This window comes from Bombyx mandarina, chromosome 09, assembly GCF_030267445.1.
Source record: "Bombyx mandarina strain Sakado chromosome 09, ASM3026744v2".
NCBI classification, from domain to species: domain Eukaryota; kingdom Metazoa; phylum Arthropoda; class Insecta; order Lepidoptera; family Bombycidae; genus Bombyx; species Bombyx mandarina.
Genome location: NC_143216.1, coordinates 15,064,833 through 15,118,852, shown reverse-complemented (window position 1 = coordinate 15,118,852; position 54,020 = coordinate 15,064,833). Strand labels below are relative to the sequence as shown.

At 42.9% G+C, this 54,020-nt stretch overlaps 2 protein-coding genes across 2 annotated transcripts; one reads left to right on the top strand and one right to left on the bottom strand.

The window, feature by feature from the left end:
- Positions 1–343: 343 nt before the first annotated feature.
- On the bottom strand, positions 344–9,657 carry LOC149502385 (zinc finger MYM-type protein 1-like). Its single transcript, XM_089729994.1, has 2 exons — positions 8,476–9,657; positions 344–433 (listed from the first exon to the last, which is right to left on the bottom strand). The coding sequence occupies exons 1-2, from the start codon at positions 9,610–9,612 to the stop codon at positions 344–346; spliced, it is 1,227 nt and encodes a 408-aa protein (XP_089586120.1). The 5' UTR covers positions 9,613–9,657.
- Positions 9,658–18,443: 8,786 nt separating this feature from the next.
- Positions 18,444–36,505, top strand: LOC114239779 (aldehyde dehydrogenase 1A1). The gene is made up of 11 exons (XM_089729950.1): positions 18,444–18,592; positions 19,765–19,869; positions 21,399–21,666; positions 24,273–24,389; positions 24,777–24,964; positions 25,685–25,787; positions 25,895–26,079; positions 26,485–26,649; positions 27,411–27,568; positions 28,616–28,690; positions 36,160–36,505. The coding sequence occupies exons 1-11, from the start codon at positions 18,566–18,568 to the stop codon at positions 36,227–36,229; spliced, it is 1,461 nt and encodes a 486-aa protein (XP_089586076.1). The 5' UTR covers positions 18,444–18,565; the 3' UTR covers positions 36,230–36,505.
- The last annotated feature ends 17,515 nt before the right edge of the window (positions 36,506–54,020 follow it).

Sequence of the window (54,020 nt, the reverse complement as noted above, 5' to 3'; positions counted from 1 at the left end):
TTTGTCGAAGTAACTTTCTGACGCTACTTTAATGGGTCATATGCCTGTCTACTTTTTTAAGGCAATAAAAGATAATACATAAAATTTACTGAAGGCATAATTGCAAATTAAAGAATAAGCTGTCTTCCAACTCACACTAAAGAGAGATCGCACGTGTCTCACCCTATTTTAAAGGAGAAAAGTAATGTTAGGAATTGCAACATTACGCAGAAATATAAAGGCAATTTCACATTCTGTCCAAACGTGTACGTACGGTAATCGAATTTAATTTGACAGATTTAAAAATATGTTATATTGTTGGTTCAAGGATGTTTGTTTTTCACATAGACCTAGGTTTCATACTTCAGATGTTTTTCATCATGGAAGTCATTAAGCTTATGAACACGTCTTCGCTACCTGATTTCTCTTCAGCAGTACTGCAGCTGTTATAATCCTGCTCAATCTCCATATGATGCTCAATATGATGTTAATGTATCTACGACGCTTTGAATATTTCACAATTATTGCAGTCTGTGACGGCTACTTCTTCTATTTCGTCTTTTATTTAATTTTATGAACTCTGTTTTTCGGAACCATTCGCTTGTTATTAACCAAATTTTTTTAAACTAAAAACTAATCATTTATAAAGTTTTTATTGACAATTTGTTCTTTGTTCTACTTTTCGCGATTGGGCGTATTGTAAGGCCGCACGGGTATTTGTCAATATCATACATATTTCAGTCCTGGAGCAGTTATGCGTTTCTATTTCGAGGCAGGGCTAACCGTTATACAATACAATCGATACTCTACCTCATGTCTCAAAAAGAGTGTTGCGGCTTTCCAAAATAAAAAATACCAACAGAAGCACAACTAAATCATTCTTAGCATAATATTCAGATAGAGATTTACCATCTGCTACGGATCAATTCGCATTTCAGTGCTTCGTTAAGACATTTAGCTTCGAATATATTTGATTCGACTTGTTTGAGGTACTGACCGATGTTACTAGACGTAATGTAGGTACTATTCGCCGCGAGCGTGTTACGTTACGCCGTATGCTAAAATGCGTCTAGTCCCACTCTTTTCAACAACAAATCATCACAATAATCAAAACTTAAGTCCCGAAGTACCTTGTGCCATGCACGTTTTGCGACGTACGTACTGAGACGCGTAACAGTCACAGGATTCGCTAAGGAAAGGACAGCGGAGTTAGAGCATTCGCAGCGTCCAACGAGCAGCGGTGTAACGTCATATTCAGGCTGTCGTCTAGCCCTCTGATTTTCTCGCCGGATCTTCTCAGTGGGTTGCGTTTCCGATCCGGTGGTAGATTCTGCGAAGCACGGCTCTTGCTAGGGTAAGCGACGTCGTCAGGTTCGAGCCCCGTGAACTCACCTACTAGTTAAGGTTACGCTGAAATAGCTTCTCGAGGCTATCAGTTTAGGTAGGAAAAAAAAGCTGTCGTCTATGGGCGCAGACTCAGCCATGAATAGGAAAAGAATGAAAGAAAAAAAAACCCATATACATGTGGGTTTATGATGATACGGCTTTTCATAAGTTTTATCATGCCATGTTAGCTGATAAAATATTATACAATCTACTCTTCTTTTACCGCGATAGTGTGAAATATGAATATACTAAATACTGCAATATCATCATTCACGTTATCTTAATATATAAATTTTGTTTTATACAGTGCGTACAAGATAGGAGGATATTATTTTGTTTTGTAGTCAATTGAAATTCAAAACGTTATAGTCGATTGATTGTAATTGTATTAAGCAGTAGATTGATTTGAAATAGTTTCTATTTCTTCGGTACGTGCCTATGTATTTATATCGAGGGGTGAAAGGCAATTTGGTTTAACCGACATTTCACTTAATACGCGAAATTTATCTTTGTAATTAAAGGTCTATTTTATTCGGCATTAGTATCAACAATTCGATGTTTTTAATTGAACTTCAATTATGCTTACCCAATTCAAATAGCTGAAGAAGAATAGCCTTTCACCCTTTCATATATTGTGCTACTTTTTTAATTTGTAGGTTATTCATTTGAACCCTCGACACAGAGTTGACGTTCCGTCCCTTCATTAGTATAGGCCGCGACCGACCTGCATTCTTATTTAGTAGCCACATGGTCTGCAAGCGAAGTATAGTTCCTTCGTAAAAAGGGGACACTACAAAACTTCGATACGTTACAACCAGTGGCGTACCTAGAACTTTTGCCGCCCGGGGCGATTTCCAGTCTGCCGCCCTTTCTTTTATAAGTCAATCAAATAGTGGTTTCTATAAATTAATACACATAAATAAATTATTAAGTTATTTAATCAATATTAATTAATACAGAGTAAATTTTTTTAGACTCATTTGTATGCACTCGTAAACATATTTATATAATATCTACTCTTCTAGCTTTCATACTAGAAAAATCGTGTATAATGCTCTCAAAATTTATATTATTTGTAATTTCTTGTTCTATTGACAATATTGCAAGATTTTGTAGTCTTGATTGACTCATTGTAGAACGAAGATAATTTTTTATCAACTTCAATTTTGAGAAGCTTCTTTCGCAACTAGCGACACTGATTGAAATTGTTAAAAAAAATCTTAACAAAATTACAATGTTGGGAACAGAATTTTCCAACCTATACTGCTGAATAAATTTTAGCAGGTCAAGAGGGCTCTTCTCCCCGTTTTTCTAATGTTTTACCTCTTCTTTTAGTGTAGATACAGCCATAAAAACCTGGATCCTTTTTCTTTCAATATGGAACTGTTCTTTATCAATGTCGATCAAATCATTTATTTGACATTCAAATTCTTCATTTAGTAGGTTACACGGTATTATACACGAATATTTTCCCCTTTATTTGCAGGTATTTTTGAGCGTCATTAATTTCCAAAAGAACGGATTCCCATAAATGAAGGAAACATAGAAAAGAAAAAGATTGCATAGAATTGAGTAATACTCCAGCATCTGATCGCGTTTTACTATTTTCTTCTTCAGATGTCAATTTGTCCAAAGCGCTTAAAATGTAAAAAAAATGTTTTTTTACTATAGTTACCGCGGCAGCTCTAGCGCTCCAGCTCTAGCGCTCCAGCGAGTTTCTACACTACGTTTAACACCTTGACCAGTGACCGAAAGTAAAACATTCCATTTATGAGTGGAAGAAGAAAACAACGAAAACAACTGTTCGATAGTTCCAAAAAATGTGATGGAATTGATAGCTGTAGAAGCTGCGTTTTTTTTTTTTTTTTTTTTTTTTTATGATTGTAGGATTACTGGTGGCCCGGAGGCCTTTCCAGTTTCACCAGGACAGGTGGGCGAGCAAAGGCTCAGCCAGGAGGGGTGGGATTTGCTAACAGCTGCCCGAGCGCCTCCGAAGGAGACCTAACAACTCAAGAGTAGCTGCTTCGCGAATGAATCTACTACCGGATCGGAATCGCGACCCGCTGAGAAGATCCGGCGAGAAACTCAGCGAGCTGATTCATGGGTTAGGTTGCACGGCGAACTCTTTGTCGAGTTCGACGAGTACGGTTACCGAGGTCCCTAAGCCTGCTCCTAGAGCTGAAGGCGTCTAGTGCAAAGGTTATTGGATCTGATGGATCCGTAAGGACGTGTCTAGGGCGTCGACGGTGACTGGCTCCTGCATGATCAGGATTCGGGGAGTAGTCAGCGGCGGCAACGATAAGGCGATTATCATGACGCATAGCCTTATCGAAGTATCGTTCCGACGCTGACTTCATGTATTTCCGAATTGATTCGAGGCCCAGGTCGTCGTGTAGGTCAACGTTCCTCACGAACCACGGAGCCCCGACAGCTAACCTGCAAAAGCGGGATTGTAGGGATTGGAGGGTGTCTATGTGTGTGCGGGCCGCGTGAGCGAACACCACACTCGCGTAAGTCATGACGGGCCTTATGCAAGTTTTGTAAAGTGTCACCTTGTTCCGAAGGGACATTTTACTCCGCTTACAGATCATGGGGTAGAGTCTACCGAGAATAAACGCGGCACGGTCACGGACTGATTTTATATGCGGGCGGAATGTCATCGATGCATCCAGGGTAACGCCCAGGTACTTGACCTTCCTGGCCCAGGGTATGGATTGACTAAAGAGAGTAATCGGGGGTGTGAGATTCCTCCTCCTAATACGGGAGGAAATCCGTGGGGAGCTTCCCCTCTGAAATAGCACCGCAGTACTTTTCGCTGGGTTGATGTCTATGCGCCATTTTCGGAACCACTGTCCTAGGGCTAGGGCTGCGCTCTGAAGCTTCTTCGCGATTAGGGACTTGTTTCTACTGGAATAGTAAACAGTCGTGTCGTCGGCGAATAAAGCTAAATGGGTCGGCGGCGACCGGGGAATATCGTTAACGAATAAGCTAAATAGGAGGGGTGAAAGGACAGAGCCTTGCGGGACTCCAGCTGTGAGAGGTCGTGGGGAGGAGCGGGTTCCCTCGACTCGATATCGAAAAGAGCGGTTCGACAAGAAGTCCCGTATGATGAGCACGAGACTATCCGGCACACCCATGTTGAATAGTTTGAAAATCAAACCGTTGTGCCAGATTTTGTCGAACGCTTTTGCGACGTCGAAGAAGAGAGCTCCCGTGTATAACGGTTTTGGTCGATTAAGCCCCACAAGAATGTGCTCCGTGAGGCGGTGCACCTGTTGAACGCATGAGTGATTTGTACGGAATCCGAATTGTTCATCGATGAGAATGCCCTTGGATGAGACGAAGTCTCTGAGGCGTTTGTAGAGCAGACGCTCATACAGTTTGCCTAGAGACATGAGGAGGCTAATCGGGCGGTAGCTCGTCGGATGATTTTTTGGTTTACCGGGTTTATGTATGCCGATAACGTCCGCTTCTTTCCACACCGCGGGAAAGATACAGTTCGCCATAGCGGCATTGAAAATAGATGCCAACATCACGATGAGTTGGACGGGTAGAAGTTTAATAACGCGGTTGGATATACCGTCGGAACCGGGAGCCTTGCGAGGACGTAGGTCTTTGATCAAGTCTTTAACTTCCATCGGGGTGACGGGTGGTAACGCATCCGAGGGTGGCAAGGAGACTCTGCGTTCTACCTCACTGTCTACTAATTCTACATGAACAGGGTCCACGGATTGAGTGCTGGGCGTGCACTGGGTTTGCAATGTATCGGCCAGCAACTCTGCTTTTTCATCATCATCAAACGCCGCGAGTCGGCCTGAGGGGCCTACGAGGGGGGGCATAGTTACTACCGTATCCGATTTGAGAGTACGAGCTAAGCGGTAGTAAGACCTTTGGGAGGGCGCGAGTCCTTCTAAGAAATCAGACCATCTGGCATCTCGGACTTCGGCGATGCGAGACTTTACGTCGCGTTGTAGGGCACGCATTCGAATACGATTTTCCGCGGTAGGATACCTGTCGTAGGCGCGTATCGAGGCGTTCTTAGCTCTAAGGAGTTCCCTAATATCATCGGACAATTTGAAGCGGTGAAGGAAATCCTCCGCTACAACTTGTTTCGATGATCTATCTAATGTTGAGGTGATGTGTGACGTTAAGATGTCTATGGCTTCAGCGGTATCCTGAGGAGACGGGGTAGAGTCCGGGTTAAACGGGAGCGATGGTGGATCAGATTCAGCCAGGCTGATGCCCAGCGTGTGCCAATCCACCACAGTCCTCGTGACGGGAACGGAGTCGGGAGCGCGACCGAGCTTCATAACGACGGGACGGTGGTCTGAATCTAACTCTGAAACTACTTCGATCGAGTGTAAGCGCAGAGTTACGTTTTTTAATAACGCTATGTCGAGTATATCCGGGCGATGCGCGATATTTAGCGGGTAGTGAGTCGGTGTTAGCGGAGCGACGATATCGAAGGCGAGATCATCGACTAACGCGTCAAGCCGCCTGCCATTCGGGGTTGTGGTGTGTGAGTTCCACCTGATGTGTTTACAATTTAGGTCGCCCGCCAGAATGACAGAGCTCCCCATGCCGAGCAGCGCCTCGATATCACTGCTTAGAACGATCTTATCCGGTGGAAGATAAACGGACGTGATAACGATCGGCGCGTGTCCCGTCAGTGAGATTCGGCACACTGATGCTTCGATATTAGCGAGCGTGGGAGGATCGAGCGGGACGCAATGCAGGGCTCTTCTATAGTAAATGACGGTACCACCACCACGAGCAGAGAGCCTGTCGTTCCTGACCATGTTATAGTTCGCGATTTTAGGGTCACGGCGTGCGGGCTTAAGTAGGGTCTCCTGCACTAAAAAGATATCAATTTGATGGTCACGCAAAAAGTCAGAAACCTGATCACGTTGATTTGCGAGACCGTAAGCGTTAAAAAATCCTATCGTTACGGATAGGGGCTTTATTCTACTTATATACGCCATTGATTACCGGCGGAGTGAGGGGAGGACGTACGTATTTAATGACGCGTATACGTCGGCGTATTCCTGCACAACGGCGATAAAGTGTTGTGCAGTGGAGGCAGCGCGAATGGCGTCGCCCAAAGCGTTAACGCGCTCAAAGTTGATCGACTGAAAGAAGTCGATCGCTAAAGCGAGGTTGTCGGACGCGGTTGGAGGGCAAGTCGCGGGAGAGGGACGAGTTGCGGGGGCGGGACGAACCACGGAGGAGTGAGTTGTAACCGTGTTCGTGTACGGCAGCGGTTTCGCCCAAGCCGAGACACTGGGCACCGGCGCCGGAACGAACGCTGGCTTAGCCTGCGACACAGAGGGTGCCGAGGCTTTGATGTCTGGGCCGGAAGCTCGGAGGCGGTTTTGGCGGGCGACGCGGCGATTTATTTTCGGGGCTCGGGGGCATCCGCGGTAATTTGCGGGGTGACCCTGTGTACGACACAGGACGCAGCTAGGCGGTTCCGTCGCGGTTTTTTGATCGCGAGTGCAGAGGGCCGTGGCGTGATCTCCTAAACACTTGACGCATCGGGGGCGCGCGTGACAGTTACGGGAAGAATGCCCGTATAATTGGCAGTTATGGCACTGGCTAGGTGTGCCTTTCTTGTGTGGGGTTTCGACGGCGATTCCGGAAAGGCTACAGACCATTCGGATGTTGAATATTTGCTTACCCTCGGGGGTAGGCTGGAGGGCGACGAGAACCATGTTATATGGCTCCCTTCCGCGACCTGTGTGCATGCGGTGTACGGAGTTAACCGGTAGGCCTTGTTCGAGAAGGTCGGCCTTGACTAGCTCGGCATCCAACTCTTTAGGGATGCCACGTATGACGACACGGAGTTCGCGCTCCTCCTGGAGCGTATACGTGTGGAAACTTATACGCTCCTTACGGAGGTAAGAAGAGAGGGCCCTATGGTCGTCGGGTGTTCGAACCTTAATTTGAATGCCGTTCGCGAGGTTACGGGCATTCGTGAAGTTGATATTTTTGGCCTTAAGGGCCAGGGAGACTCGATCCCAAGCTGCCTTCTCTTGGAGGATTACCGGGGGAGGGGTCTGGGTTTTATTTTGTGCCACCGGACGCGGCGACGGAGTGGCACGGGCTGGAGGCGCAACGGGAGTCTGAGGGCGGGGGCGCGACGCGTTCGCGGCTTTGCTAATTTTAGCGGCCGCGGGAGCTCGAGGCTCCGCGGCACGCTTCTTACCCTTTTGTACCAGGGTGAATCCATCCGTCGATGAGGCGGGAGCGAGGTCGACCTCCATCTCCGAGTCAGAGTCGGAGGACGAGGAGGCGGGCGCAGGTGACCTACGAGCAGGTGTTTTGGAGGGCACGACGCAGGCTGCCGATGATCGCGCTGCTGGAACGGTGGCCACGGCGGACGACGCAGCAGTTTTACTCGCCAGTATAGGCGACGCGGGAACGGCAGGCACGACGGAGGCTGCGGTGCTCGATGCAGAAGCTTTGCACGCAGGTACAGGCGACGCAGGAGCAGCGAGCTCGGCGGAGTCCACGAGAGGGCTCGCGATGTGATCGGCCTTGAAGGCCAGAAACTCTGAGGCGAGCTGTGGGTGGCGAAGTCGGAGGAATTCCGCGAATACAGCGTCCATGATCGCTGAGTGCCCAGGTGGGGCGGCCCCGGGTCTTGAAAACACTCGCCTTGCGGCGAGGCCCCAACTTCTCGGACCTGAGCGGTTCTATTGAACACAGGTGGCGATGCGGCACGATTACTACAGGACAAAGAAAAAATACAACAAAACGGAAATAACAAAAAGAAACTGAACAATTAACCACTTCCAGGAAAACAGTTTGTCGGCAGATGTACCACGAACACAGAAACAACAAAAGGAAACAAAAGAAATAAAAACTTCCAGGAAGAGCACTTGGTCGGCAGATGTACCACGAACACAGGCCGCGCGAACAATGGCCGGGCTAACAAAAGCCGGGCGAACAAAGACCGGGCGATCGAGTGGTCGATGAGCACGTCCGCACGTGACGGGTGCCTCTATCGGAATGAGAAGCTGCGTGCAAACATGCCAGGTTTAAGGAATGATTTGTACATGCTACAAATTCTGCATTTGGATTTATTTCGTTAATGCGAGTTTGAACTACATGTCTAATAGTTTGACTGGGTTGATCTTTGTGTGAAATGTCAGGAGTGCTATCAAATATAATACAAAAGTATTTAGCCTGCTTTATTTGATCCATAATTGTTTTTCTGACTGCGCCTCCCAATAGCTTTATGAATTCGTTCTGAATCTTCGACGACAAATAAGAGAGACTATATTTATTACCCATCTTAATTTTTATTACATGTTCTCGTAATACTGGGTCGTACTTAGCCAATAAGTCAACAACCTCGAGAAAATTTCCTCTATTTTCCAGTAAGTCGATGTTTTCCTGATGAACACTTTCACGATGTCCTCGAGATGCCAAATTTTGTTTTGCTAAGAATCTAATTATATCAAGTATTCTTGTTAGAATTTCCTTCCATTTTTTTATTTCTTTATCAATATTCTGTTGTTGTAGTTTGTCAATAGTTGCTCTACTTCCAAGTCTTATTTCTAATTCCTTCCATTTGTAATATGATCGCATGTGCAGCGGACTAACCTCATGTTGACTAATTTTAGGATTAAGTTTCCACCATTTGTTAAAACCATTTTCCGTATTAAAACCTGCTTGACAAAGATTATCAAACAGTTTGCAGCAGAAACAATAAATACTTTTCTTCGATGGTGAATATACCATCCACGATCTTAAGAGCTTTTCGCCATTAGGCAAAATTTGAAAAAACCAGTCCCGACTCAGTATTCTTGTTTCACCTTTGGCTTTGCTTGTATTATTAGAACGTTTTATTCCTTCGCTGAAGTCGGCGTCTAAATTTTGAATTAAAAAGGGACCTTGACGTACCAGAAATACTCTTGTATTGTCGTCAATTTTGTTAGGCCATAATCCAATATCTTTCATAGAAACAGACAGAATAATTTGTGCAGCAGATTCTTCATCAAGACTTGATAAACTTTCTACTTCTTCGCCAGTGTGTGAAGCAGGTCTTTCCTCTTGAAGAACATTGGTAAATGTTTTTTCGCCTTCGAGCGCTGCATCTTCACCCGTATTTGAGGCAACAATACTAAAAGAACTAGAATTTGGCTTATGAGAGATGTATTTGAGTAGTGCTCCAGTGTTTTTAATCGGTATTTCCTCCCTTTTCTTTCTAAATGACGCACCGCTTTCTTTTACTCGTTTCATCCTAGGGATATATAATAAAAATATAACTTGTCGAAATAAATAGTATAATATGTATAGAAAACGGCAGAGTCATTTTACTTCGCTGAATAATATCTATATCTACAATACGTAATACAATATGCTTAACATTATAAATTCTCAAAATGCACTTGCACCCTAATAATTTGTTTCACTCTCCACTGTTAAAAGATTGAATCGCTAATGAACAAAATGGTTTATAAGCAATTTATCAATCCAAATACAATTCTTCAAAACGGACTGAGAATATTTATGTATTTGCGAGTTCTGAAATTGTAACTTCATCAGTATTTTTGTTTTGTCTCGTTTAGATTTTGTTGTTTGAAAAAGATAGTTCTTATGCCGGCGCCCTAATGCTTTGCAGACCTAGCAGACCGCCTTCTGCCGGCCCTGTTTTTCAAAAGAAAAATCGATGAATAAAAAAATATTGATATATTACTTTAAAGTAATCATATAAACTTTTCAAAAGAAATGACATTTATAAACTGATATTAAAAAAAAATCCGAACAAAATCGAAAAGATACTTTTACGAATTCAAAGAATTTTAATGAATACAATAAAATCAAATTATTACCTTGTTCTTGAATTAGAATTCAAAATTTACACTAATATGCATTTATATACACCGATGAATAATATTCGAAATCATATAGTTAATCATAATTTATAGAAATCAAATATTAAACTTATAATAATCATAATAATCATTTATTATTCAAGAAAGAAAATAAATATGAAATGAATAAATTGCTTTAAACAACTAAAATTAAATGCTACAATGCCGCCCCAGGGTAAGTGCCGCCCGGTGCGGACCGCACCCACCGCCCCCCCTTAGGTACGCCACTGGTTATAACCTATGTAATGTTTTCTCACGCGGTCCGTACACACATAAAGTCTCTCCAGATTATCCAATCTGTAGGATAGCCGTCGGAGCACCGTTCTATATGAGTATGTGATGTATATGAATGTAGATCTTTATGACGACTGATTCTTCTTCTTCTTCTTCTTCATCGCTTTCTTCATTGCTGAAGGTCGTGTCCCTGAAACTTGACCGTGGCCTGTCTCGTGAGCTGTTTCCATCTCGTCTGGTCCTCAACTTCTCGAATGGCGGTTCCGACTGGCAACCCAGTCAGAGCGGTTACTTGATCACAACAATGGCTAGGTAATCGGCCGCGGGGCCAGAACGCTTCTTTGAAAAAGTGGCGCGTCATGTTAAATCTCTTATTGTGACCGCTTCTAACTACATATCCTACGAAAGCGGTGGAACCACCCTAAGCCGCCGTCTCCCAAAACATGCCTTGTCGGACCCTACAAATCCACATACCACGTACAACCTAGCTCATAAACACAACCCACTGAGTTACTCGCCGGATCTTCTATGGGTCGCGATTCCGCTTCGAGGTAGGTTCAGCGAAGTACTATTCTCGCTAGCGCAAGTGTTAGTGAATTGATCCAGGTTTTACCCGTGAGCTCACCTACTACTCTGAGAGCAGCTGGAATAGCCCATTAGGCTACCAACGATTAGGTAGGTAAAAAACTATGTTGTATTTATTTGATGTTCTTATTAATGCTCCCTGTAGACTTAGTATAGTTTGTTACTCTTTACCTGGAAAGCTACATTAAAATATAGTTGCCTATGGAAAAAAATATTTGAGATTCAATGTTAACTAAAAAGTGTTTGTGTGAGAGTACTGATAGTAATAGTTTGGCTGTCAACTTTCTTATAAATTTATCGTACGGTTTTTAATATCATTTAAAACACTTTTTGTCTGAATGAAGTAATAATTATCTATTTCTAAAGGTACTTCTCCATAAGTAACCTGTTTACCGAGGTTGATTTAAAGCCGAAATTACTTGGCTGTGACCTAATTTCCAAATTGAATGAGAAATGGAAAATTCTTTATTTTTCAATATTATCGATGGATCGCGTGGCATTTCTTGAAGAATTAAAAGTAGCTTGATTAACTTTTGTCGAAGTTTTGCTTAGAGCACAGCTTGGTAAGTTCACGGAGGAAAAGTTATGAAATCTTTTGCTTTCTGTTAGCTTAAAGATACTTTCGAAGCGTTTGCTTAACTCTGAAGTTTAATAATATTGGGTTTTTGCCCTGTAAGTATTGCTGTTTAGTAGACGTTTAGTACAGGAAGTTAAAATTTTTTTTTTTTATATTTTTTGGTATCGATGTATATCTACCAACTCAGTGGTATTTTTCATTGAACTTTTTGAAGAAGTCAAGCTTACGTACGGAAGCCAAAAATTCTTCAAAGGCATTTTGTATTGCCCCCAGGTATTTTCCTTGCCAAGAATTTTTCCAAAATTTTGGAAATGTAGAAGTCTGTCAGCGCTGGATCTAGTGAGTACAGTGGATGACGCAAAACTTCTAACCCTAGAGCCCTTGTAGCTTGGAAACGGTCTGATGTGCCGTATGAGGTCAAGTGTTTTCATGCAGGAGCAGAGGATTTACCAAGATTATTTAGTGATTTACCAAGGTAGGCCGGAAATTCGCAAGCTTTTCCATCTTTGTGTATAGTTCTTCACAGTAATGCTGGTGCCATAATGTTAGAAGCTGTGATGAATTATGACGACACTAGACCACCAAACAGTGACCATGACTTTTGTAGGGGTACATTTTTATTTGGGGTATTGCGACACGTACTTATAATTTTTGTTTACCTTGCCAATTTGACGCAAATAGACGCAACGATATTTCATGAAATATCATCTCGTCTGATAGTAGTGGATCTCAGATCTTAGATCTCATGTCACAAGGTGTGTAGCGGCATTCACGTAGGTTCACGTCTATGAGCTCCGGTAACCATTTAACACAAGACGGGCCGTGCGCTCATTCATCTACTTAAGCAAAAAAAAGTGGCTGGAAATTAAAGTTTCTGCCTTCATCAGAGCTGAAGACGGGTTGTCGTATAGCTTTAATATTAATCTGATATATTCTGAACGTCATTATAATTTGCGGCCCGTAAAACATTCCTTAGCATTGGCAGTAACGAATTTTTCCAATACAACAGTGGGCGTTTCAACTTTGTTTGGCCACTCATTTTTTTTTATTGCCCTTGTAGGCAGACGAGGAGCATACGGCCCACCTGATGGTGAGTGGTTACCGTCGCCCATGGACTTCAGCAATGCCAGGGGCAGAGCCAAGCCGCTGCCTACCGAAAGCCTACCTACATTTAAAGGTGTACCTTAAAGCCAACGGCTATTATTTTGAATCACAGTTTTTTTTTTTTTTTTTTTTATGATTGAATGATCACTAGTGGCCCGGAGGCCTTTCCAGTTTCACCAGGACAGGTGGGCGAGCAAAGGCTCAGCCAGGAGGGGTGGGATTTGCTAACAGCTACCCGAGCGCTTCCGAAGGAGACCTAACAGCTCAAGAGCCGCTGCTTCGCGAATGAATCTACTACCGGATCGGAATCGCGACCCGCTGAGAAGATCCGGCGAGAAACTCAGCGAGCTGATTCATGGGTTAGGACCACAGTTTTGTAAATGTAAGAACAGACGAACGCAATAAATGTTACATAATATTATTATAACGACCAAGAAAACGATGTTTTTCTTGTAACGATATTTATTTATGGTAATACTTAATAAAGTGTCTTTTTAATCAAAGAAATTAAATATTAGTCGATTTGTTATCACCTTGTACTTTGTTCCGTATACATTTTAAATTCAAATGGAACGAATGCTTTATTTTAACAGTTGTACTTCACGATAAAATCTAATAATTTAACTAATATATTTATTATTAAAAACTCATTAAGGATGTACGTAAAGGAGGATGTATTGAGAATAGTACAAAAAAAAAAACTTAAGCTAGTGCGAGTTGGATTATGCGCACAGGGCTGTTGTGGATGAAGAGCGGCACGCATAGTCGGATAAACTGCCAACACTAAATGCATTGCGCCATTTTGAGAAGGCGGCACGACATGAGAACCCTCTTGTCGTGGCCGCTGGGAATTATATACCCGATCCTGTAAACCGAATGATAAATAGTCGACTTCGCCCAAAACACGTAATTACGGATCCTCCCGATCCATTAGCGGTGCTTTTAGGTACTCGTCGAACCCGTCGCTTGCGACGAAGGGCTCGATGAGCGAATTCACCCATATACACAGCCCACTGACTTTCTCGTCGGATCTTCTCAGTGGGTCGCATTTCCGATCCGATGGTATATTCTGCGAAACACTGCTCTTGCTAGGGACAGTCTTAGCAACACTCCGGTTTGAGCCTCGTGAGCTCACCTACATGTTTGGGCGAAGCTGAAATAGCCTCTCAAGGCTATCGGCATAGGTAGGATTAAAAAAAAAAGAAGCTAAATGCACATTAAAACAAGACTAATATTCATATTACGAAAACTACAAAACATTAGACCTTAAGACCTTACTGTAAAAACTAAGACTTAAGAACGCATGTCTCGAGATTGTACGCGGCACTTACGTCGTAGGGGTTTATGGGTTCCGGTAACCACTTAACACCAGGTGGGCAGTGAGATCGTCCACCCATCTAAGCAATAAAAAATCTTCAAGCATTTTCATGATGAAATTCAGTATTGAAATAGTCGTTTACTTGTCAGCCCGTCATGAAGGCTTTATTTTCTTGCCTATTTCCCGTCAAAGTAATCAACCTACCTTAGGTTTCGTGATTCGATTGTAATTTTTGTAATTTAGATTACGAACTCATGTGTTCCTAGATACATTATCGTGGTAGTGTTTGTGAGCTTCGGTAGCCACCATCAGGCCGTCCGTAATGTAAGCTCGCCTATCCACGTATCCACTTCTTTGATAAACATAGGTAGACATAATGATAATTGCTTAGTATCAATAAGATTTATGAGATACTAGCGACCCGCCCTCGCTTCGCTTCGGAAACATTAAAACACACATGAAACCACAAAAATATATTAAAAGAAAATTAAAAAAAGTAGCCTATGTTCATCAGGGACAGTGTCGGCTTCTAATGGAAAAATAATTTTTCAAATCGGTCCAGTAGTTTCGGAGCCTATTCGAAACAAACAAACAAACAAATCTTTCCTCTTTATAATATTAGTATAGATATAGACAAAAACAAGAACATTTCCGCGAAATTAAAAAACTTTATATATTACAACTTTTTTATATACTTTTTATTGCCAAGCAGGCAGACGAGCATTCGACCCACCTGATGGTGAGTGGTTACCGTCGCTCATGGACGACAGTAATGCCAGGGCCAGAGCCAAGCCGCTGCCTGCCTGCCTTCATGGGAAAAGACCTATTATAAGACCTATTATATTTTTTACTGGTGGTAGGACCTATTGTGAGCCGCACGGATAGGTACCACCACCCTGCCTATTTCTGCTGTGAAGCAGTAATGCGTTTCGGTTTGAAGGGCGGGGCAGCCGTTGTAACTGTACTGAGACCTTACAACTCATGTCTCAAGGTGGGTGGCGGCAGTTGATTGTAGATATCAATGGGCTCCAGTAACCACTTAACACCAGGTGGGCAGTGAGCTGGTCCACCTATCTAAGCAATAAAAAAAAGTACTTCTTTCTTCTAGGCGGGCTTTGGATCGGCGGTTGTGGCGGTTAGTAAGTGTCCATAGCCAACCTCGTGTGAGTTTTATGTCATCATCAGACACGGGCTCTTGAGCGACAGCGGATTTTAGTCGGTTAAACTTTCACCTACCAACGCAAAGAAAACTTGACATCACATTCTCACTGTTCACTTACTAAATACTTCTTAATTAAAACTACTTTGAACTGTTTATTTTTGCGTTGTAATTACAACTATCTATGTTTCCTATATTTAATTAAAATATATTTAATTATGACTCACAAGAACCTAAGAAAATACTTATCAGGCTTGTTCGCGGACAAACCCTAACGTATTGTTTAAATACATGAAAGGGTTGAAGGCTTAGGGGATGGATCAACAATCATGTTATTTAAAGAGTCTGGATAAATGGCTGAACAGACCATAATACTAACGGGTTACCCTGTAACAATTTTACCGCCTGCTTGTTGTAGTGTCATGGTACGCGAGAAATCGTAATAGTAGTTCAGTGCGAGTAATGGTTTATAGTTCAGGGTCACTCACAGAAGTCGTGAGTTTTATCTAGAAGTGAACTAGCTACAATTTTTTTTTTTTGTTTAGATGGGTGGACGAGCTCACAGTCACCTGGTATTAAGTGGTTACTGGAGCCCATAGACATCTACGACGTAAGCGCGCCACCTACCTTGAGATTTAAGTTCTAAGGTCTCAGTATGGTTACAACGGCTGCCCGACCCTTCAAACCGAAACGCATTACTGTTTCACGGCAGAAATAGGCGGGGTGACGGTACCTACCTGTGCAGACTCACAAGAGGTCCTACCACCAGTAAATTAATGCGATGACGTGCTCACCTACCTGTCAGTACGTGTTTCGTGTAAAAGCAATTTATTCAGCGAGATATGTTGTTTAAATTCTTCATTCGTACTGGTTTTTTTTGCAGACGTGTGCGAAGTGTGACACGTTTGTAGGTATAATCGTTTATCGTGCACCGGAGTGATAACTTGACGTAAGCGAATTAACTTGATGGTACCTACGTTTAAACATTAAATCATCAATACTTTTATCGTAAAATATTCCTAACAACTAATACATTCTTTTTATAATTTGGTATAGTAAAACAAATTATATAATTATCATATTATAAGGTAGACAGAAGGGTATTTCTTTTAGATCAAATAACAGGGATATTTAAAACACAAAGAACACCATGAATCCGTTTTGGAATGCCACCTTTAGAAAAATACGTTGCAGCCACTCTCTATTCCATTTTTTTTTATAAAGTTATATCCAGCAACTATTTTCGATATGATTTTCACAAATAGTTCTTTTTAATCTTCTGCTTACTAGCTTTTTCCCAATCTAGTGCCAGGGTCCGCTTTCCTACTTAAGCTCATCCACTTTTTCTGGTCTTCGGCTTCCTTCTGGGTGAGGTTATTCTCCTCTTATACTATTTATCACATTCAACCAGCGTTTCTTGGCCCTACCGCGGGACCTTGAACTTTTTACGTCGAGTAAGTAGATTTCTTAAAGGAGATAACGTTAATTGATTATAAGGTATTTGCTATGTACATATAGATGATCACTCAAAATAAACACATTAAGATTATCATTCCTATTGAGAAAGTGTGAGATCTGAGTTTTTTTAACCAAGCTTCTATGGTCGTACTAGACAGGTAGATAGGCTACAGACTTCGTCTGATGTTAAGTAGCAGACGAAGTATATTGTAGATTTTTATTGTAGAACGAAATAACTTATTTGAATCGCATGACAGTTTTGCGCTAGAAATAAGTAGTAACTACCCGTACATACTGCAGATCCAATAATAACCTTTGCCTTAGACGCCTTCAGCTTTAACACTAGGAGCAGGCTTACGGAATGCGGTAACCCTACTCATCGAACTCGGCAAAGAATTCGACGTGCAACCTAACCCATGCATCAACTCGCGGAGTTTCTCGCCGGATCTTCTTAGCTGGTCGCGATTCCGATCCGGTAGTAGATTCACTCGCGAAGCAGTTGCTCTTGAGTTGTTAGGTTTCCTTTGGAGGCGTTCGGACAGCTCTTAGCAAATCCCACCCCTCCCGGTTGAACCTTTGCTCGCCCACCTGTCCTGGTGAAACTGGAAAGGTCTCCGGGCAACCAGTAATCCCACATTTTAAAAAAAAAACCTACTGCCTAGCACTTCGCCCTGCCACCAATCAATACTAAAATGGTGAAAAAAGATACTCAGAAAATATATTCATTTAATTTAAATAAAATAAACGTAAGCGACATTACATTTTGGTACATACCTACCAATACATTTTAATATTACATCATCATTTTCCATTCATTTCACAATGCTATTCCATTTATCAGTTCTCCTATCTCGTCTGTTATCACCTGTTAGGTAGGTACGCTCATTGGTTGGTTCAGTACATACAGCACCGATTCAGTGAGATATCTAGTTTTAGATTCTAATTTGAACAAAAAAATCCATTAATTACTTTTTTATACGCTATTATAATTATCTATTGATAATTTGAAACCAACGCAACGTCTTGGGAATCACACACACACATGGTGATGTGATAAGTCCTTTGTATTTAAGATAACAAACATAATAATCTATAATGTCGTAGAAAATAAAAATATATTGTTAATTTAGGTTTAGATACGATTTTGGCGGCATTTTGTAAAATTTAATAGAAAAATATACAAATAATATATGTACAAACCTATATAAAATTCTATCAGTTTATAGTGTGTAAAGAGTGTCTGTACTATAAGAAATACGTAAAAAAACTAGCAAACAATACAATATTTTTATTACCATTCAGGTAGCCGTCGTTGATACGGTTGTGGATTGCTAAATCATTATCTCAAGGTACCTATTACTAATTGCTGTTGAATTTCTATCATTGGATGAACACTAGTATGTTTAAAATAGTCTTTGCATTTTATTTTAAATATTAACTACTTTTGTCTGTTCGACGATCATGTGACGTCGTGACGTGTGATCATGTGACGTCGATCGACGTGATCGATCATGTTCGACGATCACGACGATCACCTTAATAATAAATTCATTATTGTTATAAAATAATAACTAGTTGTGAAATGCATCTCAAGTTTACATAATACATAAAGCATTCATTGAATATGACACAATTTCGCCAGACTCACATGTGTGACGATAAATTTAAGACATCTAAATGCCATTGGTGGCTCTTTTTGTTTTTGTTATCACAATGACTATGCACTTATTACATATGTATGTATATCTACTACGTATTTATATTCTAAACGCGATAAAAAAAAATAATGTCATACTCACCGCAAGAACTTTGGAAGCGTCGCGTCGTATGTTTAAAAGATAAAAGTATTAGTCCACTCACGAACTCGGCGGTACGCAGTAAACATGGCCCCGGAAATTAAATACACCAAGGTACAAGTCGATTTATTTTTTAATTTAAATTATTTATACGGTAAATCTCTTTTTAACAGATAAAAATTATGAATAAGTTAAATACCTTTTTTTAATTATAACATAAATTTGTAGGTATATTTTTAAAGTACATAGTTATTGTAACCGGCTATGGAAAAATAGTTTTCCCTATGTATTATTATTTGTCAACAAATTGTTGGAATGATTTGGAAGCGTTGTTTATATTTTTGTACATGCGAAATTGGTATACTTTTCAAATTCCGTATAAATAGTTACTGGCTTTAGTCAGCTTACATAATGTACTGTACGTAACAGAAACATAAATAGTAGCCGTGTGATACGACGAGTGACTTCCTTATTTTAAGTGTGGTTGTTAAATTAAAGTGAGGCTAGACGTGTAATAAGTCGTAGTGGTAAATAGTGTGTCTATCTGGCTTTATCAGAATATAAGGAGATGCAATTGTGGCCTTGAGCTTCTTCTTCTCCATAATATATCGACAGTAGTAGGTATAATAAAATATAAATACAGTACTTTTTATACCTAAATCTCTAGCCCGATTTCAGCTCGTCGTGGCCTAAAGGATAAGACGTCCGGTGCATTCGTGTTGAGCGATGCACCGGCTTTCGAATACCAGGCGGGAACCAATTTTTCTAATGAAATACGTACTCGACAAATGTTCACGATTGACTTCCACGGTGAAGGAATAATATGGTGTAATAAAAATCAAACCTGCAAAATTATAATTTGCGTAATTACTGGTGGTAGAACCTCTTGTGAGTCCGCGCGGATAGGTACCACCAACCACCCTGTCTATTTCTGCCTTGAAGCAGTAATGCGTTTCAGTTTGAAGGGTGGGGCAGCCGTTGTAAATATACTTGAGACCTTAGAACTTATATCTCGAGGTGGGTGGCGCATTTACGCCGTAGATGTCTATGGGTTCCAGTAACCACTTAACACCAAAGGACTGTGAGCTCGTCCACCCATTTAAGCAATAAAAAAAGGCTACATGAATACCGTTCTGCCTATATTTGTCTTGAAATAAACATATGTGCTAGTGTTGGCGGAATTCACGATGCGCTCCATATGAGTTTTTAGCTCTAGTCGAAAGATTGTTGGACAGAGAGAGAGATTACGTGCCAATTAAAAAAAAAAATGTTTGTTCTTTTTTCAGTTGTTCATTGACAACGAATGGGTTGATGCGAAAGATGGCGAAACATTTGATACATTCAGTCCACACGACGGATCAGTCATCGCTAAAGTAGCCAAAGGACAAAAGGTAAATTTATGAAGTATAGAAACAGAAGGTACTCGTTTATGTTTAATTAAATCAAATCCGAGAAATAATGGCGACACGTTTAAATTTTAGTGCGTCACTGGCCTGTTTGGTTGGCTCGTAATATGTGTTTATCTATCTATACTAATATTATAAAGAGGAAAGATTTGTTTGTTTGTTTGTATTGAATAGGCTCCGAAATTACTGAACCGATTTGAAAAATTCTTTCACTGTTTGGAAGCTATACCATTCACGAGTGACATCTATACTAATATGATAAAGAGGAAAGATTTGTTTGTTTGTTTGTATTGAATAGGCTCCGAAATTACTGAACCGATTTGAAAAATTCTTTCACTGTTTGGAAGCTATACCATTCACGAGTGACATCTATACTAATATTATAAAGAGAAAAGATTTGTTTGTTTGTTTGTATTGAATAGGCTCCGAAATTACTGAACCGATTTGAAAAATTCTTTCACTGTTTGGAAGCTATACCATTCACGAGTGACATAGGCTATATTCTTTTTTGAAAAAAAAAAGGATCCTTACTAAAATTCCAATAATGTAACCCAAGGTGTATAAAAATATTACCTAAAATATTCTTTACATCGCGCGCCCTGCGAAAACTATTGATGATAAAACAAAATAATGTACTACGCCTTTGTAGAACACATCATTATTTACAAAAAGTGTCGGGACAGCATACGTCTAACTATTATAGTTGTGCCACAATAAGTGTCCTTTTATTTAAAAAAATAACACACCGTCACATATCGTTTAAGTTTTTGTTAAAGACCCGAGCGGAGCCGGAGCGGGCCGCTTGTAAAATTATAACCATAACGAATCATGAATCACTTAAAATTATTTGACGTTTAACAAGTTTGAAGGCGTACTTGAATCCATCATTCTTTGTTAACACGTTAATAATATAAGATATTACGACTGTAATTGTCACGATCGCCCTCTATTATTTTACAGCAAATAAGTGTACACTAGGACTATATAGATTTATTACTACAGTGTAGATGATGACTCCAATTTTCAAGGTGGCCGAGTGTTCACGCTATTGTAAATGAGAGTTCCAGAAACCTTTTAAAATAGGCCGTTGGCTCGCCTATCTATGATAATATTTAAAGCTTTCATTTATAATTTTTGTTGTTTTCGTGGTACTTTTCATGTTGGATAGGATACCTGAATACCTAAATACCTTGGGTATCTATTACGAATGTATTATAAGATATCAGTAGTTCTCAACCATTTTTTATTCAGTGACACCCTGGCAAACAGCTTACAATTTCGCGACACCCTTACATAATTAAAATCTATTAAACTTAGTTGTACATATTATTATAATATCGAGTCAACGACCGTATTTGGCTCATATGTACCCTAGAGGCGCAATTCCACCTTGTCACCTTAGATAAAGCTATAGTACTTGTATATTTCGGAAAACCGTGGTTGAGAGCAACTGAGATGGACAGCAGAACACATTTAACTTAAATATTGATAATATCTTTATATATTTTATTCAGGCTGATATTGACGCCGCAGTGGCAGCGGCGAAGCGTGCGTTCCAACGTAACTCAGAATGGCGGTTGGCAGATGCTTCGCAGCGCGGAAAACTACTTTACAAGTTCGCAGATCTTATTGAACGCGACTTCGAATATCTCGCGAAACTCGAGTCATATGACAATGGCATGGTTTATAAAAATTGCCTTAGAATACTTTCAGGAATTCCTGACAGTGTAAGATACCTAGGCAGTCTGGCGGACAAAATACAAGGCGATACAATACCAATTGGTGAGAGACCTTTTTTGCTATAGCATAATCATATAATTAAAAACACAATTTAAGTATAGAGTTCATTTTAATTAAATTCAATTATGTTTTTATAGTCATGTTAATTTAGTGAATAAATAATCAATAGTATTGGGATGGCATTCCCGATCCTGCGGATTGAATGATAAACAGACGACGTCGCCCAAAACACGTCATTTCGGATCCTCACGATCCACTAACGGTGCTTTTAGGTACCCCAAGCACCGGTCACCGTTCTCAACGAACCCATCGCTTAGGACGAAGGGCCCTACGAGCGAATTAGCCCATAAATACAGCCCACTGAGTTTTTTGCAGGATCTTCTGTGTCACGTTACCGATCCGGTGGTAGATTCTGCGAAGCACTGCTCTTACTAGGGTTCGTGTTAGCAACGTCGTCAGGATTGAGCCCCTGAGCTCACCTACTTGTTAAGGGTATGCTGAAATGGTCTCATCAAGACCATCAGCTTAGGCAGGGGAAAAAAATATTGTGATTGTATGTATGCTGATAAATAGTTGGTCAGCGGCTATTCCAATGCAATCGAAATTTTAGCCTCATGTTATGACTCGAAGCAGGATTTTATGACTAAAGATAATATGTGACAATTCACTTAAATGAATAGACCTTCGAATAAGCCCTTCCTTTTTCATTCATTCCATGTACACGCGTATTAGCTGGAATGAAATATCATTCAATAGATACAGATTGTCCTCAAACGATATCGTGCATTTTGGAATTACTTTAAATGTGATCTAAGTGATCAAAGAATTAACCAAGTAACAAACTTTACAATTATTAAACTTAATCATTAAGAATAGAATTAACAATTTTCTGACTGTCTTGAAGATATCGCTCTTAAGTCTTGTTCGGACTAGGCGAGTATTTTAGTCGAGTACCGAGTAATTTAGAGGCTAAACTACTCGCTACTCGCCCGAAAAAATAGAACAAAATGGATTGACTTGACTAAATTATTTACTAACCTACTCGACTAAATTTTTGGTGGTCAGACACATTTAGCTACTAAATTACTCGGTACTCGACTAAAATACTCGCCTAGTCCGAACAAGGCTTTAGCGATAAAACTGCTAAATATAATTTTTGTATTACTTGTTTTTTATATTATTGTTATTAATAAATTTATTAAAACTGTACTATTATACATACATTTTAATAAATGTTTTTTTTAAAAATCATATATAAAAAAATGGTTCTGGTCGCGGTGTCTATGACAAAAAGGAAAATACTAGATGCAAAGTCGTAAAATGAATTTAATTTCTATCTTTGGATCGGTTCACTAATGATTTCATTCAGAATTTTTATTTCATTTTGCGCTCAAACGTCACATATTCAACGAAAGATGAAAATTAAAAATAAATTCATCATTTGAATACCCACATCTGTTAGTATTAAAATTTCCGAATGCTTCATGAATTTTTTTTGTTTCTCATACTAAGCGCTGGTAATTTTGAAAGCAAATCAACTATGTATTTCACAACCGGGCAGCATACTCAATAATATTAAAATACAACGCGAAGCGAGAATAAAGCTTAAGTCAGTGCAAAATTTTTGGTTAAAGGCTATTTGGTTTAAGCATCATTTATCTTCTTTTTTTTGCTTTGATGGGTGGACGAGCTCACAGCCCACCTGATGCTAAGTGGTTACTGGAGCCCATATCTATGGGCTCCAGATGTCTCTACAACGTAAATGCGCCAACCATCTTGAGATATAAGTTCTAAGGTCTCAGTATAGTTACAACGGCTGCCCCACCCTTCAATCCGAAACGTGTTACTGCTTCACGGCAGAAATAGGCAGGCTGGTGGTATCCAACCGTACGGACTCACAAGAGGTCTTACCACCAGTAAAAATTATCTTTGTAATTATAGTTGTGTTTTCTTTGGTATTAGCATTAACATTCGATGTTTTTATTTGAACTTTATTTAAGTTTACCCCATTTAAGCAGCTGAAGATTTTTTTGTTATTTTTTCCAAGCTTTAACCATTAAATGGCTTTCCTGTGAAGTTACAAAAATATAGCTTAAACCAAAAAGCCTTTCATTTCTCGATATGTACACATTCAACCACGTGGCGGGCAATGGGAGAGGCAGCAATAATTGAGAGGTATACAGGCTGACGTTGAAGCATATATTGACTTTCACCAAAACACATATTTTCACGATTTGTTAACGAATCCAGCTAATAAATTCAATTGTAGTTCGAAGATAATATTACATATATACTAACTGACTCGATAGACTTCGTAGTGCCTTATCGATAAATAAAAGACCTAAACTTTTGTACAAAATAAACTTAAAAACAAACAAAAGGAATCCGTCCGACGGGAGACACATCAAAGAAAAACAAAATTGTTATTTTTATTTAATTCCGAGCATTTTCATTCATTTATCTACCTTTTAAACCTTCTCTGGACTTCCACAAATAATTCAAGACCTAAATTAGCCAAATCGGTCCAGCTGTTCTCGAGTTTTAGCGAGACTAACGAACAGCAATTCATTTTTATATATAGAGATTTTTAGAAAGTCTGAAAAATACAACATACGGTTAATTTCGAACAATTATATTGTTTCACACAGGTGGTGATTTATTCAGTTACACATTGAAACAACCCGTTGGAGTGTGTGGTCTCATTTTACCCTGGAACGTTCCTATCCTGATGTTTCTGAACAAGGTCGTAACTGCCTTAGCAGCAGGTAAGCATCATCTGAACATGCCATGTTGCCATGACACACTTTTTCAGTATGTAATTTATTGTGCATTAGTGAATTCTAAAATGTTATTAATGACTATCGCCATTCCTAAATGAAACACAATTTGGTACAACTTTTTGATACCGAGCATCGATAAAATATTCAAGAAAAAAAGGTCATCATGCTAAGTATTTGTCGCTTCCACATTTCTGCACCAGCTTCTAAATTTGTAATGAAAGCTTGAATGACGTACATAAATGGTAATCAAAAATTTTCAAGCAATTAACAACAAGTGCAGTGTTGTGACACAGCAAAATTGTGAACAAACGTTTAAGAGAAGAAGTGAATTGTTCCAAGATCACAATAAAACTATTATTGATGATCTTTCAGGATGTACAGTGGTAGTGAAGCCGGCAGAACAAACACCATTAACTGCTTTGGCATTGGCCGCACTGTTGAAAGAAGCTGGCATACCTAAGGGTGTAGTCAACATCGTGCCAGGATTCGGAGAAGATGCAGGAGTGGCGCTCACACATCACCCTGATGTTGCCAAAATTTCCTTTACAGGATCTTTGGAGGTGGAGACTAATTTTTAATCAATTAAAAATAATGTACAGTACAGTCAAGTTTATATTAAAAACACTGAATCAAAACATTATATTCACAAAGACTTAATTAAAAAACGTCTACAGTTTAAATATCTAAATAACCTACATATATAGCCTAACCTAAATAGCTGAAGTAATTAATCAAGTTTTAACATGTTTTTTAATCATGTCTGCGGTTTTTCACGAACCGCAGACATGATGAAAATCTTGATGAAGATCTTACTATTACTATATATGTATAGGTATACTATCTTTATGACTACGAATTAATACCTTTCGTACATCTTGAAAAACAAACACTTAAATATTAATTTTAATTATTTAAGTCATCGTGGCTTAAAAGATGAGACGTCCGGTGAAGTCGTTTCAAGCGATGCAACGGTGTTTGAATCCCGCAAGCGAGTACCAATTTGTCTAATGAAATACGCACATAACAAATGTTCACTATTGACTTCCACAGTGAAGGAATAAAATCGTCTAATAAAAATCAAACCGACAGAATTATAATTTGCGTAATTACTGGTGGTAAAACGTCTTGTGCCCTACCCTGCCTATTTCTTCCGTGAACAAGTAATGTGTTACCAGTTAACCGATAGCAGCCGATAAAAACCCATGACAGCTGTAGGCAATTATCACTTTGGAATTATTTATACTGAAAAATAAGTTTAATTTGTGTAACCTATTCTTCAGGTAGGCAAACTGATCCAAAAGGCAGCTGGAACAAACAATTTGAAGCGTGTCACTCTCGAACTCGGAGGCAAGAGTCCACTAATCATAATGAATGACGCCGATTGTAAGTCTAGATCGATAATGGTCTTCTGTCGTACCATGAAAATTTTTTATTGTTCATGCAATGGAAAACTCTAGTGAAGGGTCCTTAATTAATTTGTGGGTTTTCAGTAAATTTAGCCATCCCTTATGCTGGCAGCGGTGTATTTTTCCACCAAGGACAAATTTGCGTGGCTGCCTCCCGCTTGTACGTCCAGTCGGGTATTTACGACAAATTCGTGAAGGGGGCCGTTGAATATGCAAAAGCTATCCGGGTCGGCAATCCTTTTGACGAATCAACTGTAAACGGACCACAGGTGACTTTAATGTAAACCTAACTGTACTAATATTCTACTGTGTTCAACAAGCTTCGCACTCAAGTAAAAGGTACCAGTGTGCTTAGTACGAGCTTTTTAAGGTTCTCGATAACGTAAAAGTTAACTGAAATCTGTATGGAGTTGGAACATTTGTTGCTAGGGGTGGTGGTCCAACTACATTCTTTGAGTTAACTTTTACGTTATCGAGAACGTTAAGAAACTCGTACTAAGCACACTGGTACCTTTTACTTGAGTGCGAAGCTTGTTGAACACAGTAGAATATTAGTACATACTTTTTATAATAAATATATTTATAAATACTTTTTGGTAAAATTTTACAATTTTGGGTACTAGAAGGAATACCTAACTAAAATTTTCAAATAAATCTTTAACTTACGTTTACAGATTGACGAGTCTATGATGAATAAAGTTTTGGGCTTAATAGAGACCGGAAAAAAAGAAGGAGCGAACCTACTGGCAGGTGGAGAACGTATTGGTACCGCTGGATATTATATCCAGCCTACTGTGTTTGCAAATGTTAATGATGATATGACTATTGCTAAGGAAGAGGTATTTTTAATATAATTTGATAAGCTAATCATTAAATTAAGAAACGATTTAGAATCAGGAATTTAGTAAGACATTCTTTATCAATAAGGATTCTTCAGTATACCAAAAAGTTCACGTCTCTAGTTGATAGCCTTTTACTGTCAAGATTAGCCCACTGAGTTTCTCGTCGGATCTTCTTAGTGGGTCGCGATTCCGATTCGATGATAGATTCAGCCAAGTACTGCTCTTGCTAGGGCTAGTTAGCAAATTCACCAGGCCGACCCTCGTGAGCTCGCATAGACATTAAATGAACCTAGTATAACCCCACGAGGCTACTAGGATAGGTAGGGGAAAAAGCCATTTTGTTTTTTACAATACGTATTACTTTTATACGTCAAATTTACTCCACGCAGAAAAAGGCGCTTCAGACTTTCGATTATCTTAATATTACGGATCGTTTGTAACCTTTGTGTCTATTTGAGGATTTTGGTTCTCTTTGTGTATTTATATGAATGTGGAATGAATGATACAAAATTTTTTTGTGATGATATTTTCATCTCCGTTGCTCGTACCCTCATTACCGGTTTAGTGTCTAGCTGTACGAAACGACAGTATGGATGTACTGACACGAAAATGCTGAGTTTCTGCTTCAGTGCATTTGCACGGGATTTTTCGCCACGTACTATCTAGTTCTGGCTCAAACTCTCCTATGAAATTGGCAAATTTACAAAGTGATTTTATCTTGTTATTGTCATGTTTTTTACATATTTGATATTTGACAGATTTTCGGTCCAGTTCAGAGCATTCTAAAGTTCGATACGTTGGAAGAAGTGATCGATCGCGCCAACAATACAAATTACGGTCTTGCAGCTGGAATCTTCACTACAAACCTTAACAACGCATTACAGTTTAGTAAGCATGTCGAGGCCGGAACAGTTTGGTAGGTGCTTTTTTATTTTATTTTGAAGGCAACCGAGTTTACGTCCTACCTTATGGTAGCTAGTCACCATTGGTTTAAGTCATCAGCAATGACAAGTCATAGTATTCGGGAAACACCGTAGAACATCATACTCACAAAAAGCCCTACCAGCAGTAATTTCCTCGACCCACGCTGGTTCTGCCCTAGCGGGGTATTTCGTAGGATAACTCACTCTAACCGGCGCCGTCTAGGCGGGCGTCAGATAGCCTGCCGACCGAGAGGGCTGGTGGTCGTGGCGCCGACGACCGCCGTCCGGCGTCCCAAGGGGGAGGGTGATGGGAGAGATGTGCTCCGCACTAAACGCTTCACTTTCCCCCTTTGCCTTTTCATGAGTCCTGTCTCTCATGCGAGGCTTGAACGTTGATTGTTGGTTGTTGAGCGACAGGAGGCTTTAGTCAGTTCGACTCTGACATGCCCCGCCCGCCATCCCCAGTGGAGGGCGGAAGTCCGTCGATTTCATCCTGAACAAAAAATAATAATTGCGGTTTTTTATTCTTATTACACAAAATTATTTTTTCATCGTTACAGTCATTCTTGAACGTTTGTTAGTAGATATTATTTTGGAAAAATTGTAGCTGTCTCCGGGATTTAAACGCCGAAATAGTTACATTGTACGATATGAGTAGATCAGACCAGGCATCTTATCCTGTAGACCACAACGATAAGCGACTAAGTTTGAGGATAGCTGAAATATAACAGTGGCAATTTAGTGCTATGTTTGGAGGTGGTTTGGAGTATTTTGAGGGAACAGATGTTGAATTTTTCATATATCATTTAATCTCCAAAACGAAAACTTTTTGTTTCGTGGTTTTGCATTGATTTATACTTCAGTTCTAAAATAATATCATCTGCTCAAAATCACAGAGCAAACTGGTGGATATAAATTAAACGATATTATAATTAATTTAAAATTAAATAATTCTCGAAAAGTAAAGCCGTGTTGAAGTACTTTTTAATGTTTGATGTTACGAAAATAGATGTTTATATTAGTACGATATTTGTTTTCAGGGTGAATAACTACCTGACAATGGCACATCAAGTACCTTTCGGAGGATTCAAGGACTCAGGAATTGGCCGTGAAAAGTAAGTATTTGTTTTTTAAATCTTAAATCTGTCTTAATAAAGATTTTTTTAACATTGTATTATAGTGTTCGTATAACTAAAGAAAATATTGATTATTTTATAATAAAACCATTGAATATTTAAATTAAAGTATTTTAAAATGGATTGTTAATATAATGTATTACGGGATCACGTATTGTAATGTAATATATTATATGTAATTATACGTGAAAAATAAATTTATAATATATAAAATAGTTACATAATTATTTGTACAAATAGTTTCACATTAAATAGAAACTTACTACACATTAAATATCCCCACCGAATGTAGTTCCGCCTTGTCGTGGCGGTGGGGCTTAAGCGTGCGTCCCTAAAATCGCGTGCAGAGGAATCTGTGTGGGACGCCGCGACCAAGAGAACTGCGCCCAGCTCTCTTCGGCCGCCTCCGCGTTCTGCGGAGGATGCCATGAGAGAGAGCGAGGGACCTTCTCCCCACGCCCTTTGCACTGACAAAGAGTTCCATTCTGGGGATGAGGGGTTGGCTCTCGGGAGCCTGGTGAGCCAGTGGCACTTTTGTGTCTTCCGGCTGCGGGTTGCCATGTCCCCGGCTTTGGCTACAGGGGAAAGCCTTCCAGATATGGGAGGTACCGGTTCGCCGGCGTGGCTCCGCACCGCGTTATGGGCGATGGACAGGCTTCGGCCACCGTCGGTCAAACCGTAAGCCCCAGTCATGGGGAACGGGGGCTTCTGCCTTTACTGGTCGAAGCCGCGAGGATGCAAACCTCTTCAAAAATGCCCTAATCCCAAGCTCGACACCCGGCGATGGGATGTATGGCTGGAGGGTTTCCAGTCCCGAGGGTGTCATAGATCCCAGGGGACCAAACCCCTGGTTAATAAAAAGGCAATATATTATGATGGCAAATTGTGAAAAGTTTGTACCCCAGGAGGGTACCGCCCGCGAGTCGGGCGGAGAATCCCTCCGTGCTTCCACCTCAGTGGAAGCACGCTGCCCCACGTACTCTGGGGGGGGCAACAATTGTCAGGAAGAAGGGGGCTGTGCGACGGGCAGCGGAATTCCCGTCGAACCGAGGCGCTCCCCGATCGCCGGCTCGATGCGCTCTGCGCTCGCCAGCGACTCGGGTGCAATCAATCCCACCAGACCATCGGCGGGGAAAAAGAGGGGGAGAAGAAAGACGGCATTACCAACTTCCGATGACGGCGGTGCGTCATCCTCCGGCACTGAGGTACCGGAAAAAACGATGGCCATCGAGGAGGTGACTCCGGTAGTTTCGGTGCCTGCTACGTCGGAAGACGCGATGCCCGCTCCTCAGTGGGCACCAGTGAGGAGGAGGGGCGCTGTGTCACCGGCGACGTCCGTGGAGTCCATGTCGACGTCGGCCGCGTCCCTGGCTAGCGGGGACGAGACGTTCCGGGACCTCGACCTTGCATTGGTCAATTTGGGTAAGTTGCTGTCGACTGTGGCTGCCAAGGGCGCCGAGCCAGGCAGCAGTTACCGGAAACGGCTCCGGGAGGCAGCCGCTATGGTGAAAACGAGGCTGATCCCCACCATGTCCAAGCTTTATGACTTGGTAGAGAGCCGAGAAGTGGAGAGCAAGGATCTCGTCGCTTATTGTGACTCCAGCGAGAGTCGCATCCCGGGAGACACCCCGGCCTTACGGGGAGGGACTCTCTTGCTGCCGAGGCCTCCGCTGGCACGCTCTGGGCCCCCAGCGGGGGCGATGGATACTGACGTGCACTTGCGGTCGGCGGTGGGTGTGACAGCGCAAATGCCAGAGCCCAATCCTGTGGTCCCTATCCCGCTAGCACCTACCCCCGCGCTCCCTCGCCCTCCACGAAGGGTTGAGTTAAGGCCTGCGCCGCCTCCGCGGATATCGGCCGCACAGGGGTGTCTGCACGGAGAGGAAGGCTAAGCCCTGGGCCAGCGCGGGCTGAAGACATCCGTTCGCCACTGGCGAGGATGGTGGATGAGTGGCCGGCGCTACCGCCGCCTCTTTCACCCTCGCGTGCTGCGGGATTGCAGGCTCGCGGGCCACACAACACGGCTGCTGGGATAGAAGAGGTGGACTATTCCCTCCCAAGCAGAGAGGAAATGGTGGCCTGTATCTCGCGGGCGGTGGCGGTTGAGGTCGGCAAGCACTTTGCCGGCCTCGAGGAGATACTCCGCTCTTTGATTGGTTCCGGAGATTGCGTCCCGGCGCCAACAACCGCGGCCGCCCCGCGGGGCCAGGCCGCCCGGCCGACCTCTACCCCCACGCCATCCGCGAGGTTGGCCCGGCGTAGAGGCCGGGACCAGAATAACAAGGGTACGGGTGCCCAGAATCCTGCCCCGAAATCCCAACCCCGTCCCCTTCCTGCTCCCCCGTCAAGCATGGACGAGGGCTGGACGGAAGTGGTGAAGCGGGGCAAGAAAGCAAAGCAGCAGACAGCGGCTCTGGCAGCTCCCAGAGGGGGTCGAGCGCCAACTGCGGCAGCCCGAAGCACAGAGCTGGCGGCCGTGGTTGCTCCTCGTGAGAGTCGAGCACTGGCAACCAGGAAGCAGAACGGCAAAAAGAAGAAGCCGCGCGCAACGCGGTCGGCTGCCGTCGTAGTGACGTTGCTACCGGCCGCCGCCGAAAAGGGCCTCACCTATAATGAGGTGATGGCCCGAGCGCGCGCGGCTGTAAGTTTGGACGAAATCGGGGCGGAGGAGGGCCTCCGCTTCCGGCATACAGCCAATGGAGCGAAGCTGCTGGAGTGTCCCGGTGCCGATAGTTCTGGCATCGCAGACAAACTAGTGGCGACGCTCCGCGTGGCACTGCCGGAGGATGAGGTGCGCGTGCACAGGCCGGTGAGGATGGCCGAGATTAGAATCACCGGCCTGGACGACTGTGCTACCAAGGAGGAGGTGGCTGCCGCAATAGCCACCCAAGGTGGATGTGCCCTGGAGAGCGTGACCGTAGGCGAACTTCGCTCAGGGTACTCTGGAGCCAGGTCAGCGTGGGCGCGCTGCCCTGTGGAGGCAGCCACTTCCTTGGCCACTCCTCCGCCAGGAAGATCGATGGGGGATCCGGGGAGACTGCGCGTGGGCTGGATAGCGGCCCACGTGCGTCTCCAAGAACCACGTGCCTGGCGATGTCTCCGATGCTTTAGCACCGGGCACGGCCTCGCTAGGTGCACTAGCTCGGTTGACCGCAGCGGTCTGTGTTTCCGCTGCGGCCAACCGGGCCATAAAGCGGCGTCCTGCACAGCCGCCCCGCACTGCGCTCTGTGCGCTGCGGCCGGGCGCAGGGCAAACCACCGGGCGGGAGGCAAGGCGTGCTTCCCGTCCGGTGATAATACCGAACGCAACCGGCGCCGAAAATCAAGGCGCCGACAAAAGAGAAGGTTGGCCAGAGGAGCACTGGCCAACGCTGTAATCCCCGATGCGGCGCTGGTGCCGGTGGGCGGGGGCAGCGGTGAAGGGGAGGGGGCGATGGATGTGGTCCAACAGTAATGGACCACACCTATCGCTTCCTGCAAGGAAACCTGAACCACTCCGCCAGAGCTCAGGACATGCTGTCTCAGAGCATGGCGGAGTGGTCCATAGATGTGGCTGTGGTCGCCGAGCCGTACTTCGTTCCCCCAGCAAATGATTGCTGGTTTGGGGACGACGGCGGCCTGGCGGCCATAGTCATAAGAAGAGACGCGGCGATCCCCCCCCTGGCGATGGTGACCAGGGGTCAAGGGTTCGTCGCGGTGCAACTGGAAGGGACCGTCGTGATCGGGGCGTACTTCTCTCCGAACAGGCCTACCGTCGAGTTCGGGCATTTCCTGGGCGGGATCGGGGCGATTGCTCGCCGCCTCGCTCCTCGTCCAGTGATTCTCGCGGGGGACCTCAATGCGAAGTCTGTCGCATGGGGCTCCCCCCGCTCGGACGCTCGTGGTAGGCTACTGGAGAGGTGGGCGCACGCGACCGGCCTCTGTTTGTTAAATAGAGGTTCGGTTGCGACGTGCGTGCGGTGGCAGGGCGAGTCTATTGTGGACGTTACGTTCGCAAGCCCGGCCATCGCACGCCGTATCCGCGACTGGAGAGTTTTGGAGGGGGCGGAGACGCTGTCAGATCACCGATATATTCGGTTTGATCTCTCCGCCCGTTCCGCAGTCGCGGACGTCCACGGGGACTACCCCCGTGGTGCGTCCCGGTCATTCCCCAAGTGGGCAATGAAGCGCCTGAATAAGGAGCTCCTGATGGAAGCCTCTACGGTGATGGCGTGGACGCCCATGCGTCCACACCCGGTCGAGGTCGAGGGAGAGGCAGGATGGTTCCGGGACACGATGCGTCGCATCTGTGATGCGTCGATGCCCCGGATCGGCCCTCGACTTCCTAATCGCCAGGCGTACTGGTGGTCGCCCGAAATTGCGCAACTCCGCGTGGAGTGCGTTCGGGCGAGGCGCGAGTGCGCCAGGCATCGCCGCCGCCGCCTGCCGCGGCGCAACGATCCGGTTGCATTTGCGGCGGCAGAGGCCCGGCTGCACGGCGCATTTCGCGTCGCGCAGAGGGCATTGCAGCTGGCCATCAGAAGAGCCAAGAACCAACACATGGAGGGTCTCTTGGAGACGCTGGATGAGGATCCGTGGGGGCGGCCCTATCATATAGTGCGCAATAAAATGCGCTCATGGGCCCCCCCGATCACGGAGCGTCTCCAGCCTCAGCAGCTGCGGGACATCGTCTCGGCGCTGTTCCCGCAGGAGCGGGAGGGATTTGTCGCTCCCGCTATGGACGCGCCGCCGGAATACGACGGCGAAGTCCCTGCTGAGGTGCCCCGTATAACGGGGGCGGAGCTCCGTGTGGCCGTGCGCAAAATGTGTGCGAAGGACACTGCACCCGGCCCGGACGGCGTCCATGGCCGGGTTTGGGCCTTGGCTCTTGGTGCCCTAGGGGACCGACTCTTGAGGCTTTACAACTCCTGCCTCGAGTCGGGACGGTTTCCTTCATCGTGGAGGACGGGCAGACTCGTGCTGTTGAGAAAGGAAGGGCGCCCGGCGGATACTGCCGCCGGGTACCGTCCCATCGTGTTGCTGGATGAGGTGGGCAAGCTGCTGGAACGCATTCTGGCGGCCCGCATCATCCAGCATCTGGTCGGGGTGGGACCCGATCTGTCGGCGGAGCAGTATGGCTTCCGAGAGGGCCGCTCAACGGTAGACGCGATCCTTCGCGTGCGGGCCCTCTCGGAGGAGGCCGTCTCCAGGGGTGGGGTGGCTTTGGCGGTGTCGCTCGACATCGCCAATGCGTTTAACACCCTGCCCTGGTCCGTGATCCCCTATCACTGGGGCACTGGAAAGACACGGAGTGCCTCCCTACCTTCGCCGGCTGGTGGGTTCCTACTTGGAGGACAGATCGGTTACGTGCACCGGACACGGTGGGATCCTGCACCGGTTCCCGGTCGTGCGCGGTGTTCCACAGGGGTCGGTGCTCGGCCCCCTTTTGTGGAATATCGGGTATGACTGGGTGCTGAGAGGTGCCCTCCTCCCGGGCCTGAGCGTAATCTGTTACGCAGACGACACGTTGGTCGTGGCCCGGGGGGGTAGTTTTGCCGAGTCTGCCCGTCTTGCTACCGCTGGGGTGGCGCATGTCGTCGGCAAAATCAGGAGATTGGGCCTCGACGTGGCGCTCAGTAAATCCGAGGCCATGTGGTTCCACAGGCCCCGGAGAGTGCCACCTGTCGATGCCCATATCGTGGTTGGAGGCGTCCGTATCGGGGTCGGGGTGCAGTTGAAGTACCTCGGCCTCATTCTGGACAGTCGTTGGACCTTTCGTGCTCACTTTCAGAGCCTGGTCCCTCGTTTGTTGGGGGTGGCCGGCGCGTTAAGCCGGCTTCTGCCCAACGTCGGGGGGCCTGACCAGGTGACGCGCCGTCTGTATACGGGGGTGGTGCGATCAATGGCCCTATACGGGGCACCTGTGTGGGGCCAGTCCCTGACCGCGGGGGTGGCGAAGCTGCTGCAACGGCCGCAACGCACCATCGCGGTCAGGGTCATCCGTGGTTATCGCACCATCTCCTTTGAGGCGGCGTGTGTACTGGCTGGGACGCCGCCTTGGGTTCTGGAAGCGGAGGCGCTCGCCGCTGACTATCAGTGGCGGGCTGACCTTCGTGCCCGGGACGTGGCGCGTCCCAGCCCCAGTGTGGTCAGAGCGCGGAGGGCCCAATCTCGGCGGTCCGTGCTGGAGTCATGGTCCAGACGGCTGGCTGATCCTTCGGCTGGTCGTAGGACCGTCGAGGCGATTCGCCCGGTCCTTGTGGATTGGGTGAATCGTGACAGAGGACGCCTCACTTTCCGGCTCACGCAGGTGCTCACTGGGCATGGTTGCTTCGGTGAGTTCCTGCACCGGATCACAGCCGAGCCGACGGCAGAGTGCCACCATTGTGGTTGCGACTTGGACACGGCAGAGCATACGCTCGTCGCCTGCCCCGCATGGGAGGGGCGGCGCCGTGTCCTCGTCGCAAAAATAGGAAACGACTTGTCGTTGCCGAGTGTTGTGGCATCGATGCTCGGCGACGACGAGTCGTGGAAGGCGATGCTCGACTTCTGCGAGTGCACCATCTCGCAGAAGGAGGCGGCGGGGCGCGTGAGAGACGCGCAAGCCCGCCGCCGTCGGGCGGGGGCCAGGGAGGCGGATCTCGCCCAAGCCCTGGCCCTCTAAGGGTTTCGGGTCCCCTTCACATGTCGGTCTGGGGACCGGCGAAGGGGGCCTAAGAAGACGACGTGCAAGCTCCTCTGCACGCGTTTTACGCAAGAGCATCCGGGTGATGGAAGGCCGGCTATCCTCGACCCACGCTGGTTCTGACCCAGCGGGGTATTCCGTAGGATAACCCATTCTAACCTGCGTCATCTAGGCGGGCTCCGGATAGCCTGCCGACCGAGAGGGCTGGTGGTCGTGGCGCCGACGACCGCCAGTCCGGCGTCCCGAGGGGGAGGGTGATGGGAGAGATGTGCTCCGCACTAAACGCTTCACTTTCCCCCCTTTGCCTTTTCATGGGTTCTGTCTCATGCGAGGTTCGGACGCGGGTTGTTGAGCGACAGGAGGTTTTAGTCAGTTCGACTCCGACATGCCCCGCCCTTCATCCCCAGGGGAGGGCGGAAGTCCGGCGATTTCCTCCTGACCAAAAAAAAAAACACAGTAAATATACTTATGTAAATATGTACCTATGTAGAGCAATATTTCGGTAGGAGCAAGGAACAACATTGTAACTCAGTTTTAGCTAAATATGATTTACAATTTTATTCCTTGCATGTGTCGATTTAGAAATAATATTGTTACTTAAAAATATTGTTCTACCAGAACAACCACATTTACCAAAGTTTCCTTTCAAGTCAAGGATCACAGAGCGAATAACAATTTAAAAAGACAAAAACGAAATGTGAACACGAAGATTAAACTACAAAATGAAGTTCAATCTTTGTTCAACTGATATATACTATAACTAATATAATGTATTTGTTTGCAGTGGTATCAAAGCAGTTGAAGCATATTTGGAAGAGAAGACTGTCATAATTTCTCTCCCTAAAAAGCTTTGAGGGTGTCACTAAAAATGTTTTAATCAATTAAATGCTCAATTCACAATAGCCAAATAATAATATCCTAATGCACTGGATAATATTAGAATGACAAATAATTCATTTTTGCGTGGTTCCAATGAAGCTTCCCTTTGGCGCGTGATAGTTTCTGCCTTTTAATATTACAATGTAAAAAGTACCTTATTGTTGTATGCGTATAAAAAAGAGTTTCCATTTTTAGATCATTTAAAATGTTAAAGTGTTCAAAAAATAATAATTAAATAATTTGAAATTGAAGTGTTTTTTTTTGTGCGTTACAAAAATAGCCTTTAAGATTCTACATATTTTATTATATTAATCATAATGAATGACGCCGATTGTAAGTCTAGATCGATAATGGTCTTCTGTCGTACCATGAAAACTGTTTATTGTTCATGCAATGGAAAACTCTAGAGAAGGGTCCTTAATTGTCCTGTCTGTATTTAATGTAAATGTCACTGTGATTGACTTAAATGTCTCAAAATGAGCGCTGACTTTACTGTTAAAGTATCTATGGAATCCGGTAACCTCTAAATTAGTGGCGGTTTCAATCTGGCCCTAGCACTGCTGATGTCCACGAGCTGAGATGAGCATTCACCATAAGGTGAAATTTTCTGCCAATTTTAGGGAAAACAAAAGCGGCCATAAGTTTGATATTTCATTGTTATAAGCAACGATGTTACCATAATTTTTTATCAATCAATCAATTATTATTTTCTTTCGACAGACATAAAAAAACGCATGAATAAGTTCAACGCCCCGAAATGCTTACTCTTCCAGAGGAATTAAATATTAAGCAGTGCGTGAAGTGACTAGCAAATTATGGTCTATGAGAAAATGATTGCCATATTATTTATTGTATTAGAAATAAACTAACTATAAATATATTTAACTAGCTTTTGCCCGCGACTTCGTCCGCGTGGAATAGTTACTTTGGCATAACAAAGTCTGGCACAACGGTCTGATTTTCAAACTATTCAACATGGGCGTGCCGGATAGTCTCGTGCTCATCATACGGGACTTCTTGTCGAACCGCTCTTTTCGATATCGAGTAGAGGGAACCCGCTCCTCCCCGCAACCACTCACGGCTGGAGTGCCACAAGGCTCCGTTCTCTCTCCGCTCCTATTTAGTTTATTTATTAATGATATTCCCCGGTCGCCACCGACTCAGCTAGCCTTATTCGCTGACGACACAACCGTTTACTACTCAAGTAGAAACAAGTCCCTAATCGCGAGTAAACTCCAGAGCGCAGCGTTAGCTCTCGGACAGTGGTTCCGAAAATGGCGCATAGACATCAAACCGGCGAAAAGCACAGCAGTGTTATTTCAAAGGGGAAACTCACCGCTTATTTCCTCCCGAATTAGGAGGAGAAATATCACTCCCCCGATCACCCTCTTCGGCCAACCTATACCCTGGGTCAGGAAGGTTAAGTACCTGGGAGTCACCCTGGATGCATTCATGACATTTCGCCCACACATAAAAACAGTCCGCGACCGTGCCGCATTCATTCTTGGCAGACTCTATCCCATGATCTGTAAGCGAAGTAAAATGCCCCTTCGGAACAAGGTGACACTTTACAAAACTTGCATAAGGCCCGTCATTACTTACGCGAGTGTGGTGTTCGCTCACGCGGCCCGCACACACATAGACACCCTCCAATCCCTACAATCCCGCTTTTGCAGGTTAGCCGTCGGGGCTCCGTGGTTCGTGAGGAACGTTGACCTACACGACGACCTGGGCCTTGAATCAAGCCAGAAATACATGAAGTCAGCGTCGGAACGGTACTTCGATAAGGCTATGCGTCATGATAATCGCCTTATCGTTGCCGCCGCTGACTACTCACCGAATCCTGATCATGCAGGAGCCAGTCACCGTCGACGCCCTAGACACGTCCTTTCGGATCCATCAGATCCAATAACCTTTGCATTAGATGCCTTCAGCTCTAATACTAGGAGCAGGCTTAGGGACCCCAGTAACCGTACTCGTCGAACTCGACAAAGAGGTCGACGTGCAACCTAACCCATGCATCAGCCCGTTGAGTTTCTCGCCGGATCTTCTCAGCGGGTCGCGATTCCGATCCGGTAGTAGATTCATTCGCGAAGCAATTGCTCTTGAGTTGTTAGGTCTATAATTATAAAATTTCGTTCTTACGAGAAATAGGAAACTGCGACATTCACGTTATGAACTTAATACGTTCACTAAGAATAGCACAGAATTTTATCAAGCGTTAAGATCGTTTTTTATATAAAAAATGAAGATCAGTCTTCTCGACCTATTACAGATCAAGACGATGCCAATTTTTATAAAGTGAAGCAAGATGAAGCTAACACTGATGAAAAACGGATTACCATGATAAGAATCTGTGTAAAATGTTTTGACCAGAAGGCATTGCAGCTCTATTAGCGATTGTAAAACTTGGATTCATTTTGAACGAGGTAAGGTAATGTTATGTGTTTGGTGGGACCGGAAAGGCATCGTATATTGAGCCTGGGTCGCCGGGCAAAACCATTCATGATGAGATTCAAGCAAGAAACAGAGAATAATTGGCCGGAATTTATCAATAGACAGGACGTGGTTTTTCATTATGATAATATGATAATAAATGAATATTTTTAAACTTGACGCTAAGAGCAAGGGTAAGCAAGAAGATGAATGCCATACTTAAGAAGAAGGTCTAACAATGACAAAACAGAACAAAAACAAATGCGAGGAATTTCTGTTATAGTTAAAAGCGAAAGTTGTTGAATATGTTACAAAGTGAAACTAGAGCTTAAAGTTGTCGTGACTTAAAGGAAAATATGCTTGGTGTGCTTATGTTTCGAGAAAAGAGGCCACCGTTTCCGAAATTGTAATGATAAGTTATCGTTTATTTTTAACCTGAATGACGACACACGATGTATGTATTTTTTTATGTTTACACCTCAATTTAGAGAGAGAGATATAAAACACTCCGGTATTCTCTTTCAACAAAAACTAGAAAGAAGACTAACAAATTCACGGAAGCAACTCAAAGTGGTCCAAGTAAAATCAGAATTCAAAACATGAATAATAAGTAAATCCGTGAATATTTTTTCTGTTTAGTTAATAAGGCTTTGATAAAAGGTTCGTCATTGTGTATAATGAAACCTTATTTCGTGCGATATACGAAACTTTTAGCCGCATCTTAAACGTATTTTAAGAACCGACACTAAGATACAACTAAGTATCACGATTTAAAAATTTTAATTAGCGAAGGACCCTTTCCTTCACTGTATGGTCATCGTTGGGTTATAAAGCGAACTAATATTTAAGATAATATATGTATTTTAAAAACCAACTAAAAAACATGCTTAAATATCACCCTGAATTAACGCTTATCTTTGATTTTGATCCTGTTGATACTGGTCAAGATTTCGAACCTAGTTATAAAATTATAGCATTGACACCGGCTCTTAATGCGTGTCCAAATTTTCAATTAAGCCAAGCGTTTTGAAGTTATTGATAATGATTTTCGGTGAAAAAGAAATTCCGTTAAAAACATACAAACTTAGTTTGCCAATACAAAACACAAAAAATAATAAAAAATAAACAAACATACACACTAATAAAAAGGGTGTTAAAAAAGAAGAGCTTGGTTTGTGACCAGAATTACTTTTTTAATTACGATTTGTTGTGTAGCATTCTGACGAAGACCTAATTTTTTCATGATGTATTCATATTTACAGTTAACCTACAAAATAGTTTTACTTCAGGGTATTCGAATTAGATTTGGTCGTCATAAGTCTATTAAATTTGAATGAGATATTCTATTTTATATTAAATAATATGAATGATTAAAAGGAATAGGATTTAAGTGACAAGCAGCGGGATAAGGACGACGAGCATGCGCTGGACTGAACGTCGTTGGCCGCCGCCATACTCCACGTATCCCGCCGACAAGGGCTGACGCGCCACAGCGCTGCCCCGCTCTATAAACACGAAAGGACTTTCACCGTACTTTAAGCATTGTTTGTAAACAAAAAAATCCATGTACTAGATTGCAAGAATTACTGAAATTACGTCGTGAGTGTTCATAATTCAAAACTTAATGGTTGACTTTGAAGATAAATTCTCCGTCTAGAAAAAAGAATTAACATTGAAACATACAATTAATCATCTTGAAAAACTGAGGTAAACTAATACTTAAATATTAATTTCTTCCTTATTAGTTTTTTTTATATATCTGGATGGAATTAAAAGAATTATGAAATGAAATTATGGAAACGCTTACAAATTTACCTACTAATATTTGATTGACTTCTGATAAGTTAATTCTCAAATGCGCGTTTGTTTTAGACTTTTCAATATTTGTAGCCAATGAACTATGGTCTCCGGTAACCACCGGTTGGCTGATGGCATGAGCTTCTTTAGCCCATTTAAGGAATAAAAAGTTAAGCGACTACTATCGCAGTAATATTTTGTACAATTAAATTATCGTTTTATTTAAATCTACGAAAATTGGCCCTAGTGAGCATAGCACTCACAAAACGTAACAACCAAGGGTCTGTTTAAGCTCAATTTACAGATTACACAAATTAGTGACGTCTTAAAAATACGGCTAGAATAACAAATCAGATAATTAGTTTCAATGTAATGTAGTCAACATTGCACTGACAAAAAAAATGACGTTCTGTCTCTCATTTTCAGTGGTCAAAGATTTTTAATTAAATTGAAAGCCTATTATTTTGCACGGCAATTACTGATAATATTTACAATCAGGTCAGAACAAATATTTCGGCAGTCAATTGGACATTAAGTAAATACATACCTAATTGGATTACTGGTAGATTTAATGTTTCATAAATTATCTGGCGGATATAAATCAAAGATATTTATTTTCCATTTCATGAAATCATTGCAAGCGTATGATAAAACACGAAATTCCAATAAAATGATTTGTAGGTAAAGGCTACATAAGCTTTCGGGTGATAGTAGGGTCTGTTGTAAGCCTGTTAGTTAAACCTGTTAGTTACTTAAACTGCCTATCGACGCCACGGAGACTGTTGTCCCGGGACGACTCTTGTGCGGACCGGACCGTAGAGAATAACAGTGGTGTTCCTCACGTTGATCGCAATCTTTCACGCGCGCGTATTCCCCTCGAACGTGGGAATATTATTGGCGTAGAGTGCGTAAAGGACCGGTGAGATGACACACAAATGCAGGACTCATGTCGTGACTGGGCGCACAGACGATTTGGAGTCCTTGACCGCGACAAAGAAGGTTCTGCCCTCCAGGGACCATGTTGAAGGTCCGTATCTCACATCAACTTTTAGATCGAGCTCGTCCACCCGTCTAAGCAATAAATAAAAAAGATCTAAATCCCTATCTTACGTTAGTAATAATATTCGTATATTTGAATTTGATTTGGTTACTAGTTTTTGCATATAAATAAATAGAATGAACTGATTCTATTTATTTATATGATAATATGAGGTCCTTTTAATAGGTAACATTTGACAATTCATCAAAATTCAACAACGTAACCTTGTAACGGCGGGCATAAAATAATATATATTTTTTCGTTTTGTTAGAACTGCACACTTTTTTCAACTACGATTACATACTTATTGTAATAATGACCGATACGAGTAATTTTACGATTTGCTTTCACTAATAAAACATTCTAAACATAATATAGAAATTTTAACTTCCAATAAAATTTGTATTATATTTTCTAAGACGTCCGAAGTCCATTATGAGAGTACGTCGTCTGATTTTCCACTGCAGGTAGCTAAATTTTACTACTTCCGTTTCCTAACTCCTGCCCACGGCGCCCCTATAACGTTTGGAACCGAATCAACAAGCAAAGACAAGCCGCCATATTTGTGATTGTGTTGTTAAAAGACCCATCTAGATATTAGTGGTTTTTTTTTACAGGAGAAAATCGCCGGTATGTGGGAGTTGAACCTCACTAAAAACTCCTGCCGCTCACAGCCGGCGCCCTACCCCGGACCGGGTGGGAACCCAGTCGGAGCTATTGAGACGGCGGGACAGGGTTTACGCAGAGCATATTACATCCATCCCGCCGTCCCCCAGGCGCCGGACCGGTGGCCGCCAGCGACACGACCGCCGGTTCCCTCGGTCGACGGGCCAAGAGCCCGCATTGATGGCGCCGCGCTACACCTTCCCCCGGAGCGGTCGGGGGAACGCGGCTTACCACGCCGCCCCACGCCTAGGCTCCTTCCCGCACAAAACGGGTGGAGCCCGAAGCTCTTAGAGGGCCGGGTTACGGACGAGACCCCGGTCCCGACCCCCTGCTCGGCGGCGGCGGAGATATTAGTGGTAGGCCTAGTTCGGAGATTAGGAAGTAAAAGAATTTTTTTTTTAGGATTTATTGAAAACCATGTTTCTACTAATTGTGGTCAAACACAGTTTTTGAAGAATGTACAACATCATCCTGGTTGAGAAGCCATATTCCTTCCACTTCCATGCCGCACTCATTACTATCAGAATCACTCTCAGTTTCACTGTCACTTGTCACATTTATTATAAAAGGTTCATCCTGTTTTAAATACTCTCCTTCTAGCCTATGAACATGTTTACAATGCTGTTTCCATTAATGAACTGAAATAGCTTCAAATGCTTCTATTACCAGGTGAGAGATCTCATCATTTTTGTGATCAATATTTACGCTGGCCACGTTTCTTTTCATTGTGCTTCATATTAATTCACTTGGATTAAGGTCATAGTGATAGGCGGGTAAATACAAGCACCTGTGACCATTTTCTGCCAAAATCCTTTCAATCTCGTATATGGGCTCAGATGGGTTCCTTTTAATTATTTCTAACAGCTGGGGTTTAGTTAAATCTTCTCCATACTCGATTTTATTTTGCCAAAGCCATAACTGCATATCTTTTTTTAAAACGTTTGAGTTTGGGATTTTTTTTATTATTTATTTAAACTTCTAGAAATATTAAAGACAGAAATAAATTACACGACACCGAGAAACTCTTCGAGTGCTACTTTACAAGCTAGGATTCCAATTTAAAAAAATTCTAATCTAACAACTGATTTATAAATATGTTGGCACACGTCAGGGATGGCTGAGCGGTAGGTTCCGTCATCAATCGTATTCGATTGAACTCAGTTTAGTCAATAAAACTTTTCAATAATAATTATTGAAACTCAACACACACAACTTTCACAATGACAGGGTAAACCGACAGTTTCGTTCCACATACCGACAGACCGACTGACTGACTGACTGTCAGAGACTCACTGACTGAGACGGACGGAATGACTGTCTGACACGGAATGCCACGACTCTCCACGTACCGCCATTTTATACTGTGGCGTTACGGAGTCTACCCTTCATTTTGTGATATTTATCAAAACAACATTTCATCATTTAAAATAATAATCAAAACCACCGTTTTAATATTACTAAAAGTCGTTATCCACGACAACTAAAAGTCGTTATCCACGACAAATATATTATTGATATCCTACTTTTGGATTTGACGGAATTTGAGAAAATTTTACCTTTCATAAAACTGCTCTAAAATAACAAATCGGCTTTTAGGTTGTTACACCCCTCTTTTACAAGAATGTTTTATCTTATTATGTAAAAAAATGTTCAATCCTCATAAATGTCTCCATCCCTATTATCAATTTGGGTAATTTATACAGTATAAACTGACAACACTAACCTGTTGCAGCCGAAATCCGTTTGTATATTTGATTAAACGGAATGATAGGAGCATGCAGCCGAGCTTCTTCTTCAAAAAATGATTTCACCTTTAGAATAATACTCCGGGCATCACTTTTTATAGCTTTCGGCATATTTAACGCTTAAAATTCAGAAGTATCGCAATAAAACACAATAATAAGTCTATTCGTAGCACGGAACACTCGAAAGTAGTTTTTTTCCCCCTATCTATGCTGATAGCCTTGAGAGGCTATTTCAGCTTCACCCTAACGTTTGTAGGTGAGCTCACGGGGCTCAAACTGGAGAGTTGCTAACATTGACCCTAGCAAGAGCAGTGCTTCGCAGAATCTACCACCGGATCGGAAACGCGACCCACTGAGAAGATCCGGCGAGAAACTCAGTGGGCTGTGTCTATGGGTTAGTTCGCTCGTCGAGCCCTTCGTCGCAAGCGACGGGTTCGACGAGGACGGTGACCGGTGCTTGTGGTGCCTAAAAGCACCGTTAATGGACCAGGAGGATCCGTAATGACGTGCTTTGGGCGACGTCGACGGTTTACCATTCGGTCTACTGGGTCGGGTATGTAGTTTCCAGCGGCTACGATGAGAGGGTTCTCATGTCGTGCCGCCTTCTCATAATGGCGCAACGAAAGTAGTAGACACTGACAGTCGAATGACATTTCAACATGGCGACCGTAGTTCCTATTTTTGCCACTTCACAGATAAATTGGTGGCACCGTAACTGAGAATTTTGCTGTAAAGTTTTCTGTTCGCAAACGGATACGATTAAATGCTTAAACCAATTAATTTTTCAGTATTGCACTATGTGAAATATGTTCTTTTTAGATTAAACTTTCTGCAGATATTTCTCAGTTAAATGTTTCGCAGTTAAAAGTTCTTAATCCTGTTTGCTGATTGAATATTATGAAATCAGTTAAATTTGTATTTTGTGAACGATTTCCGTGACAGAAATAATATCGAGGGGTGAAAAGCTATTTGATTTAAGTGACATTTCGCTTAATACGCGACATTTGTCTTTGTAATTAAAATACCGTTTTATTTGGTATTATTATCAACAATTGGATGTTTTTAATTGAACTTCAATTAAGTTTAACAAATTCAAATAGTTGAAAAAGCTTTTTTGTTACGATATCTTTTCCAAATTTTAAAACTAAAATGGCTCTAATGTAAAATTCCAAAAATGTCGCTTAAACCAAATGTCCTTTTACCCCTCGATATCATTTACAATTCAAGTAAACAAATCCGATGTAAATAAATCGGAATGGTTGAGCCTTTATATTAATTACCTCCTTGGAAAATAAATCAATTGACAAACGGCTTGTGTTATATTATACAATTTTCGAGTTGATCTTAAGTTGATTAAAGGTTTCTATTTGCTATTTTGAGACACAATATCCTTAGCTATTCATCAATATCAATCGTTTTGGGTGTAAATTGCTCAAGCCGATTGATTTTAATTTGCCCATAATCATCACACTGAAATTATACTCAATAATAAATTAATATTTTACCAACTAAACATATAATACTTATTAGCTCTTAATATGTCCATTACAACACACAAATCACCCAAATTGACACGTTACTTCGGATCCTCCCGATCCACTAACGGTGCTTTTAAGTACCTCAAGCACCGGTCATCGTTCTCGACGAATCCATCGCTGGCGATGAAGAGCTGGACGAGTAAATTATCCTACAGACACAGCCCACTGAGTTTCTCGCCGGATCTTATCAGTGGGTCGCATTTCCGATCCGGCCACCGTGAGCTCACCTACTAATTAAGGTTACGCTGAAATAGCTTCTCAAGCCTTCGATAGGAAAACAGAAAAACCCTAAATTAATGGGTTATCACTACATAGTATAAAATAAAGTAGCTTCCTCTGTCCCTATATCTGTCTATCCCTACGTATGCTTAAATCTTTAAAACTGCGCGACAGATTTTGATGCGATTTTTTTTTAATAGATAGAGTGATTGAAGAGGAAGGTTTATATGTATAATAACATCCATTAAATAGTGGAGAATTCAATAATAAATACAGTTTCCGAAGCGAAGCGACGGCGGGTCGCTAGTTAGAGTATAAGGTAAATTGAAATGTGAAAATGTAACTTCTATTTATATGTATATATTCCACATCATATATACATATTTGTACATCTACATAATATAATTTTTGGGATACGATGAAATAATTTTGGGTTGTGATAGTTTGAGTCCGAATCCGACTTTAGACCAATCACCAATATATAAGTATAATAATAATAAAAGAACATGATATATTATTATTACGTATCCCATACAGAATGGTTGTAGTACCCTATAACCTGATAATAAGGTGTTGAACCCACTACAAAGCTCCACGCATTTTTAGACCAGTGTAACTGATCTCTGTACCATAACAGAGTTAAGAACCGGTCGGCTGGGCAAATATAGTCAGATCACGCAATATATTATCATCGCTTCACCGCGGAACGCCGGATTGGCAGTTGTCGGCTCTATTATGACTTATGAAAACGCTAAGAGCAACACGTAGGTTTCACAAACCTTGCACCTGTTTCCAAATCGATTTCGAGGATTTACGAGATGAATAAAACCTCTTGCGTCCGGCTTGGCGTCGATGGAAAGAGCTTTCTGTCGTGAGATGGTGGGCTCGCGGAAGTTGATGTGCATTGTAGCAACGTCAGATCGTAACTAACGGTCAGGAGCGGCAGATCAGAGCCTGTTTCTGTTTTCTCACGTGGTGTTCAGGTCGTAGGTATGGCACTCCGTTGTTAGGTGCCTCCCGATACGATGCAGGTAAGGCAATCATATCATAAGAGCTACCTGCATCAGCCGGAAGGTGAGGCGTCTTTGGTTACGATTTCAATTAGATCAGCCTTAAGATAGGCAATTTCCCGCTGCTCGAAATAAAGTGAGGTGTAATTAATTTAACTGATTAAGGAATCTATTTATTTCAAAGCTGTCAGTAATTCTGTTATAATTGCCTGGTTTGAAATCTCTACTTTAAATAGTAATTTAAACCTCAAAGCATTTCAGTATTTACATAAAATAGATTGTCAATAGTAAATGTGCTTTTACGAATTTCCAGCTTTGCCTATGGTTTATATTCGATAGATTCGTTCTAGGTATTGGATAGCTCTGTAGAATTAAGAAAAATTAATTCCGTATTTATTTTCAGAAACATTGTGTTCGATTTCTCAAAAAACGAATTTTATTCTTTGTTAGTGTAAAAAAACGATAAAATAATAAAAAATAACAATAAAATAAGTTTCCTAAAAAGATCTCTTATGAAGCACTACGTCTCGGAACCGTAAGTCATCACTGGTAACACACATTGGTTGTACACCTTTGTCTTCAGGCACAGAGGGATTTTGGACGAAAACACATTTCTTAAGTTACCGAACGCTGCCAAGCCGAGTTTGATCCGTCTACTGACCTCTCTCTCGAAGTTGGACTTACCTAATCGGACTATCTGTCCCAGGTATAAATATTCGTCAACAACTTTAAGTGTAGAGTTCCCAACAGTAACTGCGGTATACTTAATATGGACATTGAACATGATTTTCATTTTATCCATATTAATTTTAAGGCCCATTCGTTGAGAAACTCTATTGAGGTCATCAAGCATCTGTCCCAAATCTTCCAGCGACTCAGCCATGACTACTATATCGTCAGCAAATCGAAGGTGTGTGATGTATTCGCCGTTTATATTTATGTCAAATCCTTGCCATTTCAGAAGCTTGAAGGAATCCTCTAAGGCAGCGGTAAATAGTTTCGGAGATATGACATCTCCCTGTCGAACTCCTCTTTTTAACGAGATTTCCTTCGTGCAATGCTCCTGTACTCGGACTGACATGGTGGCATTATAATAAATACAACTACTTCAACACCTCGACATACCGATAGTCAATATGGCATTGCTGGAGAGATCTAATGACCGCCCGAGTTTCGACAGAACCAAAGGCCTTTTCAACAACAAACGCCACACATAGGGGCCGATTATACTCTTCGGTCTTTTATATAATCTACCGCAGCGTATGTATGTGGTCTATGGTGCTAAAGCCTTTTCGAAAACCGGCTTGTTCGATAGGCTGAAAATCATCAAGACTGCGTTCGAGACGGTTCGTGATGACTCTCGAGAACAGCTTATAGACTTGGCTCAGCAGTGTTATGGGCCTGTAGTTCTTCAGTAAGGAATTGTCGCCTTTTTTGAAAAACAAAACTACAACACCCCTGTTCCATGCCTTTGACGTTTTCCCTTTGAGCAAGGAGGAATTAAACAGCTTCTGAAGGACTTTCAGTACCGGCGTCCCGCCCGCTTTCAAAAGCTCTGTGGTGATTCCATCCTCGCCCGGCGCCTTGTTGTTCTTGAGCTGTTTGAGGGCCATTCTTATTTCGTACAGGCTGATGTCCGTGATATCCTCGGTATAGTGTCGGGTTAACTTGGCTCTAGGGTCTGTGACCAAGTCTGCAGGCTCATTAGATATCGAGGTGTATAACTACCCAAAGAATAATTCTATCTCCCGTAGCACTTTGGCCTTATATACCGAAGATGGACGTGTAACGTGTAACGTCCATCTTTACTTTACAGCTTTGTCAAGAGGCTCTGCTCAATAGACACGTCATTTGCAAATACTCGGGAGAAATAATAAATAAAGAAATAATTATGGGAAACTAGTCTCAGCTTAATTTCTCAAATACTAAAGGATTTCTTAGAACAAAATCATCTTATGGCTAACATTAATGAAAGCCACCTATAATTGTCCGATCTGGAATTTCAAATTATAATCAAACTTATCTAAAGCCTCTCAGGATATGTTGAAATACAAATTGACATAATATCAAAAAACGTTAGTTAGCTTGTCAGATAGGTCGATACCATAGACCTTTAAAGTTTCATACTTCAGTGGTCGATACGAGCTTATCCACTTTCAAAGTTGATTGAGCAATGTTGTGACTTAGAAATAAAATTATTTATAAATAGAGATCTGGGAGCCTGCTGGCTTAAAAATAAAAACATCTTACCTAAATGTATCGATTGAAGGATATATTCAGACCGGTCCTCGTCGGGTCTAAAAAGAGAAAACCAAATGAATTTGTCAATGAAGAGACACATGTAATGGGCCTATATAGCTCGGCAAAGAGTTCGACGTGCAACCCAACATCAGCCCGCTGAGTTTCTCGCTGGATCTTCTCAGCGAGTCGTGTTGGCTGAGCCCTTGCTTGCCCACCTATACTGGTGGAACTGAAAAGGTCTCTTGGCCAACAGTAATCTCTCAATTCTAAAAAAAAGAACAATGCTAACTACCCGTGCGAATTAACCGCACTATAGCAGCAAGTTAATATAGAATCGAAAAGGTTATTTTTGTAAAGCATTGAAAGAAAATTACTTTATTGAAAGGCCTCCGGCCTCCCAACAGTAATCCATCCTTCATAAAAAGAAAACTTTTTGGATGAAGTTTCTAATGTGAAGAGTGATATTATTAGTAATTTCAACAAGTAACTTCATTAATTAAGTAAGCCAAACAAAGGGTTGTAAATTGGCCAGTTTTTTGTTTCGAGTTTCATCTCGATTACAGTATATTATAATATTACAGTATACACTTGGTTCTTTATTCAATATATTATGACGCTTGAGCTAACGTTAGGAACTAGAGTTACTTTCATCACACTCTGGTGTTGTTTGTTGAATGTTTAGTAATCGTAATTTTATTAATTTCACTTCTACAAACAATAGCACTGTTCATTTAGTCACTAGGAAGTCGCCGGCTTTTTATCCACACGTTGGCGGTATGTGTTTTACTGAAAGCAACTAAAATAGTGATTCTGAGTGACCCTGTAAGCTTATTAATCGTCCGTTTGACCCGACTGAGAAAAACAATTGATCAGTCTTGATCTAGGAAATCGAAAATGATAATAGCTATTACTTTTTATTACCTTGTCTCGATTTTTTTTGAATATTTAACTTATTCAGGCTTATTTCACCCTTATTGGAAGCTATTCAAAACTATAGTTTTCCAGAATCATTTAAAAGTCAATTACAGTTGTTACAGCTGGAGGTTGCAAAAAAACAAAGTTTATTTAAACAATAGATTTAATTATAATACGTCAGTATCACTGACGCCAACATGATCATTGTCTTCCAGAGTGACAGTAATTAAGACTCACTTTTCCAATGAATTCCACTTGTTACATTCCAAGTGTACAACGATAACAATGGAGAGCTCCGCCTCGTTTGGCTGCTCGAGCCGGAATGCGTTGAGCCTTTTTTTTTTTTTTTTTTTCCTACCTATGCTGATAGCCTTGAGAGGCTATTTCAGCTTCGCCCTAACGTTAGTAGGTGAGCTCGCGGGCTCAACCGGAGAGTTGCTAACACTGACCCTAGCAAGAGCAGTGCTTCGCAGAATCTACCACCGGATCGGAAACGCGACCCACTGAGAAGATCCGGCGAGAAACTCAGTGGGCTGTGTCTATGGGTTAGTTCGCTCGTCGAACCCTTCGTCGCAAGCGACGGGTTCGACGAGGACGGTGACCGGTGCTTGTGGTGCCTAAAAGCACCGTTAATGGATCAGGAGGATCCGTAATGACGTGCTTTGGGCGACGTCGACGGTTTACCATTCGGTCTACTGGGTCGGGTATGTAATTTCCAGCGGCTACGATGAGAGGGTTCTCATGTCGTGCCGCCTTCTCAAAATGGCGCAGCGATGCCGACTGTAGATACTTACTAAGGGAGCCGAGCTCCAGGTCGTCGTGGAGATCCACATTCCTAAGGAACCAAGGCGCTCCGACGGCTATCCTGCAGAATCGTGATTGAATAACCTGAAGGGATTTCAAGTTGGTGCGGGCTGCGTGAGCGAACACTACGCTTGCATACGTCATGACGGGGCGTATACAAGTTTTGTAGAGAGTTACCTTATTACGGAGGGACAGTTTGCTTCGACTACAAAGCATTGGATAGAGTCGTCCTAGAATAAACGCGGCGCGGTCGCGTACCGTTTTTATATGGGGACGGAATGTCATCCCTCTGTCGAGGGTGACGCCTAGATATTTGACCTTCGAGACCCACGGAATGGGCTGGCCAAAGAGAGTGATGGGACTAACGGCGGAGGTGTTTGCGCGCCTACTACGGAGTGGGATGCTCGAAGTGATGTTCGGAGGGCGACCCCTTTTGAAGAGCACCGCTGCGCTTTTCGTGGGGTTGATGTCTATTCGCCACTTCCGGAACCACTGTCCCATGGTGGCTACTGCGATCTGGAGTCGCCGATGAAGCAGCGACATCTTCCTACACGAGTAGTAGATAGCCGTGTCATCGGCGAAGAGCGCTAGATGGGTCTCCGGAGACCGGGGTATATCATTGATATACAAACTAAATAATAACGGGGAGAGCGCGGAGCCTTGCGGGACTCCGGCGGTCAGTTGACGGGGACGAGAACGAGTTCCCTCTACTCGATATCGAAACGAACGGTTCGACAAGAAGTCTCGTATGATGAGCACGAGTCTGTCTGGCACTCCCATGTTGTACAGTTTATAAATTAAACCGTTGTGCCAGAGTTTGTCGAACGCCTTCGCGATGTCGAAGAAGAGGGCGCCGGTCGGGATTTGTTTTCGCCTATTTAGTCCTATCAGAATGTGCTCCGTGAGGCGGTGCACTTGTTGTACGCACGAGTGTTTTGAGCGGAATCCGAACTGTTCGTCTATGAGAATTTTGTTCGCGGTAACAAAATCCCAGAGGCGTTTCCTAAGGAGCCGTTCGTAAATTTTTCCTATCGTCGAGAGGAGACTAATCGGACGGTAACTAGAAGTTTCGTTTGTCGGTTTGCCCGGCTTATGTATACCGATAACGTCCGCTTCTTTCCACACCGCGGGAAAGATGCAGTGCGTCATAGCGGCATTTAAAATTGTAGCCAACATTGCTATCAGTTGGACTGGCAAGAGTTTAAGCGCGCGGTTGTGGATGCCGTCGGAGCCGGGTGCCTTCCTAGGTTGTAGGTTGTGGATCGCGTCTCTAACTTCGTCAGTGGTAATGGGGGGTAACGCGTCCGAGGGCGGCAGGGAAGCTCTGCGCTCGACCTCCCTGTCGACTAACTCGGTGTGTTCGGGGTCCGCGTGTTGAGTGCTGGTGGTGCACTGCTCTTGCAGTGCATCGGCCAGCAGCTCAGCCTTGTCATCGTCATCGAATGCCGGTGGTTGGCCTGAAGGGCGTACGAGGGGAGGCATAGTAGCGGTAGTTTCGGATTTGAGAGTCCTAGCTAGTCGCCAGTATGCTTGGTGGGAGGGCGCGAGTTGTTCTAAATAACTATGCCAATTATCGTTACGCGCGTCGCTTAAGCGGGAGTGGACTTCGCGTTGTAGACGACGCATCCGAATCCGGTTTGAATGCGTGGGAAGACGATCGTAGGCCCGGATTGCCGCGTTCCTAACTCTTAAGAGATTCCTAAGATCGGGGGACAGTCTGATGCGGTGGAAGCTGTCCTCCACATCGACTTCTTTAGAAGATCTAATGATCGCGGAAGATATGTGATCGGTAATGATGTTTATGGATTCGACGGTGTCCTCGGGGGATAGATTCGAATCCGGGCCGTAAGGGAGGATTGGCGGAGCGATGTCGGCTAGGCACGTGCCCAGCTTATTCCAATCCACCATGGTCCTCGTAACAGTGACTGGGTTGTGGGGGCGACCGAGCTGCATAACGACAGGTCGGTGGTCTGAGTCGAGCTCTGACATTGCTTCGATGGAACGCAAGCGCAGAGTTACGTTCCTAAGCAATGCCAGGTCTATAGTGCTCGGACGGAGCGCGATGTTATACGGATAACATGTTGGAGTTGGGGGACCGACTATTTCAAAGGTGAGGTCGTCTATAAACGCGTCGAGACGCCTACCGTTAACGTTAGTACGATGGCAGTTCCACCTAGTGTGGTGGCAATTTAAATCGCCTGCCAGGATGACGGAGTCTCCCATGCCGAACAGTGACTCGATGTCACTGCTCAGAAGGGGCTTGTCCGGGGGGAGATAAACGGATGCGATGACGATCGGCTGGTGTCCCGTCAGCGAGATACGGCACACTGACGCCTCGATATGTGAGAGGCGTTGAGCCACAAAAGTAATTCGTATTTATATTATAGTAATATTTATATTAATTTAAGTTACTAGCTGACTCGGCAAACGTTGTTTTGCCATGTATGTTATTTCTATTAACCACGTATACGTCTTCGTTTTGATTTATTAACCACGTACACGTTTTCATTTTGATTTAAAACAATTTCCAAAAAATGTTAAGTACAATATATACAGGTACGGTAATGGCCGTTATTGGCGGGAGCTTACAACACGTGTTTATTTACATGAGATTACTTAATTAACTGAGAGTTAAAACTGTCTTTGTCAGATTAATAAATTGTAAATAAATAATTATTGCACTGGAAATTATTGATAATTTTACGATGACAGTAAAATTAACATGAGAGTTGCACAGAAAAATTAAAATAATAGGTATAACAGTCACTGCTACGATTGATACACAAAAAAAAAAACAAAAAAAAATGGCTGAAAAATGTATAGTACAGGAGACCGGCTTCGTCCTCATCCCTACTACGTGATGTTTTTGCTGGATGAGTTTTGACACCTGGCGGGGATAGCTGATCGATTGATAGTTGATCAGTAGTCGACGGGCGAGGGCGGGAGAACAAATTTTTAAATTCATTTAAAAAAAATTATAATTAAAGGAACTTGAAATTATAAACTCTGAATAAGAATTTATCGTACTACAATTATAATATTTGATTACCATCTTGCAACCTTATTGTGGATCTGTGCATGGAATAAAAAAAATTCAAATCGGGATGGAAAAATAGGGGTTGATCGTATAAGAGTGAAAATTGAGAGTAACATCAGATTTTTTATATTAATTCATGACAAAATAAAAACAAAATTCTTGCAAAAAAATTCAAAGTTTTTAATTAGCAAATAAAAAATAGGGGTTGATCGTAGAGGGGTGAAAATTTTGGGTTGTATGTATTTTTGTATGCTGTATTATAAAAAAATAAAAACAAAAAAATTTGTCTAAAAAATAAAAATAAAATTTAGGGGTGGAC

What these genes read in the sequence shown, in the direction of transcription:
- LOC114239779 (XM_089729950.1), top strand. Translation starts at nt 18,566, where the DNA reads ATGGCCCCGGAAATTAAATACACCAAG. An exon ending in CGTAACTGCCTTAGCAGCAG is followed by an intron (nt 24,390 to 24,776) that starts GTAAGCATCATC and finishes ATGATCTTTCAG; the next exon opens with GATGTACAGTGGTAGTGAAG. An exon ending in TCAGGAATTGGCCGTGAAAA is followed by an intron (nt 28,691 to 36,159) that starts GTAAGTATTTGT and finishes ATTTGTTTGCAG; the next exon opens with TGGTATCAAAGCAGTTGAAG.
- LOC149502385 (XM_089729994.1), bottom strand. Translation starts at nt 9,612, where the DNA reads ATGAAACGAGTAAAAGAAAGCGGTGCGTCATTTAGAAAGAAAAGGGAG. An exon ending in CCAGTCAAACTATTAGACAT is followed by an intron (nt 434 to 8,475) that starts GTAGTTCAAACT and finishes GAGATTGAGCAG; the next exon opens with GATTATAACAGCTGCAGTAC.